This window comes from Quercus lobata, chromosome 7 (genome assembly GCF_001633185.2).
Source record: "Quercus lobata isolate SW786 chromosome 7, ValleyOak3.0 Primary Assembly, whole genome shotgun sequence".
In the NCBI taxonomy this organism is placed as follows: domain Eukaryota; kingdom Viridiplantae; phylum Streptophyta; class Magnoliopsida; order Fagales; family Fagaceae; genus Quercus; species Quercus lobata.
Genome location: NC_044910.1, coordinates 39935619 through 39986938, shown reverse-complemented (window position 1 = coordinate 39986938; position 51320 = coordinate 39935619). Strand labels below are relative to the sequence as shown.

At 39.6% G+C, this 51320-nt stretch overlaps 4 protein-coding genes across 7 annotated transcripts; 1 reads left to right on the top strand and 3 right to left on the bottom strand.

Moving 5' to 3' along the window:
• Positions 1 to 20807: 20807 nt before the first annotated feature.
• LOC115953322 (dnaJ protein ERDJ2-like) lies at positions 20808 to 29081 on the top strand. 4 transcript variants are annotated; one of them, XM_031070927.1, is made up of 11 exons: positions 20808 to 20885; positions 23389 to 23621; positions 23723 to 23818; positions 23951 to 24071; positions 24182 to 24288; positions 24419 to 24636; positions 25128 to 25305; positions 25402 to 25521; positions 26285 to 26371; positions 27048 to 27158; positions 27748 to 29081. In XM_031070927.1, the coding sequence occupies exons 2-11, from the start codon at positions 23436 to 23438 to the stop codon at positions 28570 to 28572; spliced, it is 2049 nt and encodes a 682-aa protein (XP_030926787.1). In that variant the 5' UTR covers positions 20808 to 20885; positions 23389 to 23435; the 3' UTR covers positions 28573 to 29081. The 4 variants fall into 4 exon arrangements, with proteins under 4 accessions (XP_030926787.1, XP_030926788.1, XP_030926789.1 ...); XM_031070928.1 differs by lacking the exon at positions 20808 to 20885 and adding an exon at positions 20911 to 20989; XM_031070929.1 differs by lacking the exon at positions 20808 to 20885 and adding an exon at positions 21680 to 23273.
• A 678-nt stretch (positions 29082 to 29759) lies between these two features.
• On the bottom strand, positions 29760 to 32320 carry LOC115952969. The gene has a single exon (XM_031070358.1). The coding sequence runs from the start codon at positions 32304 to 32306 to the stop codon at positions 31758 to 31760; it is 549 nt and encodes a 182-aa protein (XP_030926218.1). The 5' UTR covers positions 32307 to 32320; the 3' UTR covers positions 29760 to 31757.
• Positions 32321 to 32432: 112 nt separating this feature from the next.
• LOC115952968 (tyrosine-protein phosphatase RLPH2-like) lies at positions 32433 to 35284 on the bottom strand. The gene is made up of 4 exons (XM_031070357.1): positions 34365 to 35284; positions 33500 to 33567; positions 33162 to 33341; positions 32433 to 32960 (listed from the first exon to the last, which is right to left on the bottom strand). Exons 1-4 carry the CDS (start codon positions 34915 to 34917, stop codon positions 32790 to 32792), a joined length of 972 nt encoding a protein of 323 aa, XP_030926217.1. The 5' UTR covers positions 34918 to 35284; the 3' UTR covers positions 32433 to 32789.
• Positions 35285 to 37819: 2535 nt separating this feature from the next.
• LOC115953033 (ABC transporter G family member 34-like) lies at positions 37820 to 47475 on the bottom strand. Its single transcript, XM_031070460.1, has 20 exons — positions 46854 to 47475; positions 46080 to 46200; positions 45732 to 45820; positions 45362 to 45446; positions 44979 to 45269; positions 44787 to 44877; positions 43728 to 44628; positions 43440 to 43600; positions 43224 to 43327; positions 42908 to 43073; positions 42728 to 42814; positions 41172 to 41305; positions 40692 to 41024; positions 40251 to 40541; positions 40061 to 40144; positions 39744 to 39877; positions 39426 to 39653; positions 39092 to 39263; positions 38679 to 38933; positions 37820 to 38584 (listed from the first exon to the last, which is right to left on the bottom strand). Exons 1-20 carry the CDS (start codon positions 47201 to 47203, stop codon positions 38315 to 38317), a joined length of 4347 nt encoding a protein of 1448 aa, XP_030926320.1. The 5' UTR covers positions 47204 to 47475; the 3' UTR covers positions 37820 to 38314.
• Between the last annotated feature and the right edge of the window lie 3845 nt (positions 47476 to 51320).

Below are 51320 nucleotides of genomic sequence, written 5' to 3'. Positions count from 1 at the left end.
TCATGACTTTATTTCTGAAAAACCCTAAACTGAAAACCTGAGACCCACACGGTCACAAACGTAAAACCTAAATACTTGGCCGCCCTTGCAAATTGAACCTTACTCACAAGCCAGTGAAGCCATAGCTCACAGCCCCTACAATACGATTTTGTTAATAGGCTATCTGAACTACCCAAGTAGCGACCATAGCTTTTGTATGTTTCCTGCCCATAATGTTGCTCCCAATAAAAGACCATTCTACTATTTGGTGCTGAGTCGCTGACACAACTATATAAGCATTAGCTGAACAACACTAATCAACCAGAGTGAGTATGAAGGTAAGTAATCCATGATATTGCCAATAACAATGAAAGCTTGGTTGATTTCACCTTCTTGACCCAATTTTATGCTATGTCTATTCCCTGGTAATACTTATCATAAAAAAAAAAAGAGTCTATTCTGGTAATGATATGTTTGAGTAGCTTTTTACATACTAATTGATGCAAAAAGAGAAAAAAAAAAGAAAGAAAAAAAGAGAGGTTAGCTTTTATATACTGTAGTCTGTAGTGTGCCTTCAAATATACATTCCGCAATTGTGTTGTTTTGGTTCAAAGGAACCATAGAGGAGGTGGAATTTTACATCAAATTTAATCTAGAGATTAAGGAGAGTGGGAGAACCATGATTTTCAAAGTTATTAATTAATAATAAATTCAAAGTCTAAGTACTCCTATCAAATGAACTCAGTCATTTAGTTTACAAGTTAAGTCTACAATTTGGAGTTGAATTTCATATTTGACTTTATATAATGTAAGTTATTTATGTTATCATAAAAAAACTTGCAATAAACGATTAGATTTTCAAAATATGTAGTCATGTTAAACTTTGTCTTATAATAAATTTTCAAACTATTACAATAGAAAACATTGTCAATAGCAAAAACAAATTAATAAAAATATATTTTTTTTTAAATCGTATTTAATAATTTTTCCGTGCATCGCACGGGTTAGCGACTAGTTTACTATATAGTAAAAATATTGTGATACTAGCACTGTAAGAACCAAGTATAAGACTTCTGGACCTTAAATCACTTGGGCTCACAATTTATTTGTAGTGGGCTTGAAGATTTTCTACTACGGGTCGTTCTCGGCAGAGAGACTCAAAGCAACACTCAGTTGATACTCACTCACTTGGCTGTTTTCTCTCAATTTTTCTGAACCCCTTCTTCTCCCAACTTTCTTCTATTTATAGTCAAGGTTAGTGGGGAGATTATGATTACAGTCACCGTTAGTGCTACTGAAGGTCCAATATTATCTGGTTAAAGTGGATGTTTAGATGAGAGGGCGGTGCAGCATTTATGATCTTGGAACTTGGTTCCATCTTGACCGATTATGTTCGGCAACTCAGTTTCCCGTGCTTATCATGATTTTCCCGGACACGGCTTGTACGCTTGACCGGGAAAGCTTAACCGGTCAACTCTTGGAACTCAATACCCAAAACTTGTTTTTACACTAAGGCAATTTCAAGAAGGGCATAAGGTAGCTGGACCTTTCTGCTGGGCCTGCGCCCAAAGCCGGTATGGGCTTGGGCCCGGGGCCTATATGGGCCTGGGCCCAAGGCCAGTATGGGCTTTGGGATCTCGGTGCCGTACAATAGCCCCCCCTTGATTCATGCTCGGTTGCCGAGAAGAATCAAGGAGCTGTCTGGACCTTTTGACCTCGGGAATCTTATAACCTGGGACTCATGACCGTGGCTTCTCATTAATATTCATCTCAAAAGACACGCCATTTCGCGGCGCTAGGCGCAGTCGCCATTATTGTCTGACGGTTCGTGAACCGAAACGGCGCGCAAATCGGTTACGTTTGGCATTCGCTGGGTCGCTCGTAAACTGTGCCCATTTATTGCTTGATTAAACGTTTCTTCTTCCCCCATTTCTTTTTGGCTCTATAAATAGTCCCCCTCTGAACATCATTTCATTTTTTCTTCGCCTCTGATTTTTTGTGCTTACTCTCTGCCGACCACATTTCTGTGCGCTTACTCGCTTGCCCAGTGTTCTTTTCCTCCTTAGGACCCAAAGTAAGTCTTTCTTCCCCTTCCTGTTCCTTCAGCTTTATTTCTTTAAGTTCCCTTTTGTAGTTCTAGGCATTGCAGATGGGTTACTCTTACCTTCTAGAATCCTCGGCTGCTTTGGCCACCTTTAGGAGTAAATTTAATGTTCCCGATGACGTGGATGTGGCTTACTGCCACGAGAGTGATATTGAACTCCACCGATGGCGGGGTACAGCCTTTTTTCCTTTGATGTCAATTTTAGAAGGTGGGGTCAGGTTTCCCGTGGATCCCCTCTTGTTAAATACACTCACTTACTACGGCCTGTGTCCTGACCAGCTTCCCCCCAACTTTTACCGGGTAGTTAGCTGTGTCAGTAAGTTGAACCACACCTTTAACTTACAGTTAGACCACCATGACATTAACCAAATGTATAGCCTCTGCGGGAACAAAACCGCCAACTATTACCTAAAGACAAGAGATACTCGGGTACGGCTGATATCATGCCTACCTGATTCGAACAGGAACTCCGCCGGGGAGTTCGTTAGGGTGCGCGGCAACTGGTTTGCCGGGGACGTCCCTTGCCCCCTCTCACGGTGTGAAGTGGGTTCGTACCATCCCCTTGATATAATTGCTTTCTTCCACTTTTTCTTTTCTTAGTAAATTTTTATTGCTAGAGACTAATGCGTTACTTGCTCTTTTGCAGACGGCAAAGTGTTCGTTCAGGACCTCAGAGCCGTCCACGCCAAGGATTTAAACTTTATTCTCCGTTCCGAGATATACGTGCATTGGGACGGACAACTTCGGGCCTCGCACTTGATCCTCGGAGTGGAGCCGGTTTATTCTACCTGGCAGCCCTTCAAGCAGGCACTACTAGTTGACAGCCCCCTGCTATCATATATAGACGTCCGGTACGTAAACTTTCTGCCGCCGTCACTTACCACCGGGGAGGCAAGGGAATTTGGTCGGCGGTTCACTTGCTCGGACGAACTAGCTCCTTTGCGAGACGAGTCCGCGGAACGGGTATCTCGGCACCTCAGAGAGATAGCCCACGAACCCATACAGCAAGAAGACCAGGTACAAGAGCAGCCCATTCCCGAGAATCCAGCCGCCGAGCCTCAACAACAAGTGATAGAAGCGGCTGCCTTGCTAGCTGAAGCTATCCAACCTAGCGGAAGGATGGTGTCAAGGAAGGTCATGACAATAGACCGGTTCGTGCCCGGTGCCCAGCAATCCAATCAGCCCCCACCTTCCCAGGGTCGGGGTCCAGTGCCTCAGCCTCCACCCTCTTCGCAGGCCGGACGGGCCCGTAAGAAACAGAAAGTTACCGATCAACCTTCCACGGGCCCGGGAGATGCCGCTGTCCAGACTCCTCCCCGACCAACAGGAGGAATCGTTATCCGTGAGCCGCCAACCGAAGCTGGCACGGGGGTCGCGTCCTCCTCCCAAGTGGCTCCAGCGTGGAAGCCAAAGTTCCTGTTGGACGGCAAGCCATTGCCCTCAACCGCCTGTGTTCGGATGTGGGAGAAAGGCGAGGGTGGCCGTATTGCCCAAACTTTGGTTGAAGCTCTTCTCCTTCCCGAGGACGTGCATGCCTTTGAGGAGGGATCCGAGGAGTCTGTGGGGCGCCGGTTAGAGTGGCACGCCGTTGCGGTAATTCTTTTGTCTATCTACTCCTTCATACAGGTTTCCTTTTGCTTCTTTTCTAACCTTTGTGCTTGCGAGGCCGCTCAACTGGCTCACATTGTGGCTGCCCGGGCACGGGATCTTGCCGAGGAAAACGAGCGCGAGAAGGGGGCGCGGGAGTCAGCGGTGAAATCGGCTAAGGAAAAGCTGAAAGCTGCTGAGTCTGCTGAGAAAAAGGCTGCTGCCGCGGAGAAGAACCGGTCATTGGCCGAAAAGAGGTACGCGGAGCTCCTGAGCAAGCAGAATGAGACGGAGGTTAAGTTAGCCGAAGCCATCAGCCTTAACACTTCCAATGCCGAGGAGATAGCCGACCTCAGGGCAGGCTTGGCGGCCGCGGAGCAAAAGTGGTACGACGTAGGTTTCGCTGATGCCGAAAATTCTGCAGAGCCGGTGGTGGCTCGGGCTCGGAATATGGGTTTTGAGGCCGGGTGGTTCGCCGCTCTCCAAGCAATGGGAGTTCCCGAAGATTCGCATCTGAGAGACCCCGGCCAAATTCCATATCCGAGCACTGTACCTGCCGCCCAGGATGCCCCCGTTGCTATTGACGAGGAGGAGACGGCCAGTATAAGAGAGCTGGTTGAACAAATTGATGCTCACGCCGAGCCCGAGGAAATGGAAGCCACTAGCATCCCGACTGTGCAGGAGCTTCTCGGTGAGGACCCGCCTTTCCCCCTGACCGTCCAGCAGGAAGTGACCCCGCCGACCCAACCTCCCAGCTGATTTTACTTTTATTTACCATCTTATTTTTAATTTGTTGGTTTTATTTGCCTACGTCACCGGGATGTGGTGACTGAACAATTGCCTTTATTTGTTTAATTGGTAGACCGTTTTCTTTTTCCGTTTCAATCTGTTGAATGAATTTATATCTATTTGTATGTTTTGCTTGAATCACGCCAGTGCTATAGCCGCTTAATGGAATGATACCACCAAAACCTGTTGTACGGTGCTTTGGGTAATTCGAGAGTGCTAATGGACTTAGCATTTGTAAAAGGGTTAGGTTTTCATCATGCTTTAGTTTAACCGAGAATCATCTTTGCGTCCTTAGAGCATTTAATTATAAGATTTAAACCTGTTCGGTGATTTTAGGTTAACCGAGAATCAGGTTTTTGTCCTTAGAGCATTTAATTATAAGATTTACACCTGTTCGGTGATCTTAGTTTAACCGAGAATCGTGTTTTCGTCCTTAGAGTATTTACTTGTAAGGTTTCCACCTACTCGGCGATTTTGATCGAGCCGAGGGTCAGGTTTCTGCCCTTAGAGATTTACTTGTAAGGTTTCCACCTGCTCGGCGATTTTGATCGAGCCGAGGGTCAGGTTTCTGTCCTTAGAAATTTATTTGTAAGGTTTTAACCTGCTCGGCGATTGTGATCGAGCCGAGGGTCAGGTTTCTGTCCTTAGATTTATTTGTAAGGTTTCCACCTGCTCGGCGATTTTGATCGAGCCGAGGGTCAGGTTTCTGTCCTTAGAGATTTACTTGTAAGGTTTCCACCTGCTCGGCGATTTTAATCGAGCCGAGGGTCAGGTTTCTGTCCTTAGAGATTTACTTGTAAGGTTTCCACCTGTTCGGCGATTTTGATAGAGCCGAGGGTCAGGTTTCTGTCCTTAGAACTTTATTTGCAATTCTCTTGGTGTGCGGTTACGGAGTCAAAAACAGCATATACAAAAAAGGTTCACCATGCTCTTAATTTCAATGAAATACAAGTTCTGGCTTACACGGATGATCATGCGTAGAATTTCTTCAAGTTGTTGGCGTTCCATGGTCGGGGGAGCGGCCTCTCGTCAAGGTCTTCCAAGTAGTAGGCCCCTGCACCCGCGATGGCTGTGACTCTGTATGGCCCCTCCCAGGTTTGAGCAAGCTTCCCTGCAGCCATGTCTCGCATGTTCCCCACAACCTTCCTTAACACTAGCTCCCCGGCACTGAATTCCCTCCCCTTTACATTTCGGTTGTATCTTTGGGCCAGCTTCTGCTGATACTCGGCGAGCTGTACGGTCGCGGCCTCCCTGCATTCTTCTAGCCAATCCAAATGCTCCATCATCAGGTCGGCATTCTGGACGGGGTCAAACCCGGCGACCCGTGCACTGCATAAGCTCACCTCGGTTGGTATCACTGCTTCTGCTCCGTATGTCAGAGAAAACGGGGTTTCCCCCGTGGATCTCCTGGGGGTCGTGCGGTAAGCCCACAATACACTGGGTAGCTCTTCTGCCCATCTTCCTTTCGCCCCATCCAACCTCCTCTTGAGCCCGTTCAAAATAGTCTTGTTTACTGCTTCAGCTTGGCCGTTGCTTTGTGGGTATGCCGGGGTTGAATACTTGTTCCTGATGCCGAGCTCGCTGCAGAAGGTCCGAAAAGCGTTGCTGTCGAACTGTAGCCCATTGTTTGTTACTAGCGAATTTGGCACCCCAAACCTTGTAACTATGTTTTTCCATAAAAACTTTTTCACGTCAGTATCCCGGATATTAGCCAAGACTTCAGCTTCAGCCCACTTTGTGAAGTAATCTACAGCCACCAACACAAAACGGCGGTTCCCCGTTGCTCGGGGGAATGGCCCGAGGATGTCAAGCCCCCATTGTGCGAACGGCCATGGGCTGCTGACAGGATTTAGACGTCCTGCGGGCTGATGGATCATTGGGGCGTGCTTTTGACACTGTTCGCAGCTCCGAACGTATTCAGCGGCATCTTTCTACATCTGTGGCCACCAAAACCCCTATGTCATCGCTCTGTGTGCTAAAGATCGTCCCCCAGCATGCCCGCCACAGACTCCCTTATGCAGCTCGGTCAGAAGCTCTTTGACTTTTTCGGGATGTAGGCACAAGAGGTAAGGGCCTGCGAAGGACCTTCGGTACAACTTTCAGTCCGAAGACAGCCAGTACCGGGGAGCCATCCGGCGAATCTTGTTGGCCTCGGCCTCATCCTCTGGAACTTTATCTTCGGTAAGGAAGTCTATGATCGGGTTCATCCAACATGGACCAGCCACTGCTACCTGCGCAACCTCTACTCCGGCCTGGTCGGGAACACTCTTCACATAGATGCTTGGCTCCCTTATAAGTTCTATCGTGATAAGCCGCGGCGTGTCCTCGGTGGCCGATGAGGCTAACGTGGCAAGAGAGTCAGCGTGCTTGTTTTGTGACCGGGCTACCTGGGATATCTTTACCGTTCCAAACTGACCGATAATCTGCTTTGCCGTACTTAGATAAGCTTTCATTCGAGGGTCCCGAGCCTCGAAGTCCCCAGTGATCTGATAAACAACCAGCCGAGAGTCTGAGTAAATCTCTACATTCTTTGCGCCTAGATGCAATACGGCCCTCAACCCGGCCAGTAGGGCCTCATACTCGGCTTCATTGTTCGAGGCTTTGAACCCCAATCTGAAGGAGTGTTCCAGTCGTATACCCTCAGGGGTGATTATGACAATACCAGCCCCGGCCCCCATAGCATTTGATGCGCCGTCCACAAATACCCTCCATGGGCGAATCTCCGAACTACAGATTACCTTGCCTTCGTTCTTGGGTGTGAATTCTGCGATGAAATCAGCGAGAACCTGTCCCTTCACCGAGCTTCTAGGTCGGTATCTTATGTCAAACGATCCCAACCGAGTCCCCCATTTGGCAATCCGACCTGTGAAGTCAGATCTCTTCAACAGTGACTGCAATGGATACTCGGTGAGGACGAACACCGTGTGTGCCTGGAAGTAATGTGGCAACTTCCTCGTGGCGTGCACCAGGGCTAAAACTAACTTCTCAAGGGGCAGGTACCTTGTCTCGGCATCTACCAAGGTTTTGCTCACGTAATACACCGGCATTTGTACTCCCCGGTCCCTTAGCAACACAACACTTACTGCATGTTCGGTGACTGCAAGGTACATAAACAGATCCTCCCCGGGCTCCGGGGCCGTTAACCTCGGCGCCTTTGCCAAGTATTCCTTTAGCTCTCGAAAAGCCTCATCACAGCTCTCGTCCCATCGAAACCCCTTCCACTTTTTCAGAAGTTGATAAAATGGCCGGCAGCGATCGGCAAACTTGGAGATAAATCGGTTCAGGGCGGCTAACATTCCAGTGAGCACTTGCACCTCTTTAGGATTGCTTGGTGGTTTGAGGCGGTTCACGGCCTCTATTTGGTCGGGGTTAGCTTCTATTCCCCGAGTAGAGATCAGATATCCCAGGAACTTACCAGCCCCCACTCCGAAAGTGCACTTCTCGGCATTCAGGCGCAATTTGTGCCGACGTAGTATCTCGAATACTCCCCGGAGGTCTTCGGTGTGCTGTGACTCAATTCTGCTTTTTACCACCATGTCGTCAATATAAACTTCAATCGTGCATCCAATTTTTTCTCGGAACATTCTCGTCATCATTCGCTGATACGTGGCCCTGGCGTTCTTCAATCCAAACGGCATGACCTCGTAGTGATAGTTTGCATTCGGGGAGATAAATGCTGTCTTTTCTCGGTCTTCGGGTGCCAAGGCAATCTGGTGATAGCCCTGGAAGGCATCTAGGAAGCTCATCCTCGGGTGCCCGTATGTTGCATCTACTAGCTGATCAATCTTGGGTATCGGGAATGGGTCCTTGGGACATGCCTTGTTCAAGTCTGTGAAGTCCACACAGACTCTCCATTTGCCGTTCTTCTTCTTCACCACGACAGTGTTTGCCAACCACTTCGGGAAGAATATCTCCTTTATGACTCCGGCCTCCTTCAGTCGCTGTACCTCCAGGTTTACTGCATCGACGTGTTCTTTTGACGCTCTTCTCGGTTTCTGCTTCTTCGGGGGGAATAATGGATCCAGTTGAGTCTGTGGACAATGAACTCGGGATCTACGCCGGACACTTCATACGGGTTCCATGAGAAAACATCTATGTTCTGCAACAGGAACAACAACATCTCTATCCTTTCCAGGTCATTCATGCTTGTACCTATCTGGAAATATTTGTCAGTATCTGGAAGAATTCTTACCTTCAGCACCTCCTCGGCAACGTCCGCCCCAGTTTCCCCTTGGGGTTTCTGTAATTGCTATGAGGTCTCTTTCTCGGCATGCTCAGCTTGACCGAGCTGTTCCTTTTCCCACCTGACCGCAGCTACAAGGCACTGCCTCGCCACCTGTTGGTTCCCCCTTACCTCGGCAACTCCATACTCAGTAGAAAATTTTACTTTCACGTGGAGGGTGGACGGAACAGCCTCCATGGCGTGAATCCACGGCCTCCCCAGGATTGCGGTGTACGGTGCAAATGATCGGACTACTATGAATGTAACTATAACTCCCTTGCCTTCCATGTCCATTGGGAGAGAGATTTGCCCCTCGGGAATTACAACTCTCCCGTCAAATGAGACCAACGGCGTGTCATACTTTGCCAAATCCTGGGTCTTTAACCCGAGCCCCTCAAAGAGGTCCGGGTACATGACGTCAGCCCCGCTCCCTTGATCAATCATCACCCTCTTCACCAAGAATCCGCCTATCCGGGCTGTCACCACCAAAGCATCATTGTGAGGTTGGACCGTTCCTTCCAAATCGTCTTCTCCGAACGAGATGGCTAGCCGTCCAACTTTCTTTTTCTTCTTGGATGATTCTTCCCCCGCACAAGCCACTGTCAATACCCTTTTTGCCGCTGCCGTTCTTCTTGGTGCGGCATGGATGACTTCGATTACCCCCAGGGGTGGTGGAAGGGGGTTTCTTTTCTGTTGGGAGCCCTGCCCGGATTCTCGGTCAATGGAATCTGCTACAAACTCTTTCAGGTACCCTGCCTTCACTAGCTGTCCGAGATGATCTTTTAATACCCGACACTGCTCGGTGGTGTACCCCTTGTCTCTGTGATTGGTGCAGTATAGGTTTTGGTTCCTCCGAGATGGGTCGCCCCCCATTTTGTTCGGCCACCTGAAGAATGGCTCGTTCTTGATCCGTTCCAAGATTTTGTGCACGGGCTCTTTAAACACCACATTAACCCCTTTCGATTTGCACCTCCGGTTCCTACATTCTGAAGTCTCTTTTCGATTTCGGCGGCAAAATGCTTTGCCGAGATCTCCTCACTAAAGGAGCTTTCCCCCTGCTCTGCAGCCGGTCATCCTCCAGGCGTTTGTACTCCTCTATGCGTCTCATCAGTTGCCTCATATCCTCGGGGGGTCTTCTCGTCAGCGATTCCCGTAATTCAGAATCTTCGAGGAGCCCCATCCTGAAGGTGCTTGCTGCAATTTTCTCGTTTCCTCCACCAATCTCGTTGTAGAGTTCCCAGTATCGGCTGGCATAACTCCGAAGGGTTTCCCCGACCCTCATTTTCATGGAAAGCAATGCGTCAACCGGCTGTTGCACTCGGCTGCATGTTACGAACCTGCTGCCGAATTCTTGAATCAGCTCGGCGAAGCTGTGTATAGAACCCTTCCGCAACCCATTGAACCATCTCAGTGCAGTAGAGCCGAGACTAGAGGGGAATACTTTACACATCAATGCATCGTTGTGCGCATGTAAAGACATCATGTGGATGTAATGGCTAACATGCTCCACGGGGTCTGTCCTCCCCTCATACGAATTGAATGGCGGTCGTGTGAATCTGCTCGGCATTGGGGCCTGTTCAATTTCATCGGAGAATGAAGACCGGGCCGCCATCCGCAAGGCTCGGCTCATGGCGTCCATAGCGGCATTGTGGTGCAGTCGTTCCTCCGGCGATTCTGATCCTTGGTCATCGTAACCATGCGACAGTGAGCGGTTCTGCCGATGACGTGGTTCTCGTGGTTGCCAGTGTGACTCTTGGGAACGCGATCGGTCTCGGGATCGTTGCGTACCAGATCGGCTGGAGCCCTCGCCCTGATTTCTCCTTTGCTGGGGGTTGCGATTCCTTTCATGTCGCCGACCCCTTGCTTCCAGCTCTAAATCCATTACCAGTCTGCGCAACCGCTCCAGTTCTCGGTCTCTATCATCATACTGCCGATGCGCCGAGACGCCTGAAACCGTCCGGTGTGTTTGAGCCGACCCTTCTCCCAATCCGGACCTTTCCTCCCCTCTTGGGTGCTCCCTATCTTCCCGCCGTTTCTGCCTTCTCTCCTTCCACGTTGATCCCCGAGAAGATCCTATGGAGCCGCTCGGTGCACGTTCTCCTGAACGCTCCTCAGACATTCCTTTCGTTTGAGTCTCAGTCGAACCACAGCTTCGTAGGAGGGCCCCACGGTGGGCGCCAATTGTGAGAACCAAGTATAAGACTTCTGGGCCTTCGATCACTTAGGCTCACAATTTATTTGTAGTGGGCTTGAGGATTTCCTACTACGGGTCGTTCTCGGCAGAGAGACTCAAAGCAACACTCAGTTGATACTCACTCACTTGGCTGTTTTCTCTCAATTTTTCTGAACCCCTTCTTCTCCCAACTTTCTTCTATTTATAGCCAAGGTTAGTGGGGAGATTATGATTACAGTCACCGTTAGTGCTACTGAAGGTCCAATATTATCTGGTTAAAGTGGATGTTTAGGTGAGAGGGCGGTGCATCATTTATGATCTTGGAACTTAGTTCCATTTTGACTGATTATGTTCGGCAACTCAGTTTCCCGTGCTTATCATGATTTTCCCGGACACGGCTTGTACGCTTGACCGGGAAAGCTTAATCGGTCAACTCTTGGAACTCAATACCCAAAACTTGTTTTTACACTAAGGTAGTTTCAAGAAGGGCATAAGGTAGCTGGACCTTTCTGCTGGGCCTGCGCCCAAAGCCGGTATGGGCTTGGGCCCGGGGCCTATATGGGCCTGGGCCCAAGGCCAGTATGGGCTTTGGGATCTCGGTGCCGTACAAGCACAATATAAGTTCATACCTCTATTACTTACAACTCGTTACGTGAAAAGTTACGATAAAAGTTACGAAAAATATTAGAGTACTAGCATTCATCTTGAAAAACCTTTTCACTAGTGAATTTAACCAACTTGGAGTTAGCCACCGTGTCAGCATTAGTCCAAGTTAGATTTACCTTTCTTTCTTTTAGGGGAAAAAACTACACAAAATTCACGTGATTTTCTTTCTTTCTATCTAAAAAGCATGTAAATCCCACTTGATTCTATTATAGTATTACTTTATGTGTAAATCATTACCCGTGTGTACATTTGTCTTTTACATGCTTATTGTATATACGCAATCAAATGTAAGTAATATGGTAAAAGAGTTTATAGCTTAATTGGTACTTTTTAATATTTTCAATTAAGACATTTATGATTCAAATTTTTATTTATTGTCAATTTTATCAATAAAACATGTTACTAATATAGTAGCTTATACAATCTCTACCTTTGATTGTTTTTTAGTATGGCTCCAAGAAGACACCAAAGGTGAAAGCAAAACCCTTGAGACCTTGACTCGATACTGTCATGGTTAGGAAATTTTATAATACAGGGTGTGAATAGCTTGGCAAATTGATTGTGTTTTCTTTTTTCTCTAAAAAAAAAAAAAAAAAAAGGCGTTGTAATTGAACTGTTAGGGAAGGCTTAGGGCGAGTATGAGATAGAAGTTTTCATCAAATTATTCTTGAGGTGGATTTCTAGCTTGTGGTTTTATATTTGCATACTAAAGACCCTTTCCCTTTGAATTTCTACCCGTATATATGATTGCAGGAACCTCTTGACTAGGGAATGACATGTTGAGATGCACCATTTGTATTGGAAAACAATTAATTATGCAAATAAGAAATATTGCGTTCACAATATTTTCACAACACTTTCATAACGAACTCTAGGTGATAGCTTGTTATTGGTTCTAATTTGAAATCACCACTGAAACTAATTTTTTGCCCACCAATACTAATAACAACTTATTACTTAAAATTTGTTATGTAAGTGTTGTGAAGAAGTTGTAGACATAACATTTCTATTATGAAAAGAGAAGTTTTGTGATATATTTTGCAATCCACACATCTTGTAGCCCAACACCTTTTGATTGCAACTCATTTGCTCCCAAATTTAGTTGCTAGTTTTGGTAATAGGGTTTGCCCAAAAGTTGACTTCTGCTAATATTTTTTCTAAGTTTACAGAGGGGTTAGAGGATTTACCATTACAGTTTTCTTCTATTTTGATTGATGATGTATTAACAATGATGTAATTCCTTCCCCCTTTAATGAAATTTCTAAGTTTCCATCAACAAAAGAAAACACCTTTTTGTGGGATTATACATCAAGCTACCTTATTTAGTATAAATTCGTTTTTTTTTTTTTTTTTTGAGAAAGTAGTATAAATTCTTTTTGTAATACTAATATGTAAATTAAGGAAAAGGTACTTTTTTTTTTTTTTTTTTGGGGTAAAACAATGCTAAAAATATATTAGCTACAAATAAGTCTGTTACAATAATGCTCGACTTTGTTATAAGTCAGTAGATTCTCCACCACAGACAATGGGCTATCAAAATTAAAATAGTCAAAAGATTAGGTAGCTCCATGCTTGGCCAATGTATCAGCACACTAATTCACCTCTTTGAAGATGTATTGGATTGTTGATACGCGGAATTTCTTCATCAAGATCCAGCAGTCATTGAACAAAAGCTCCATCATAAGATTATTTATCAAATTATTGGTAAGCAATTAGACAATAAGCTCTGCATCAAGTTCCACACATAAAGAGAAAATCCTAAGTTGTGTTGCAAGGATGAGCCCATCCTTTAATTGGTCACTTGGAATTCAATTAGATGTAAGCTTTTCCTTTAGGTGACACCCCCTTATTTTGTTCAATTCCATACCTCCATATCCTGATCGACCTGGCAAGAGAATATATATATATATATATATGTGTGTGTGTGTGTGTGTGTATCCCAATGAGATTGACTCATTACCAGCATCCAATTGCTCAAATCACGCGCACACACATGAACGGTCGTGAACAACCATGACTAATTGGGGGAAAAAAGGATACCAAGTCATTACTAAATCAAAGCTTGCATTGTCTTATATTTTATGATATGAGTTATAAGACGAAAGCAAGTGGGAGGAAGTGACAGCAACGGTTCTCTCCTTCTTAAACAGCATATCATGAAGGAATATACTACTCATGTCCAAAGACTCAAAATCAAAGACGCATCTTAAATAATAGATTCGCGTCTAATCTAATAATTAAAGCAATCCGTGTTTTGTTCTGTCTTTATTTTCTTATTTGTTTTGTGGGTATTTGGTGAATTATATCATTATTCTTCCTAGATTCTTATGAACTCCCTCTACCGACTTGCCCCTCGTTTGATTAATATTTGACTTATATATGATTTAAGTATGATCTGATTATAATTAAACACAGGAAATGCACAAGTGTCTTTTATTAATTAATTCTATAATATTTGATCCGGACGAGAAAACTAAAACTGTTTCGTGGGCCTCATAAGTCATAATTAGTGAAAAAAAAAGAAAAAAAAAGAAAGATAAAAGACATACTCGGATCAATGAAAGAAACACTACAAACCCATTAGGCCCAACGGGCCGCTTCATGAACAGAAGAAAATTTAATACCATTCGAGGTTTGCACTTTGCATGAATACTTGGTCAAAGAGACCAGAGATCTATGAGAGAATACCATGGTTTTAAATATTGTAACAGTCAAAAAACCGCAAATAGATCCAATTTTCAGTTTTGGATAGATTTTCCCTCGGTTTTGGAGGTTTTATCAGACCAAATTAGGGTCCAGATTCAACCGAATCTGACGGTCAGGTAATTTAAAAACTGTGGAGATAACCAGTATGTATGATCAATAATATAAATGATTTGGGAAAAATATAGTTAATAAAAACATGTATGTTTCATTCCACGCGTATAGTAAAATTACATCTTCTTTTATTATTCGCCAGAATTACGCTTCCCCCCTCCTCCCCACACCCCCCCCCCCCCCCCCCAAAAAAAAAAAAAAGTCTTAAGAATTTTAAATTTCGAAAGAACATATGTACGTCAAGGCTTCTTTAAAGGGTTTTAACCTTAATGGTGGTTGATTGGGACTAAGTTTAGTATTATAGGAGTAATTAATTTAAGGATATTGACCTCCAAAGCTAAAATCATGTCACGATGGTTAGAAAATCTTCTAATTATTTTCACCAAAATAGTGTTATGAATGACTATATATTGCTCGATTGTTAGACATGCCGTGATGGTCAAGCGATTTGCCATAATTGGGTATTGAATAATGAGTAGTACCAAATAGCCTTAGTCATGTGCTGCTTTTATTATGCAGTGTAAGTAAATTATGATTCATTCTCCTCATTGTCCAATGTAATGCTTTTGTGGAAGCATTGGTGAGAGTGAGACCTTACTAATATTTTAATAATCCCACTTAAAAAAGCATCTTTTTCCTCTGCCTTTTGTTTCTAGGTTTTATATATATATATTATCTCAATTGAGTTAAAAAGAAAATAGGTGCTACCGACATAAATTTCCTAGATATTCTGTAATAGTAACAGTTTAGAACTCTTTTACTTATTAAAAAAAAAAAAAACAATTTAAAACAATTTTAATATGAAGTAACTCTTTAATTATGAAAGTTTTATCACCGTATTCCGTTAGCGTGATGGTCACTTCCAAGTATAAGTGTTTATGGGGTGTGAGAAGAAGAGATAAGGAACAAGGTTCAAGTCTCTAGGAATGAAAGTTTCTCACACATATATACTTAGACTATTTTAAAATAGAATTTCTATTTTGTATATAAAAAAAAAATCACGAAAGTTTTTACCATAAGACTCTTGTGCTTTTACCTTTTGATGTACTCTAAAGTTTTTCCACCTTTTTAAAACTGTCAATCTAATCAAATTATTGACTGAGAAGGTAGCTTGCTTAGATTGGCAAGCCCCTATTTTCTACTCGCTATCATCATTGTATTACATATAGAATTTAAGTTTATCTCACGTTATTCCCATTTGGTTGTGTCACGTCTAGATGCTAGACCTTGATAAACATTGTCATTCATTTTTTAAACACAGGAAATGCATAATTGTTCGTTTGTGAGCCTCATAAGTCATAACTAGTGAAAAGAAGAAGAAGACATAATTGGATCCATGAAAGAAGTACTACAAAGTACAAACCCATTAGGCCTAGCAGCGAGCCGCTTCACAAACAGATTAAAATTTCATACCATTCAAGGTTTGCACTTTGCACGGACACATGGTCAAAGACTTCAAAGATTTGCGAGAGATAACCATGGTTTTAAAAATCATAATGATTAAAGAGTTGGAAATTGGTCTGGTTCTCAGTTTTTGACAGGTTTTTCCTCGATTTCGGAGGTTTTTAACGGATTGGATTAAAGTCTAGTTCCTAGTTGAACCGGACGATCTGATCTATTTTAAAACCATAGAGATAACCTGTATATATGGTCAATGTTATAAATGACTTGGAGTAAAAAAAAAAAAAAAATTTCCTTTGTAAAATGGTTGTAAATTTATAATAGTTATTTTTTAATAGATGTAACTCCGTTTTAGATTTATATACTTAAAAAAAAAAAAAAATTCCATTTTACTCATCTTTTTCAAAATTTTCATAGGTAACAATTAATTTACAACCAAAACTAAGACTAGAAGTGCCCTTAGTTTTTTTTTCCCATTTATCATTGACGGAAAGATTTTCCTTTCACAAAGTTTTTTCTTTTCTTATCTTTTTCCTTTTTAGAATATTCTCTCCCAGAGATCTAGTAAAGTAAATCAAATTCTACACTAGTATATCTAGGATATGATATCCACCATGATGAGAATTGTTATTTCAATCGTTTTAATCTTATCATTTTATTTATACTCATGAAGGAATGATAAACATTAAAATATTTTAAAATGTGAATATTATCATAATAGTTATTGTGCGTGCCAAAGATGAGACTAATGGGCTGTGCCTCACTTGGGCTCACAATCTATTTGTGACGTGGGCTTTGGATTTCCTAGCTTGGGCAGTTCCCAACACAGAAACCCAACGTAGCAACTTCTCCTGAGGTGTTCCCCTACCCCCACTGCTGTTATTCTCCTGTTGCTCCCTTGCTCCTATCCTCAATTTTCTCTCCAACCTTTCAACCACCCCCTCTTCTCCCTTATCTTCTCATATTTATAGCCCAATGCTTAGTGGGGAGTTATGATTACTCTTACAGTTAGTGATAGGGGAGGTTCAATGTCGTTATTGCTAAGTAGATGTTTAGTTGGGAGTGGGGTGTGATGAGAGTGGCATTGGAACTAGCTCCCCACTTCAAAATGGATGTTCAGCAAATGTTTTTCCCAGGGCGATACCAGTGTAACTGAGGTATAGTGTCCCTAGTCAATCATGCTCCGGTCCAAGGTGTACCTTGCCGAGTAGATCCTAGGTTATCAGCTACAATGAACATTCATTGTAGTGGTTCACTCAATAGGTTCTGGGCCGGGCGCAATGTCGTGAGGCTCGGGCCCATGGCCTTGGCAGACCCAGGGTCTAGTTTTAGCCAAGTGGGTTGGGCCCGTGGGCCGTAATGTAAAGTTGGATTTTAAGGCCCAATGCCCAAATGGGTCTGGGGGTCCCGTGCCTAGGGGTGTCAATTCGGGTTAGCGTATCGGGTTCGTGTCGTGTCAAGGTAGGGCTATTCGACTAAATGGCTCAACCTTAACCCGATCCATTTAATAATCGTGTTATGATTCTTCAACCCTAACCTGACGTATTAATAAGGCGGGTTGACCTGACCCAACCCATTTGACACGCTTAATAAACGATTCGTGTTGGGTTGACACAAATGTAACACAACCCATTTCAACCTACATAATATTAAATATAACATCCATCTAGAAATAATATTTTTTACATCCCAAAAAGCAGTGCATACACTTCAAGTCTTCAACTCACATTCAAAATAATATAGTTCAACAAAAATATAATATTCATCTAGAAAATAAGTTCTTTACACTCTAAAAGAAGTGCATACACTTCAACCCAAATTCAAAATAACTAAGTTTAACAAAAATAAAATAATATAGTTAAAAAAATATATATAATATCCTTGGAACTCGTCAAATGCTAAGTATCAATATTTAAAGAATTTGAGTAAACAGTAGACTAATCCTGACTATGACCACGATTATCATCCATAGATTCTTTGTTGATATTCAAATTCATAACATCTTCCACAAGCTCATCCAATTTTATTTGTCCAAGTTCTATGCCAAAAAAAAAAAAAAAAAAGTATTAGTAGTTCTAGGGTCTGTAAAGTTTCAATTTCTAATTATATCTCTTGTAAATTTTTGTAATTACTCACTTTTCTTTTTAAATTTAAAATATATGTTGGATATAAAAGATATTTGAAAATTTTTAAATAAAATAAATATTTATTTGTTAAATGAGTTAAACGAGTTGTGTTAAGTGGGTCATTTCGGGTTGAGACAAATAAATTGACGTGTCAAACGTGTCTATTGCGGGTTGACCCAATTATGACACGTTTCTTATCGTGTCGCTTTCGAGTCGACCCGTTTATGACTCAAACCCATTAAGGTCCAACCCTAACCCGAAAAAACTCGTGTCGGGTTCGTGTCGTGTTTGCAGGTTGGGTCGAACATTGACACCCCTACCCGTGCCGTACAGTTACCTATAATGGTCATACCCTAAAAAAACATAGTAATATTACAAAATTTCCCTGAATGGTTTATTGGAAAAATCTTATACCTCCATCCCCTTTCCAATAGATAAAATGTCATGCTAAGGTTATCCTATACAAAATTGATGACATCAGTGAGTAATGTAGAAGACATATCATTTTTCATAATTGTTGACATGACCATGATATATTGTGATTTATGCAATATCACATGCATGTAAATTCATCATTTACACCATTTTTGTTATGCTCTAATTACATCATATTAATGGTTATGAAAAACTTGTAAAAAAAAATGTTTGTCTGTATTATTGTTAATCATATTTCACTAGTTCAAACGCTTACTAGAAACTAGATTTCACAATTTGACTGAATGTGATAAATATTATTATTAATGGAATCAGAAGTACAATTGAGCACTACAAAAATGGATTTCAATTATTATAAGGATAAGGTTTGGTAACAAACTTGGTTTTAGCCTTAAGACTACAACTCCACTTAATATATTTTTATTGGATCAGAATTTTGACAAATCGACCATTAAATTGCATTTTCTTCTTATACTCTTCATACTTAAAAATCTTGTAGAAAATAAAAAAATGATGATGTGTGAAATTAGTAGGCTGAATGCTTCGGGTTTCAATGGCAGTTGGATAACCTAAAAAGAAGAAAGAGACTATCAAAGATGACTGGGGTGAACCAACCAAGGACCTTTCGACGATTAAGTCAAGATTTCTCTATAGGACTTAAGTATAGTGAGTAGATGAATAGTAAAAGTGTACCTTGGCTGGATGAGGCTTGGCCCTTTTATAGAGAGTTTTGGAGTGGGTCTACTTGTTAGGCTCTACTAACATCATGGGAGATGTGTGGACTTAGGAGCGAATTTCGAAGAATTCACCCCATGTCTCGAAATAGTGGATCGTGATCCGATTGTTTTGTGTCTATAGAAAATACTCTAAAATTCACTAAGTGTTAGTTGATCGTCTACTCCTTCTTGTGTTGTGGACGATTAATATCTCTTTGGATGACCAAAACCTCCTTGGACAACCTCTTTTCATGTTTGTAGTGCATCTTTTTATTATCTCCCTTTTGAAGATAGTCTTGGACGTTGTTGGGCTTTGCACGACCTGTATAGACAAATATGACTTGTTATAATTCACCATCAAAAGATAAATAACGATATCATCAATCAAATGATTAAATTTTAAATTTTTATTTTTTAAAATTATGCATAAAAAAAAAGTTTTATAGATCAAATGATAAATAACATTTGTAGGGATAAAGGCCCAGAATGACATCTTGGGCCTTGGGCCTTTGTCCGGGATAGCTGAATTGTATGAGGAGAAGCAAGTAGTTATCAGGATTTCCTATTGAGAGACTTATAAATGAGTTACGAACGGAATGTGATCCGAGGAGAGGCTCATCCTCAGATATGATAAAGACAGCTCAAGCACATATTTCAGCAACTTAGGTAACCCTCCAAGAAGCTCTAGCAATAGGAACGTGTCTCATGAACGTGCAAGAAGGAAGGAAACTAAAAAATATCTAAGGGAAAGCTGCTACCACCGCATTAAATGCACTACAGCTACTTTTCTGGCCACATTTATGTGGAGAAGACCTCTAAACAGTGCTACCTTGGCAAACGCAACTCACAGAAAGCCAAAAAGGGTGTCTGATGGGACAGGTACTCAAGTAAGAACTCAGATGATCAACAAGTGTAGGATTAAAATGGTCCAAAGAGGACTCTATAACGTGAAAGACCCTCCATGGGAGAGGGAGGAGAAAAACTGTAAACAAATCTGTAATAGAGCTTTAAACATAAAATATTTAAGAATCATCGTCCTCGGACCAATCTAAGAACATTATTCCTTAACAAACTTCTGTTATCTTTCTCTTTTTAGCATCAAAACCTGTTTTTCTGTTACCTGATTCACGTAAGTCCAGTTTCCCAACCCATTCTCTACAAATTTATTGTTTTGGGCTTAAGTCCAGATATTCGTTGGGCTAGGAGTCTAAAGCTGGTCCTTACAACATTCAATTGGCTTAAAATTTGATATGTGTGTTAAGAACATAAAAAACATGCAATTCAAACGGTTAGATTTTCAAAATATATAACAATACTAATTTTTTGAATACAAATCGTAACTGCTCCATTTGTAGTATTAGAAAAAACGAGTAAAAAAAACCTATCTTTGGTCACAAAAAATGTATGGCTTAATTTTAGAGATTGTTTTCCACTAATTTTTTTTTAAAAAAAACAACACTATCTCACGGCAAATTAACTAAAGGAAATTAGGAGATTTTTTAAAAAACTCATTTAAGGTTGTTACCAAATATAGAAAAATGAGATAGATTTATAAAAAAATAAATTTTGAAAAATCATTCATTTTTTAGAAAACAATATCTCCTAAACAAACCGATAAAAAAAAATTACTCTAATTACGATAAAACCATAAACGTTATATATGAATCATTAAAATGACTTTTTTTTTTTTTAATATATATATTTTTTGTTTTTAATGAGAATTAGAATGACTTAAACAAATCACATGGATCACGTGACTTTTTATTAATGCCGACTTGCCGAGGAACTTTTCAAAATTCTGTCCTTCAACGAGAACGAACGAACGCACGAACGAGAGGCGACGAGACGAAGAAGAAGAATTTTTCAAATTGTAAGATTTTTCTTTCGTTTATTTAATTTATTTATTTTTCTTTGCTTCGTTTTGTAATTCGCTCGTTCTCAAATTGGACTTTCACGCTTCTCTACAAGGTTTAGGTAATCCTTTCGTTAAATACTTATTTGCAATTCTCCACTGATTTATTTAGATTCACTAACAGTTACATCCAACGTAAGATTACAAAACCGTTTCTAAATTAACATTGGTGCCTTTTACATGTCTGAGTAGAAAAAATTGTAGTATTGAGGTTTAGCAAATTATAAGACAGCTGAAATTTTGCATGATATAGGTTTTTGTTGTTGTTGTTGTTGTCTTTGTGTGATTGTATCTGTGTTGTGACAACTTTTATAGTAAAGCTTTGGTGATTGTTTATTGGGAACTAGAATCTGTGACAGCTTCTAAGCAAGTTATGTGCTCAAAGATTTGACATGGGGGGGAGGTAGATAAAGTGATTTGAATAATTGGGTTTCCTTCTGATAGTTAAGGATTTCAAATGAAAAGCTAATAAAAAGCTTTAGTGGGTGCCGTGCCCATGTCGTACCTGTGTCGGTCCTATCTGCCGTATTATATTATAATTTTTTCAAAAATTGCTCATGTCACCATATCATACCTATATCTGTATCTGTGTCTGTGCATCCTAGTGTGCCCTTATGAATTTTGATTTCACCATGTCTGAGTAGAAAATAAAAATTATAGTATTGAGGTTTAGCAAATTAAAAGACAGCTGAATTTTGCATGATATAGGTTTTTTTTGTCTTTGTGTTATTGTATCAGTGTTATGTCAACTTTTATAGTAAAGCTTTGGTGATTGTTTATTGGGAACTAGAATCTGTGACACTGATTTCAAAAAAAAAAAAAAGAATCTGTGACACAGCTTCTAAACGAGTTATGTGCTTAAAGATTTGACAAGGGGGGGAGGTAGATAAAGTGATTTGGATAATTGGGTTTCCTTTTGATAGTTAAGGATTCCAAATGAAAAGCTAATACAAAGCTTTAGTGGGTGTCTTTCTTCTTGTGGTGTGTGGCCTAAGATACACAGACACTTCATTTTGGGCGTTGTACCTGAGTTGTAACGGTGTCATATCTGCTATATCATGTTATAATTTTTCAAAAATTGCTTATGTCACCATATTGTACCCATTTTTGTACTTGTGTTCATGTTTGTGTTTGTGCATCCTAGTGTGTATCATTAGGCCGGAGGAGGATTTGAATCCTGGTCATCTCCAACAGAAACATCAGAAAGTGTCAGTTGAGCTACAAGGCTCTTGGTGTTAGGAAAGACATTGACTACAGAAAATTTTAGGAAAATGTGTATAATCATTATGGACTGGTGTTTTATGTGCATTAGACATGGCTGGATTGTGCCTCATATGCTTCTCTATCGTGTGGTGGCTCACAAATTGTGGTCCTGATCTTTTGCATGTTTTGGTATTATTTGGGTTATTGCTTATTTTGTGATGGAGCTTTTGGCTTGTTGGATGGGCCCTTTCGGCAAATGCATTAATGGGAGAATTTGCAAAACAGTTCCCTCACTCATAATGTGGTGTCATTGGAGGGAGAGAAATGCGCCCTTACTTTGAAGGATAAGAATAAGAATTGGTTAAGTTGAACTTCTTATTGCTGAAGACTTGTTATGAATGGACTTCAGCTTCCAGTAACTTCTCTAATGTGGATTGTTTCGGTATACATATCCTTTGTGCAAGTGTATTTTGGATATGCAAAGTTTGAGTTACTGCCACAACAGGAATTTGATATGTTTGCACCCCCATGGACTTGGTTCAAGCAATTAGTGTTTGGTTGATTCTTGCATTATGTCATGTTCTCCAGTCCATATTGGATATGTATGTGATCTTAGGATTCGAGGTTAGAAGTGTATATGGTGCAAAACTCACTGTTTGTACCTCAAGCATATTTTTGACAAAAAGAGATATCTAGAAGCCATTTATAGTGCATTTGGTTTAGCTATTTTTAGGTGCTTATGCAGTTTGTTTTCTTATGCATAGCTTTTTAAGCCTCACTTTTTTTCTAGATATGAGTTTGCTCTTGCCCACTTTCAACAAATAAGCAAATAAGAGAAAAACGTAAAGAGCTAATCCAAATACACATTTAGTAATGTTTTTATAAGTACAGAAACAAAAGTAGTTCCTCTGTAAAATTTCATGTTTTGATGCAGCTTTGCTGCTCTCTTTTTTTCCTGATCATTTGATAGTTGGGGGAGGGGGCATTTGAACCCCTAAATGTCTTTGTTGGAAATACCAGGAAGTGCCATTTGAGCTACAAGGCTATTGACTCTTTGCAACTATTACTTGCTTCTGTGAATGAAGGTGTTGTTTATGGTCTGTACAAATGTGAACTGGATGGTGGTTATGCAGGTCCACATAGGTGGTTTTAGGCTTTCAGCTATGTGTTTTATGCCTCTATGGTTTCACATATGGATGCATCTGGTGTACTTGTTTTGGAACATTGATTTCAATTCTAATTGGGATAAACTTCGCAGGTGTAATTCTATCTGGTTTTAAAAATTGCTGTAGTTAGAAGGTCAAGATGGTTGCAACAGAAGAGAATAGTGCACTATTCCCGATCTTCGTCTTGACTGTAATGGCTCTACCTTTGGTGCCCTACACAGTATTCAAGTTATTTCATGCATTCTCTAAAGAGAAAAAGAACATTCACTGCCAGTGCTCTGTATGCTTAAGTTCTGGAAAGTACCGCCAATCCATATTTAAAAGGGTAAGTCTATCTTCCAACTATATCTTATTTTCTTAATGTTTGTATTGGAGGATTTCTCTGATGGCCTGGCTGCATATTAATTGTTTTGGTTTACCTTACAGATCTCAAACTTTTCAACAGGTAGTAACCTGACCCTTGTGCTTCTTTGGATTGTCATGATGGTCTTGGTATACTACATTAAGCATATAAACCATGAGGTATTTGGTACTTCATTTTATGATGCTCCATATTCTTTCCTTTGATAGTGGATGGCTAATTATCATTAACAAAGTCAGGCTGGTACTCATAATGGAACATATTCCTTTGTTTTTCACCTTTTCCATATTCAGATACAAGTGTTTGAGCCATTCAGCATTCTTGGATTGGAACCTAGAGCTTCGGATTCAGATATAAAGAAGGCGTATAGGAGACTTTCTATTCAATACCATCCCGATAAAAATCCAGATCCAGGTTCAAGTTTTCCATATCTTCATCTTATTTGTTGTTTTCACCTCTGGGTGGCTAGAAATGTCTTGTTAAGGGCCTGAGCTTATGAAGTTTTTCTCCCTCTTTTGTTTCAGAGGCTCACAATTATTTTGTGGAATACATATCAAAAGCTTACCAGGCTCTGACAGATCCAGTATCTCGTGAGAATTTTGAAAAATATGGACATCCAGATGGCAGGAAGGTAGTATTTTTTTTTCCCTTCAATAACACAGGAAGAAACCCTTTTGCTATGTTTTTTATGTGTTGAAGTGGGGAAGTTGATTTACTTGAACATGTACCACTGAATTAATGTTATATTTTGTTTGAGTCAGGGGATTGAAATGAGTGTAGCTCTCCCTCTGTTTCTGTTAAATATTGATGGGGCATCGGGTGGAATACTTTTACTCGGGATTGTTGGAGTCTGTATCCTTTTGCCCTTGGTGATGGCTGTCATATATCTATCAAGGTCATCCAAATATACTGGAAACTATGTCAGGCATCAAACTATGTCTGCCTACTACTACTTCATGAAGCCTTCTTTAGCCCCAAGGTATTGAATTTCTCCAGGCTGATATTTTGGTGCACTTATTTGTCAGTCTTCAACTCCCGCTAAATAGTCACTATTGCTTTGGATTTCTTGCATTGATGAAAAAAATGTGGATGTAATCAATAGGGTACACTTTTAAACCTTCCTCCAAACTTCTCTTTCTTTATGCTGTTGGCAGGCCCATCTCCTTCCACTAAATGGCCTTTCAGGAGTTTGGCATCATATAGGGGTTGGTGTCAGGCCAAAAGCTTTTCATAAAATGTTTTTAACCACCAAATAAACATTGGGGTAAGCTTTTGTTTTTGCAGAGGGCAAGTAATCTCTTGCTTCCAACTTGTTTTCCACTCTTAAACAGACAATATAAACATAAGATTTTATCTGGTTTTACATTGCTGCCAAATATTCTCATGGTTGCTATAGAGTTTATTCCACTACTGAGTTGTGTGTGCCTGATTTTTCTTTTTGATTTCTCTTTTATTACTTCACTTTTACAGCAAGGTCATGGAGGTCTTCACAACGGCTGCTGAATATATGGACATTCCAGTTCGTCGGAGTGATGATGAACCCCTTCAGAGACTATTCTTGTTAGTGAGGAGTGAGTTAAACCTGGACCATAAGAACATTCGTCAAGAACAAGCCAAGTTTTGGAAGCAGCATCCGGCTCTTGTAAAGGTGATTTGCTTGGGCTCTGTCTGGCAGACTGGCACTCTGATTTCTACAGTTCTCACATTTCACTTGGGTTCACACACTTAACTTATTACTATTCAGACAGTATTGTTGGTCCAAGCCCAATTGAATCGAGAGTCTGCTGCTCTATCTCCAGCATTGCTGGGTGATTTCAGGCGTGTGCTTGAATGCTCACCTCGTCTTCTTGAAGAATTAATGAAGGTATATTTATGTTTCCTGACCCATACCCTTGATGAGTAACTTGCCCCTTGAAGATGCTTTTCATCTCTGAAATATTTGATTCCTTAGATATTCAAAAATTTCTCTGCATATTCTTTTCAAGTTACCCTGCATCTTTATACAAGTGACCATTATTTCGTAAAAATTCTATTTATGAGAGGACTTTATTTGAGGATTTTGAAGAAAGTTAACTGCAGTGCTGTCATGGTTGATGGAAAACCTGGTAGTGCTCTATTCATTATCTTTTTTACCTATCTTTCTATCTTTCTTAAGACAAAGGAGAAAACATATTGTTAAATCCTCTTTCCTGCTCTAAAGAAATTTATGAACCTGTAGGTAATGGAAATCCCTGTGTATCTAGGCCTATTCCAGAATTTTGTGGATGACAAAGGCAAATATATATATACATATATATTTTGTTTTGGGGGGGTGGGGGGGAGGGGGGGAGTTTGTAATTGAAAATGTTAGCTTGGGTTCACTGCCAGCTTTTGTACTTTAAAGCCTCACTATTTCTAGGTACAGTTGTACTATTACAAAGCTTTATTTTTTAAACAAAATAAGCTCATCCAAAACACTGGGAAATAGTGTTGGGTGTGTATCAGTTGGTTGCATCTTGACAGTTATCTTGATTTTTAACTTCTCCTCTTAAAGGAAACAATTATGTGCTTACACATGCATCTTAGATGCATTTCAGTTTTAATTCTTCCAGAAGTTATGGTAATTGATATGTGCTTTATGGATACAGATGGCAATTCTACCCCGCACTTCTCAAGGCTATGGATGGTTGAGGCCTGCGATTGGAGTGGTTGAGCTTTCTCAAAATTTCACCCAGGTTATTTTTCCTGCCAGAGTTCACCCCCCCCCCCCCCCCCCCCACACACACACACACTTTTTCTTTCTTCTCTTAGCTTGACATACTGGAGATCATATGACTGTTTTATGCCTTCTTTGATACCACAGATTTGAACATAAGACCTATGACAACTACACAACACCCTTTTATTCCCTGAGCTTGCATATTGCTACCAACACCCCATCATTCAATTTGTTTTTGATATGAGCTCATTGTTTCCCTTTCTAGAATAATTCACTTTGAAGACAATCTACTTTTCATGGTCAGATTTTTCTGTAATGCCATAGAAGTTGACATGGATTTTCATGTGATTCTAATACCCTTTTGTTCCTTGTGCTACTTGTTTTCTGGCCAATGGTAACCAACTGCAACCTGGGAATTGCTAACCTGGTATTTAAATGCTTGCGTGACACCTCCTGAAAATTATTTTTGGTTTGCTTATATTAATTTTGGCCTGGAATTTAGGAGAATGTTTTGTGCATCTGATTTTGCTGAGAATCTTAGGACTTGATCCCTATTACGTATCATTTGGTATTCATGAATTGGGAATCCAAATGTTCAACTTTTAGTTGTCTAACTCTTATTAAATTTAGTACCATTCTTTTCATCGGTAGTCTTACTAGGAGTGCATTCTCTTTGCAAAACAATGACGCAGGCAGTTCCACTCAGTGCAAGGAAAACAGCTGGAGGATTTAGCGAAGGAATTGCACCCTTTCTGCAGCTGCCACACTTTAGTGAGGCCATTGTCAAAAAGATCACACGTAAGGTAAGGAAATTTCTTCATCTTCAGTTTTTTGCCCTCTCTTTGGGAAATTCATGTATCTCCAATAATATTCTGGTTTACTACCTGCACTAAAGCAACAGTTTAAGCTTGATCTCCTGTGATAAATTGACACTGCACTTGTAGTTATCACTTTATCCATTCAGACCTATGATATGCTTATGGTGGTAAGATATTGGATAACAGACAGTATTCAGTTTTTCTTGGAAAAAGATGATCATCAATTCCAACAAATTTGATATGAGTTCTTTTGCGACTCACTATTTTTTCTCTACCACTCACAATCTATCATGTCAGTGTTGTGGCAAAAAACTTGTGCCCCTAAACTTTCTCATTTGATAAAGAGCCTGATTTGACTATCCATATTCTAACTATTGTTGTATGTTACCCTTACTACAATTATTGGTGGGCTGTACAAACTGCAGTATATTGGGGCTCAGGCTTTCCTTTTAAATTTAAAATTTATTTCTGTATCCTTTTCTCCCCTTTTTTTCCAACCTGCAAAGAGAAGGGTTGAAAAAGAGAGAGTGGAGGTGGGTTCTGTTAGTGTCTCAAACACTTCATATAATTGCAGAAAGTGCGTTCTTTTCAAGAGTTTCAAGACTTGACTCTACAGGAGCGTGCTGAGCTGCTGACTCAGGTTGCTGGATTTTCTGCTGCTGATTCTCAAGATGTTGAGATGGTTCTTGAAATGATGCCTTCAATAACGATTGGTATCAAATGTGAGACAGAGGGTGAAGAGGGAATACAGGAGGGTGACATAGTCACGATGCATGCTTGGATCACACTGAGGCGGGGGAATGGCCTGGTCGGTGCCCTTCCACATGCTCCTTACTTCCCCTTCCACAAGGAAGAGAATTTCTGGTTGCTGCTTGCAGATTCTGTCTCCAATGATGTTTGGCTGTCCCAGAGGGTAAGCTTCATGGATGAGGGTGCTGCGATAACAGCTGCAACAAAAGCAATTCAAGTGTCAAAGGAGGGCTTAGGGTCTAGCTTGAAGGAGATAAATGCAGCTGTTAAAGAAGCTGTGGAGAAAGTGAGGAATGGATCAAGGTTAGTAATGGGCAAGTTTCAGGCCCCAGCTGAGGGAAATTATAACCTAACTTCTTACTGCTTGTGTGACTCGTGGATTGGTTGTGACAAGAAGACAACCTTGAAGGTGAAAGTTTTGAAACAGAGCCGAGCAGGTACAAGGGCAGGTGACTTGGCAGGAGAGGGTCTAACAGTGGAGGATAAGATTGAGGACAAAGAGGATGAAGAAGAAGAAGGCTTTGATGATTATGAGAGTGAGTACAGTGAAGATGATGAGGATGATAAGGGCACAAATACAAATGGGGTTGGGGGCAATGTCAGTGTCCATGAAGAACACAGTGGTTCAAGCTCTGATGGGGAAGAGTGAAAAGTTTCCTTTATTTTAATTAATTTATTTATTTTCCCTTTTCATTCGAATACATGGAGCAGGTGAGGTCTATACAACTGTTCCTTTGTAATTTCCCGTGCTTGGCTTCCCAAAATAACAAGAAAACCCTTTACAGTTTCACTTCAAGTAAATCAATTTTGCAGGGATAGTGTATTTTGAAGGGTTCAACTAGAAATAGGGTTCAAAGTTGAATGATTCTTGATCCATTAACATGTTGGAATTCATTTTTAATGTACCTCGTTCTAGTTTGGATGTAGTTTGGCCAGGACTGAAGTAATAGGGTCTCTCTCTCTCACACACACACACACACACATCAAAACTGAAGCTCTTACATGTACAACAATCAAGTTTTAGTCCCGAAACTGCTCGTGTAATAGAGTAAAATCCTCCTCTCTTTCCCCTGCTGCTGGTGCAGAGATCAGTGTTGTTTTATCTATGGGCAAACAGGAGCTTTCATTCTGTCAAATAGAGCTTGGGTTCATTCTTCATCCTCATTGAACTTAGCACTTACCCTTTACTTATTCATTTGTTGCTTGTCTTTCGTTTTGTTCCCCCTGGTCAAAACTCAAAAGACAAACAAATAACCGTATGACAGGAATAACCATTAGCCATATTAACGCCCCACTACCCTCAAAATGTTAAAACCATGAAGGCAGAATATAATGCCAACTTAGCCTAGTCAATTATTCTGATTTTCCCATAAGCCCCGCCTGCAGCCATTCTTTAAGAACTTGAGAACATCCCAAAGCAACAATACTCATGCATTTAACGATAATGCAACGTGTCAATTTCCCTTTTATTCTTAATGGCTAGAAAGTTCATGTATTTTCCATACATCTGCATTGCAGAAGAATTGAACCAGACAAGTCCAGTATTTTTCAATATCCTCCAAATAATTTGTATTAATTGTGGTAAGATTACAAATGATATAACTGAGTCAGTCTTGTTTTTTCTGAACTCTATTTCCATCAGCTGATAAGGAGTGACTCCCATCCTTGATCATATATGCTTTGCCAAATTTAGAAAGAATATAGACACTTTATTATGACAATGGCACGTACAAGACTTGACCTTTACCTATTTTGATAATTAATGGATATTGGATAAAGACTAAAAAGAAATTAGGATTGATCGAGGAATCCTTGACCTTTACAGATTACTCTGCATAAATAATTCTTATCTGATGATTTTATTCAAATAAACTACTGCTCCTTTTATACAAGATAAGCCCTGCATTTTAGGAACAAACTATCCTAATAAAACTCAAACACCAGCTCCACTAGCCATTACCCCCCAAACACTTGATAAACAAATTCCCTTATCCTACTAAAATGCAAATACAAATGCAATTAATCCTAATATTATGCAACAACTTATTCTGATCCTAAAATTAAGCAAACATCCAAATATTCTGCAGCAAGCATAACATTAAAATCTGTAACAGAAACTCCACTTCTTTTGCACGTAACAACTCTTTTGCACATAACAACTCTTCCCCCCTTAACAAGGGCCCTTGTCCTCAAGGGCAAGATCTGGAAATTGATGCTTCAAGCTTCTGTAAGTCCTCCTTTAGAGCATTAGCATCAGAAGATGCTAATGCCATATCTAAGAGCATTTTAGGACCATAGGTAGCTGTGATTGAGCTAAGACATTGGCCCCTAACTTACCTTTAAGCAAGGAAGCATGAAACACTGGATGAATGCAAGACTTGCCTGGAAAATTTAATTTGTAGGCAGCCTTACCAATGCCTTGGAGGATCTGAATGGACCATAGGATTGTGGAGCAAGCTTGTACTGTATAGTGAAATCAAAACCAATCAGTTTGTAGAGCCACCTCTCCGGAAACCAATTGGGATCCATCTTGATTAAACTTCTATGGTTCATTCTCACTATGAATCTTTTCCCTAGGAGGTAGTGATGCCACTTTTGTACTGCCATGATGAGCGCCAACATCTCCTTTTCATAAGTTGAGAGCAGCAACTTTTTCCCATGAAGAGTGTGGCTGTGAGAAGCAATTAGTTGCTTTTGTTGCAAGACTGCTACTATTCTTGATCTTGAGGTATCACATTCAATGACAAAAACTTGGTTGAAATTTGGAAAGGCCCACACTAGTGCTGTGGTCATGGCCTCCTTCAGCTGCTGAGAGATTGACTTAGCCACAAGGATACAACTAAATAAACTCTTCCTTAGCATCTGGGTTAGAGGTGCTGCAATCTTATTGTAACCTTTAATAATTTTGTGACAGTACCTTGTTAATCCATGGAAGCTTCTCATGGCTTTGGAAGTTCGAGGTTGTGACCAATTGAGCATGGCTGAAATTTTTTTGGAATCAACAGACACCCCTTGCAATGTGATTTCCCTTCCATCGCATACAAACCTCATGATTAATTTGGAAAAATCCCATATTATCTCCCTAAGGGTGCATAACCATTGTGTCCCCATTACCACCTCATACCCTTCAACGGGTAGGATGTAAAAATCAGCCTTAGTAAAGAAATTGCCGAGTTTGATTGAGACTCCAGTACACTTTCCCCGGCTGACCAGCTTCTCTCCTGACGCTAATTTCACCTTAACATGCTGTCCCAAATCTGATTGTAGCATGAGCTTTATTGCCAAGCATTCACTAATGAAGTTATGGGTGCTTCCGGAATCAAGAAGCACAATGGGAAATGTGTTGCCAATCTGCCCTTGAACTCTCATGGTCTTGGAGCTATTAATTCCGCTTATAACATGCAGCGAAATTTCTGAGTTGTCAGCTTTCCCAAAGGACTCCACATCCATGACTACATCTCCATCAACCTCTTCATTGCAAGCTTCTATTAGGAAAAACTTTTTACACCGATGACCTGGTACAAACTTCTCATTACAATTGTAACATAAACCCTTCTCCCTTCTCTCCTTAAGCTCTGCTTGTGACATTTGTTGTACCGTTGATGGAGTGCGTGAATCGGGTTGATCTGTCCCCACTGGAGTTGTTACCTGGCTGCTGGTAGTGTTTGGTTGAATTATTTTTCTTTGAGAAGCATTTCGTGCCTCATACAATCTAGCAAGTCTGATGGCTGTGGTTAAGTCAGTAGGTCGTCCAGCCAAGACATCTGCCTTGATGTTCTCCTTTAATCCACTGACAAAACAACTAACTTGACGAGTAGGTGTCAAGTGACCCACCTAGGCAAGAAGTTGTTCAAATCGGGATTGATATTCTCTTACTGATCCCGTTTGTTGCAATTTGGTCAGCTCTCCAAAAAAGTCAAGGAACTGGGTTGGTCCATAACGAGCCGAAAGGCCAGCTTTGAATACTTCCCACGTCACAAACTCTGTTCCCTGTTGGAGAAGTTGGTACCAGAGTTGAGCTTCCCCTTCTAAATGGAAAGAGGCAAGTGCAACCTGGTCTTCTAGTGGCGTCTCTTGGAAACGGAAGAATTGTTCAGCACGGCAAATCCAACTGGTGGGGTCTTCACTCCCATTGAATCTTGGAAAGTCGAGTTTCACCAAGCGAGGGGCGTAAGATTGGGTGGTTCTACCTTGTTGTGAACCACGATTTCCCCATTGGTTGTGTGATCCACGTGGCTGGCCATGGGAGCTCTCTCCTTCCTCACGGTGTGAATTAAAGGAACTAAGCTTTGTAAAAAGCTCAGTTACCTTTTCAAGCATTTGTTGTTGATTGGTGAGGAGTGAAGTGACATTTTGTTCAAGCTGCTCCACACGTTGATCCATCCCTAGGCTCTGATACCACTTTGGTAAGTACAAGACTTGACCTTTACCTATTTTGATAATTAATGGATATTGGATAAAGACTAAAAAGAAATTAGGATTGATCGAGGAATCTTTGACCTCTACAGATTACTCTGCATAAATAATTCTTATCTGATGATTTTATTCAAATAAACTACTGCTCCTTTTATACAAGATAAGCCCTGCATTTTAGGAACAAACTATCCTAATAAAACTCAAACACCAGCTCCACTAGCCGTTACCCCCCAAACACTTGATAAACAAATTCCCTTATCCTACTAAAATGCAAATACAAATGCAATTAATCCTAATATTATGCAACAACTTATTCTGATCCTAAAATTAAGCAAACATCCAAATATTCTGCAGCAAGCATAACGTTAAAATCTGTAACAGAAACTCCACTTCTTTTGCATGTAACAACTCTTTTGCACGTAACAGACAATTCATCGCAAATTTGTAAAATTATTTTGCCAAAACATCGGTATCACGGATGATCTTCTTTGAGGGGAGCACAATAGCTGCCACTGGATTTTTCTCTAGTCCGCCACCTTCATCAATAATCAGCCTTAGCCCTTCAACATGAAGCTTCCCATGGTGACCACTTACCACAATTATTGGATCCTCAGACAGTTCCTGTAAGATACTATCTAAAATTCAGTTATATTCCATATTTATAAGGATGATGATACAATTATATCTTAATGAAGTCACAATGCAATTCCCTAATCAAGTAGGGTAGTAAGTAAAGGAACAACTAAGGCACTATCCTAGAATAAATAAAGCAGCAGAAGCAAATTTTGTTAAGGCAGATCAGAGGTATAAGAGTGACATCACCTTTGGGATATCCCATACATTTTTCCTCCCGCTAAGAGCCTCTACCTTGGGAACCCGGGTGTCCCGGGCCCTCAAAGATTTCAGCTGCTCTTCGACATTTTTGTTTCTCTCCAAACCAGCATGCACAGCAATCAACTTACAGTGTGTAATTCCATTCTCAGTTTCCACACAGACATCATTCTGGAAAACATGCATATCACCAAATCCCACAAACTTTAACATTTCTTCCAAGAGTTTAGATCAATTTACAATCAACTGGCTTAATATTGCTCATAGTTCACAGCATGTTATGGGGGTTTTGAAAAACAAGAAAGAAAAGCAACTGAAACAATCCTGACCTCTTCGTGCACCCAGACCAAATCAGCAAGAAACTTCTTGTGCTCATCAGGAACTGCCTTAACCAAATCTGTGCACAATAAGCTCAAAATCAAAACAAAAACGCAACAGTAACAATTACATTTGAAAAGTTTACAATTCCCAATACTTCAGATGTTCAGCACAATAATGCAAGCAGAGAAATGCTAAAGCTACTTCCAATTTATTGCAAAAAAACTTAAAGCCAATAAATGTGATTGGTGCCACTTCAAAAACATACTAATTAAGAAATTTATAATGCAAGCAGAGAAATGCTAAAGCTACTTCCAATTTATTGCAAAAAAACTTAAAGCCAATAAATGTGATTGGTGCCACTTCAAAAACATACTAATTAATAAATAAATTTCTTAATCTAACACATAAAACACAGGCATTTAAATCCTAACTATGAACCATATACCCAAAACAGAATTACCACTCGGCATTGAGAAATCAAGAATCAAACAAATCAAACACAAAATCCCATATTCCAATTTCCATTCAAACAACAAAAGACACACCATGAACTCAATCAAATCAAATAACTTAACCAAGAGTCCCCTTGGTTAGGTATTTTGGGAGCCTAAAGTACATTTTAAAACCCAAAACTCCGTTTCACAACGGCAACTCTTCGTAACTTTTTTATAAACGCTAATTTTTGAATCCAAAACACTGTTTTGCAACAGCTTATCCAAAGCACCCCAAAACCAAATCAAAGAACCATAACACGCAAAACACAACAAACCCACATCGCATTAGATAACCAAGAGCCAAACAAATCAAATACACCCCATTTCCCAACACCCAATCAAATCCCAAAAAAAGAGATCTTTTCCATACAAAACGTACCAGAAGATCCATGAGGAACATCATAGGATTCAAAAGTGGGTCCAGCATCGTAGATAGAGCCTCTATACTCAATCCCTTTAGCAACGTTAAACTTTTCCTTAATAGTCCCACTCCATCTCCTACCTTGCAAGTGCATATCCTCGTACCCATCACCCTTATACCAACCTTCCCTCTCCTCGTTATCCTCGTACTCCCTCCAACCCTCCGAGAAGTGGGACCCATCAAGTGGCTTCGGCAACAAGCCGAGGAACGCTGCGAAGGCGAAGTCGTGGTTTCCGGACAAGAACACGTGGGTCTGGTTCGGGTACGAGGAGCGCAAGGAGATGAGGAAGTCGATGACTTGGCGGGTGTGGGGTCCACGGTCACAGTAGTCGCCGAGGAAGATGATGAGTGCGGCTTGGAAATCTTGTGGGTCGATTTGGGATTGGAGGTTGGACCAAAGGTTTTGGAGCTTGGTGATGTAGCCGTGTGTATCGCCTATGCAACAGACCACTCTGGGTCTGGGTTTGGAGATTTGGGTTTCGGTGGTGGCTTCTGATTTTTGGTCTGACATAATTTTCTTGCTTCCTTTTTTGTAATCTGTATGTGTTTAACCGGGATCCGGATAGAAATGGAGAGGTGCCACGTCAATTAAAATTCAAATCATTAACTCTTCAAGTTCAACCGGGGTTAACAAGCTTAACTCTTCAACTTCAACCGGGGTTATCAATATCTTCTCCAGGTTTATCTCCTTCTGTAGTATCAAAAGAGCTTTGTGATATATTCGGTGAATAATTGCTACCCCACCAAAGCCTTAACAAGAACTGACATCATTTTCATAAAAATAATAAATTACTTGCTCATCTAAGGAAGAACTTGGATACTCTCGCAACCAGATTTCTCTCAGAGTACAAGGTAAGACACATGTCCCAGCCTTCCCAGTCATCTTTCTCTCCAGTATCTGTACCAAGTTGCGGTCACAGGACTAAGTAACTTTAAGCCAAATGTTTTTGTCAAAAGAGGCATTATTTTTAGACATGACAACCATTAAGGAAACTTATAAATTTCTTCCTAATGATTTTAATGGATCATAAATATTTGGAAGAAAGATCCACAAGTTCATCTTCCAAACCAGATCCCATCAAGTCACCGCCAATGACCATTGCCACCGCCACCAGCCCTAGCGAGCACAGCACTACCAGACCCGACCTCATCGACTTGGAGTGAGCCACCGTTCGCCCATGTCTACCTTGCAACCCCATCAAATCTGGTTTGTGTTCTTAGTGTCCACCTCTGCATTTTTCTTTTTCAATAGAGTTAACACAAAGTAAAACATAAGCTTTTCTATTCAGTGAACTTGAAGAGTTTAACTCAACTTGAAGAGTTAAAATCTGTTAATCCTGTTGAACTTGAAGAGTTTAGTTTGTTAACCCTGGTTAAACTTGAAGAGTTAAATGATTTTAATTTTAATTGACGTGGCATAGTTTAAGCTTTGATTTATTTTAAGTAAATATGGTCTCTTAATTGGACACTCTCCATTTTTATTAAAAATGGAGAGGATCCAAATCCGTTTAACCGTGTGTGTTTATGTATATATATATAAAAGAAAAATTAATGTGTCCCAAGACACTTATTAGTTAATCATTTTAGTAAAGTTTTTATAAGAAAAAAAAATAATTAATATTTTGATAATTTTTTTTATTTTTTATAAAAATTGTATCAAAACTTTCTTAAAATAGTTTATTAACAAATGCTCTAACTTTTAACCCATAGGTTTGTGTATGCGGAGGAGTTTGTTTGTGGTTATTGATGCAATGGGGATTGGAGGATGAGGTTTTACGCTAATTTTGTAGGTTTGAGAATTCAAAAAAAAAAAAAAAAAGATTATAGGAGAAATTATAAGGCACTCGTGATGACCACGAAAGGTAGCTAAAACCTAAAACATAAAAAAAGCTACTAAATGCATACATTTGGAGGTGGAATGCTGTGTATGAGTGATTTGGATTTGGTGCAATAGTATCTTAAGAGTATTTGTATCAATTCATGCAAAAATTCAAAACACACAATATAAGATTTTCTATTTTACATTTTCTTTCGTAGGGATGGCAATTTAGATCCGACCCGCAGATACCCGGTCCGGTCCAACCCTAATGGGCCGGATTTTACCCGGCCCGATAAAGAATAGGGTCGGGTCCGGGTTTTATAAAAAAAACCCGAAACCCGACCCGGTTATATATATATATATATATATAATTACTAAATTACCCTCACATATATATAGTTAAAAACCCTAAACTTTTCTACTCCTCTCCTCATTTCAGGCTTTCAACTCACACCTCCGCCTCTCCCTCTTCATCTCTCAGCTTTCTCACACACACGGCCACAAGCCCACAACACACATGGCCACAAGCAGACTGAGTCCTCTGCCCCTTTCATCTTCCTCACATCGCTGCCGCATAGGCTTTACCCCACGCTACCGTTGCACAGGCTCTCTACTCTCTCAGCTCCGTTTCGTCCTTGCCGTCACCGATCTCGCACTGTTGCACAGTCCTCTGCCCCTCTCATCTTCCTCGCCCATGGCCACAAGCATGACACGGCCTCACTCCACCTCATTCTCCATTTTTTTTCTTTTTTCTTTTTTTTTTTCTTTTTTTCTGGGTTCAGTTCGCCTCAATCATGTGAGTTTGTGTTTGTGTTTGTGTTTATGATTTCTGAAAGGGAAAAATGAAAATCATAGATCTGAAATTTGTGTTTGGTTTGTGATTTTGAAAGGGAAAATCGTAGATCTAAAATCTGTGTCTGTGATTTCTGTGTTTATGTTTGTGATTGTGTTTGGATTTGTGTTTGTGATTTTGGGCCGAAAAATCATAAATCAAAATTTTTGTTTCTGATTTTCTCTCAAAAAAAAAAAAAAATTGATTCTGATTTTGGGTTGGACTGGTCATGAGGGACGGGGCCCGTTGGGGCGGGTCCGAGTCCCGGAAAAAAAATCTGTTTAGTAAACGGGCTGGCTTCGGCCCGCGGGTTGGGTCCGGGTATGAAAAAACCCGGCCCGAACCTGATCCGTTGCCATTCCTATTCGTTCGTTATACGTAACAACCATCATCTATTCTCTTCCTTCCTTCTCACAATACACAATACAGAAGAAGCAAAAAAAAAAAAAAAAAAAAAACTAAATGCAAAATAAATAGCCATAGTAAATTCTCTCATTTATAGCTTAGGGTGACTTTGTAATTCACACTCACGAACATTCAAGACAATTTAAACTCTTGCATTCTTCGTCCATCTCTTCAATATGAATTATTTTGGGATCTTCATCTTAATATCTTCATCTTCTAGAAACACGTTCAAAATATGGCTACGCATGAACAAAACGAAAGAGAACCAACTGAAAATATCAAAGCCATTCAATATGCACCAAATCATTTTGGTGGTTCTGTTTATACTGTAGGACAAATGAACAATAGCAGCTTTTATCGACAACCAGAGAAAAGAATACAAATACACAAGATGGAAAAAAAAAGAAAGAAAAAGAAAGTAAATTACAATAAAAAGAAGGTAACTATTTTGCTTCCCATTTATAGCTACTTTTACACAACTGCTTTCCTACTGTACGAGGAAGGAAAGGAAATCAGGCATAATACAGAGAGTTCAGAAGAAACGAAATGACTAAGATAGACCATTCCATTCTTTTATAAGCCTTCCACTCAAAAGTGAAGTAAACCATTTACTCCCCTCATTGGTTGAGAAAGAATTAAGTTTTTATCCTTGATTCTATAAATAGAATTATACAAATAAAACATAATGAGCATAATAGTCAAAATATATATAATTTATTTCATTTCCTATCCTCCCTTATAAACTCCAAAGAACACTAGAAGAAGAACAACGAATTCCACTCCTTCAAAATTTACCTATTTCGTTCCACTCCCAAACATACTGTTAGACGTGTGTGTATAACTCAAGCAAGTTTATCTCCTTTGGAAGTTCAGGAACTTAATGCCATAGGCAAACGAAAAGACGAAAATGAGAACAAAGCCAATATGGGCCGCTACAACAGCTGGAAGGAAGTCATGTTCGAAACCCAAGGATGTTTTGAGGTACTCCTTTATTGGCACGCTACCTGCGCCAGGAATCTCAAGCAAAGTATCTATGTCACCAACTTGAGAGGCTACAAGACCATATAGTGTCCAAGCCACAGGAGAAGCCCAGTAGTACCACCTCCACCATATTGGGAGTTGCTGCAATGTGTAGGAAAGAGTGAGTTTTGTATGCAAAGAGAGAGTGGACATAATGGCAAATGTTTGAGTCTAACATATATTAAGAATAACATACCTTCCTGGAAATGAGGAAACCGGAGAACAAATTCCAGAAACTGAGGAAGAATGACATACAAATGGCAGCAATATGGTGGTTTGGTGTCAGTGCAACAAGCATCATGCCGTACAATGTGAAGTAGATATAGCATGTAAGTATGAAGAAGTAGAACAACAAGAACTTGGCTGCTGTCCACTCAAACCCGATCATAGAGTAAAGGATAAGAGTGTAAACAAAAGTTTGAAATGCAATGTAAACCATCTCAATGGCCACCTGCATAATTAGGATAGTGCTTTAGCCCTGTATAAAATAGCATACTTCTGTAATAGATTTACATATTTCAAATTAAGTTTTCTTGATGGCAAGATACATTCTGTTATCAATTTGGAATTACAGTCCTACTAGAAAGAGACAAATTGCATTTGACTTACCTGAGCAAATGCATAAGGCAGTTCAGAATACATCCCAGCAGCTTTTTCACGGTAGAAAACTGTTCTCTCAATGGAGACAACAGACTGCACTGAAGAAGCATTTGTGCCTCCAAGGAAAAGCACAGCAGCATACATGGCTCCCAAAAGATTCATCAAGTCTTGTTGTTTGGCCCTGTTAACAAAACAATTAGAGTTGATATCTGATACAAGTACCAATGAAAATGAATATTAAGCAGTGGTGCTTTAATCAAATAGATCACATCTACATTTCATACAACCCTTTTAATGACAGAAAACTAAGACAATCAACTAAAGAAAAAAATTTAAGACTTACATCTTTTGTCCTTTGTCCCAGAAGATTAGACCAAATATTACACCAACGACTACAGTCATGAATAACCGGACGGCATTGTACTGAGGGTTTCTCCAATAAGACCAATGTTGTTTCCAGAAACAAGCTTTGCACTGAACAATGAATGATTGGGAGAATTTGGTTGGGAAGTGGAGGTCGTTGGAGCCTGGCACCGGAGTACTTAGCTCTTTGATAAGTTCCTGATTCCTCCTGAAAGCGTGTTGAAAGAAATCAGAATCACAGTACCTGAAATCCCGGGAACAAAGGAAAAAACTTACTAACAAAATAATTATAACTTACTGATAAAGTGAGGAGTTGGCAAAAATGTCAGCAAAATCCACATGAAGATTACTCTCAACTGTAGGAGCAGTGACTTCAAGCATCCATGCGGCAGGATTATAACCATCCCTAATCTTAGTAATTCCTGGGATAGCCTGGCATAGATATAGATATTAATAAATAGCTAGCAAAATACCTGCTAGTTAATCCCAAGGAATAACACAATCGGTTGAAGTATAAATGAAGAGCATATGTGTAGAAATTAGAAATATGGAAAAACTCTTACCATTTGATTCAATAGGGAGCAAACATGAAAAAACATGAAAAAAGATACTCACTTCAAAATATTCTATCAGCTTGTGAGAATTGCGACCAAGAGGTCCAGCGTAACTGACTTGTCCTCCTCTTTTCATCAGCAGTAGCTGCAAAAAGCACAACGCCAAAGTTGAAAACATATTGCAAAATAGATGCATAAGAAACATGTAAGTGTCAAACTCTAACAACAAAATTAAGAAAATTGAGCTGTACCTCATCAAAAGCTTCAAAAATGTCTATGCTAGGCTGGTGGATTGTGCATACAACAGTTCTCCCAGTATCCACTGTATTTCTCACAGTACGCATAACAATAGCAGCAGCTCTGGCATCAAGACCAGATGTTGGTTCGTCCATGAAGATGATAGAGGGGTTAGCAACAAGCTCCACAGCTATTGTCAGCCTCTTCCTTTGTTCTGTTGAAAGACCATTAACTCCTGGAAGGCCAACTATAGCGTCTCTTATTGGTGTAAGCTCAACCAACTCCATAACTTCTTCTACAAACATCTATACCAAAAACAAAAAATAAATATGCAAATTAAATAACACACTTAGAACTTGGATCCTTAAGCAATAGGAATCCAGACAGGGTGATTAGAAACAAAAGAATATGTTTCGAAGTCTAGAAAGATGATTCTAGAAGACCGAGCAACATACCTTTCGTTTTTGTGAACTTATATCTGCAGGGAGACGGAGCCAAGCTGAATACAGGACAGACTCATAGACAGTAACATTTGGTGAATGAATGTCATTCTGTTCACAGTAACCACTAACCCGAGCAAAGGTTTCTTGGTTTTTAGGGTAACCAGAGATATTAATGGTTCCTTCAATGTATCCACCGGTCTTTCTTCCGGCTAACACATCCATAAGGGTTGTCTTCCCAGCACCACTGACACCCACAAGTGCTGTCAATATTCCTGGTCTGAAAGCACCACTGACATCTCTTAGCAGTTGAAGACGATCTTCTTCAACTCCTTGACTCTTCATTTCCTGGTATGAAAGACCAAAATTTACGTAAGCATTTGGTAGGTAGAATAAAAGTTTGACAAGAACTTAAAGTGATATGATATTCAAAATGTCAATGAAAGCCTAAATTACTTTACCAAAACATGAAATGTTTAAAAATAAGTTACTTACAGTAGGCATATCCACGTAGTAATTCACATGGTTAAATGCGAGTGAAAGGGGTTGGAAGGGCAAAATCATTCCTCTTTTTGGAGAACTATCTGAAGCACCACTTTCTGAAGAATTTCTCACAGCCATATCAGTACCTGTAAGTGTTTCACAAAAGTTCAGGCATCTCTTAACCGTTGAAACACACATGCATGATTTTTCCTGCTGAAAAATTTGTGGTGCTTTAGAAGTTTATTTTCTTAAATTAGAAACAGATTTCCTGTTAACTTGAGCTTGATCTTGCGTGCTGCCTGCTCATCCATTGCTGATGATTTTCCGAAAGTATGCTCGAATGACTTACTAACAAAACTTCTTTTGTTGTTTCTTCTTCTCAAAATTTAAGTGTCATGTGGCATATTTTAGCCCATTTCTTGCATTATCTTCCGTCTCTAGGGGAAGGTAAAAATTCATTGATGCAGTTAGAGATATTTATTTGAGTTAAAAATATTTTCCTCTTTTAATGAATAGAAAACCATCTGTGAAAAATGCTTCCCTATTCTTAACTCTCGATGGATTCAACAGCCTATAACATCACGTTTTCTGTTGTTCTAATTTCTAATGTTGTGTTACTGCATTGAACCCTACCAACCAGGGGCGAAGGGAAGCTTTTTTACACTGTGTATTAGTACACCACAGGAAATTTCCATTTCACATTCCCACGGGCCACTGCAACTATTTTATTTTATTTTTTGATGAATCAACTATTTTATTAGAATAATGTGTCCCACCTTATAATAATATTATAATAGAATAAAATCACTTGTACAGCCTACTTCTCCACCACTATTTTATGAAAAAAAAAAAAAAAAACTTACTTTCACTCACTAGTCACTAAAACATTAAAAAAGTGAGGAACATAATTTTTTTTGCAATTTCTTGTCACAATTGTTACATGGCAAAGTGTGATTGTGGAAGAAAAAAGGGTGGATTTATGTATTAGTATTAGTTAACCACTCACAATCTCCCATGTCAGAGTTTTGACAAAAATAATTGTGAAATAATTTGTCATCAAGAATTACTCATAACACTTCTGTTTCGTATAACAAATTTTTCTTTCCTTACCAACACTTTTTAGTCTCAAACCCTAGTTTTTTTTTACAAACCCAAATTTTAATTGTGTACTACAATTACATTTGCATATAGTGGTTTATTAATTTTGTTATTAATATCAATTAATACTTCTTCAGTTTAATTTTACTCTCAATCTTGTCTTTTGATCTTGCCCCCCTAACCTAAAATCCTGGCTTCGCCACTGCTATCACCTCTCTTGCTTAAAGGTTTACAACTACACTTATGGATGCATAGTGAACTGTATTTTGTGCAGAGATGTGATGAACCTTCAAGCTGATACAAGCTTCTTCAAGATAATATTTTGATTATTACAAAACATGTTAATTTTTATCTATCTAATTGAAATAGAATTACTGTTGTCATTATATGAACTAAATTTGACTAAATATCAGTAAAAACATTGAAATAAGGGAACCATGAAAATTGAAGGAGAAAGATCAAGGATAAACCTTCTGTTCCATGTTGTTTGGAGGATGACTTCTTATTCTTCTTGTCTTTTTCATCATCCGCAATGACGGCTTTTGAATCACCCAAAGCTGAAATTCATTTTTCCACACAAGTATTTGTTAACTCTGAAATTTCATTTCTATAAAAGAAACTCTAAGCAGGAATGAGATGAGATCACTTACGATTCAGGTAAGTCAATGCTGCAACAAAGAACACATTGAAGAGAAGAGAATATCCAAAAAGTGCTCCAATACAAATCCAGAACCAATAGTCATCGGTAAAGAAACCTCTGGACTTGAGAATGACCTTTCCAACTGTTGGCGCATTAATTCTGGTGTCGTTATTGGGCTGCAATAGATAATTTTTGTTAAATGTCCATGATGGCTTATGATGTTGAAAAAGCCTGATTTGAGCTTTCATTTGCATATGCAAGTATGTAAAATGGATGCAATTCTGAAATTTACATATGAAAACAATTAAACTATGAAGATATCTTACTGCACTCCATCGTTTATCAAGAAATTCATTCATCACTAAGGCATTCTGTCCATACATCATAGGAGAAAGATAGTAGCCCCATATCATCCACGGCTCAATGTCATCTGCAGGCAAAAAGGAAAGGTGGAGTCTTCTTTTCTTTTCTTTTTTTTATCAAATAAATCAACATTGAATTTGAAATACACTGGCAGCTGGATTGGAAAGAGATGAAATTACTTTTGGCGACAATGAATCCTCCAAGCACAAAAACCAAAAGCAAGGTGAAGGTACCCAGCGTACTAGCGACAACTTGTGTTCTTCCAAGTCCAGCAATGAACCGAAAGAGGGACAATGCCACTTGATGTGTGCCAAAGCATGCCAAGAACTGTCGGAAAAACCTGAAGTAATATGGGAAGAAATGTGTCAATGAAAGAAACATAGACTAAACCCATGAGTTTGAAACATACAATTCCAACAACTATTAAGTACTGAGTAGCAAATACAAAATTTTAAAATCGTATTTACCTGCCAGCGGATGGAGCAAATCCAATTGTGTAGTATGTAAGAATGATCCATATTGCTGATTCCAAGAATGATATAGGAATCCTGAGGGCCCAAATGGGTAAGGCAAAAGCCCATGCAGGATAGAACAAGAAATCCCTCTGTCTAAAAAAGACAGGAAGCTTGACAATAGTCATTGACAATTCAGCCATCCCATTGAACATCACATTAATCAGAGTGAAAAATAGTGCTCCCATAAATTTCCCTCCATCTGCAACAGTTCCTACTGGCATTTCTGTCCTAAGGAAAACTGTCAAGGAAATTACGGACATGATTGTTAGCTGAGTAGTCTTGAATATATACGTAAAAGAATTACGCTTCATTAGCAGCCATTCCCTTGAAAAGCAAGCCCTGAATAGTTCCCAAGTTGAAATACCATACTTCTCTGTCACCAGTGCAGCTGGGTGCACTCTAGCTTTATCATATGGAACACTAATATCAGCTGCAAGCTGTTGGCCAATGTGGAAAGAGTCGAAGGCCTGGGCAAATTCAGGAACTGAAATGTACCTGTAAGGCTGGTTCTTCCTGAACCAATATTGCTCTTGATCCTTCTTGGATGTTACTTCTTGTAAAAAGTCAGCAACTCCTTTCCTATGGGGGCATTTGAAACCCATGTGCTCAAAGAACTCGAGGACATTTTCTTTTGGACCATGGTAGACTACCTGTCCTTCTGAAAGTAAGATAATGTCATCAAAAAGATCATATGCCTCTGGTGCTGGCTGTAGAAGAGAAATGACCATAGTCACATCCATAATATGAACCATTTGCCTCATGAACTTGCAAATCTGAAAAGTGGTAGAACTGTCCAACCCTGTTGATATTTCATCCATTAAAAGAGCCTTTGCTGGTCCGACCAACATCTCCCCTGCGCCAAATTATAACAACACGATCAGATTGGTAATGAATCATTACAAATGCTAACATACTGGGAACAAGAATGTGAACTGGATACATTATTCTTCTGTGTAAGATTAATGACTCTTAGTTTCGTGATAAACAACTTAAGCTTATCCATAAAAATACCGGTTGTCACACGCTTCTTTTGTCCACCAGAGATACCCCTGTTCATTTCATCTCCAAACACAATATCAGCACAAATATCCAGTCCAAGTATCTGTTAAAGATTCTTAAAGGTCAGCTTTTTAAAATTTTCTTGTTTTAAGTTCAAAAAGAAAAAGAAAAAAAGGACATAGCAACATGAAATAGAGAGCGAACCTTGAGAATATAATCAGTAACCAAACTAGTCTCTTGACCTGCCATTGCTGTGTTCTTCATGAATGCATCAATCTCAGGATCGGGCTTAATTCCTGCTTCTCTCTCTCTTCTTGAGAGTTCCACCAACATCTCATACCTTGTGCCAACCCCAAGACAGCGTCCTGAGAAATCCAGTATCTCTCTCACAGTCATTTCTCCGTAGTGAATATCAAGTTGACTAATATAAGCACAGGTTCTTCGAGGAACAAATTCATGGAATTCATGACCACAGTAGGTGACTTTCCCAGACAACTGTACAGAATTCTCATTAATTAGTAGGCCATAAAAATTAACCTTAGACACTACAAGAATTATGCAAACTAGCAAGAGAATGGGAAACAAACCCTCAAATCCTTTTCAGGTTTCCCGGCAAGTGTCTGCAACAAGGTTGTTTTCCCTGCGCCTGGAGGACCCAGAAGTAGGGTCATCCTGGAATTACCATATCAGTCAAAGTTCATCCTAGAAAATCAAAATAAGAACAATAGCAACAAATAAAAAGCTAGCTATCAACCCAAAAATTAAAAAGAGTCTGAACATATAGACAAAATTTTAATTTAGAAAGGCTATTTTACCAGATACAAGGCATGAAAAATCAGTTTTTTTTTTCTTGCCCTTACACCCAGCAAGACTTACCTTGGCGAATTCACTTTCATATTTGGGCACCACAAAAAAAAACAAAAGGCAGGAAATCAAGTAGCACTTCATAAAAAATACCTTGATGGATTAACAATTCCACTAACATCTTTGAGTATCTGGATTTTTCTCTTCTTTGATGGAGCAAGGTGAACCAATCCAAGAATACTCTGTTGTCCATTACACATTGAAATGCAAAAAAAAAAAGGTTGTTGTTAGTGACAAAATTTAAAACCAGATAAAAGAAACTATCAAATATTTCAAACCAACAACTTAAACAACAAAATATGTTAAATCTTTAGTTCTTTTAGTAATAATTACTACAAAATAGCCCAATAATATATCTCTCTGCTTCTCACAAAACTCTACACCAGAAACCAATTTAATTTAAAAAAAAAAAAAAGATTAAATCATTATAAAAAAAAATACCTCAATTACGTTCATAGCAACATTAATCAGAGTAGGAATTGCTCTTTTCCCAATATACACATCTCCCTCCACCGACAAATGCTCATACCGAAGTTGAATCTTAGGAATCTCAATCCCCACTCTGCCACCAAAACCAAACTCAAAAATATCAAATCACACAAAAACCATAACCATAACCATAACTTAGGATGCATGGACATGGACACAGATACTACAAGAGCAAATTTTTTTGAAAAATTATAATATGAAACAGCCAATTCAATACTAGTATGACATGGTTATGACACAAATGTCACAAAGACCAGGGGCAGTTCAACCTTAAAGCCAGGGTGGACCACCCTGACTTGAATTTTTTTTATTTTTTATAGGTAATAATTTAAAATTTTTTATTTGTCTACCATTCAAAAAAAAATTTGGAAACACCCTCAAATTTTTTTATGCCAATAAAATTAAATTTTGCTTCATAATTTGTTCTACATTTAGTAAATGAATGATTGCTTGGTTGTATACATTAAAAAAAATGTAACTTATAGCATTGATAATAAGATTATCATACACTGATTTCAAAATATGAAAACTCGTAGAAAACAATTATAAATTTTATGTATTTACGTGTTTTTTTTTATTATTATTGTTGTTGTCAATATATGAATTTCTCTTATTAGATTATATAATTTATGCTTCTTAAGGAACACCTGAGAAAAATTTTTGGAGCCGCAATTGACATAAACCTTAACAAACAAGAAAAACAAAACAAAACAAAAACAGAATTACCTGTCGGTTCTATCTCTGAGTCTCCTAAGAAACTTTTCATTGTCTTCCTCAGCAACCTTAAGAATGCTCTCCATCAACCGCTTCTTATCTTGCATCCCAAGATTTGTAACGTCCACTTCCTGCACAACCTTGCTATTGTCAAGAACTTGCCTAAGCATCCCTTTTCTCAACCTATCATAGGTAGGCAATCTTTCCATGGCTGCCCATTTTAACTCTTCCTCATCATCCCATTTACTACCGCCGCTGCTCCGGCTAAACACGTCCGGCCCCGGGGTCGTCCACGCTTCCCTGAAACTTCTCCGGCTGCTCGTCGACCTGGTGAGCTCGTCTCCCGGCAAAGTCACCGCCATTGCTAATTAACTACGGTTTCCAAAACAATACTCCTCACTTTCTCAAGTCAGAAAGCGTGTTTCTGTTCTAGAATATTGTGTGTGTGTTTTTTTTTTATCCCATAGTTACAGAAAAAAGCAGAACCAGAAAGAGTTTCGGGAGTGACAAGTTTTGTGCGGACGCTAAAATCTATATTTTTTTGTCAGGTTAAAAGTCTCGGTTGTTGGAAAGAGTGCATGCTATATTTGGGTTTTTGACCGAGAAAGCGTGTAGGTGATTGCAAAACTTTGTCTAGAAATAGGGAGTGGATAATGGGATTGAGTAATAAAAATAGAAAAAAAACAAAAAAAAAAAAAAAATAACGAGGGAAAACAGGGAAATTCAGAGGAGCGATACGCTAGCTGAAGCTAAAATAACCGAACGGCAATGTTTTTGAAAGAGAGAGGCTTCTGTAACTGATCAAACTGATTCATTACCCAGAACGGTAGGCCACGTGTTCTTCATCTATTGGAGCATTAGATATTCTGTTAGGTTATAGAGTAATTCCCGCTAAGTTTGTTAAGGGGTTTGTTTTCTTCTTTGCATAAATAGCCTAAGTTCGTTGTAATCTTAACACATAAATAGCCCAATTTTTAAAGTCTCTTGGCATTCAGTATGAAATTTAAAATGTTTTGAGCCTATATATAAAAAAGATGATAATATTAATGAAAAGGTTTATGATCACAAAATAGAAAAAAATGGATAGATCATTAGCCCATTCCACCTATTTGATTAAGTCATATCAACAAGATATAATATAATTAATCAAGGCGACAACATTTTTTTATCTATTTATTTCAAATTAAAAGAATCATTTTTTAAAATTTGTTGGAGCAACTCAAAATTTAAATCTATCACATATTAAAATCTATATAGGTGTTAATTCATTTCAATCAATTTATATTATTAATAATTATTCAAATCCCGTGTGGCATTTTTAAAATATAAATACAATTTATTTAATTTTTATTACAGTATCTTTCAAAGGTTGGACTATAGTTGTATAACCAGCATTTGTCATTTTTTATGTTAAAAATACGGCGCAATGATTTTGGAAATTTTCTCAACTAAGGTAATTGAAGTATTGAAGAACACGTGCTAATTAGAAAACCTTTTGTTGTGAACTCAACTAAGCCTATGTTTGGTTCGATGAAAATTGATTGATTTAAAATATGACATTCTTACTTATATAAGAAAATATTTTTATTTACAATAATAATTGTAAGGACACGATTTGTAATGACCCCAAGATAATATTGGACTCGTACGTAAAGAGAGCCCAAACAATATCATTTGTAGAGCGTGGGTTTGAAAGGCTAGGCCTTGGTCACCAGACGGTGGTTAGTCGTGGTGTTCATACAGAATTAAATCGCGTTCGCTCGAGAAGTCTTTCTTCTGGAGGCGGGCTGGGAGGCTTTGGTTTTTGGCCTTTTTTCCCAGCCCCTTCTCCCGGATTGCTTGTTCCTCTTTTTATATTAGCCTGTATTCCTTATCCTTCGTCCACGTGTAGGATCGACTTTTCCAATACTGATACTTGTCCCATCAGCCCATACCCAAAGTGGTTGGGAGTGGTTGTAAAGGTTGAAGAGCATGGCTTTGTCAGGTGCAGAATGCTTTATTACAGTTCTGACAGCCTTTTACTTGTGCTGTTCTCGCACTGTGATCACTTTTCCTTTTAGGGGCATTTATGGCATGTCGAGCAGGAGCTCGTCCTCGGCCATTTCCTTAGGCCGTCCATGACTCTCGTGATGCGTCCTCGGCCTTGTATCTCCTCGACGCAGGCTTTGGGCCTTAACATGAAATGGGCTGGGGTCATAAACTCTCTGGCCCCACAATAGCCCCTCAAAATCTTGCTGTCCGATCTCTTGGTCGGAGAGAAGGGTTTTGGTGATGCCACGCCTTTATTACGGTCTGCTTAGATCTGCCCTTCATCAATGTGTGTGTCTCTTCATCTATCCAGGAAACACGCCGGACTACGAGACATTCCTCTGAATTCATTCCCGATGCGTTCCTGCCGTTTCATTATCCGAAACGCGCCTTTAATGATTTCCCTTTACGAGACCATTTAAATTTGGCAGTTATTGACGGCGTGGGGAAGTGGAGTGGGTATATTCTCGTTTACAGATTTTCTTGGAAATTTGGATAGATTAAATGCCTCCCGTTTTGCCCTTCATATAAGAAGAAAGGCAAGAGGTTACTTCTCTTACACAGAAACCTTTTAATCCTTTTAAAGTCTGAAACCCTTAGCCACCCCCAGAGTTTCCCTTATCCGCTAGTTTACACCTTGAATTGTGATACGTTCAAGATAGAAGCAGGAATGAAGGGATCATACCCTTCCCAGAAATGCCATGTTCTTCTGAAACTCAAAATGGCTCAGTCAGGGCAGGGATGGCAAAGACTTAAGATACCTCTCATCCTTCCTTCACCCAAAATCCGAAGCAGGGGCTCGTCGCGACAAACTTTTGGTGCGACTGAGCTGGGATCACCCATTATCAGTACCAGCCGCTCTCTCGCGAGCGCTGCTAATATGGAGGCTCATCAACTTCCTGGGTGGCCACCTACAAACACCCCACTCCCTGCACCTTTTCTTCAAAGGTGTTAATCCCATGTCAAGTTCTTTTGCTACCTGAGTTATGGGCATGTAAAAGTATTGAGAAATGGTTTCCTTAGACAACATCTTGGAACTGCTGCATCTCTCTCCTTTGTATCTTTTCTTTTTGTCTATGTGGTTAGCCTTTAATATAGGTTTACTTGAGCTCCTTCATTGTACGCTGTATCATTTCTTTGTCATAATAAAATATAATTCCGTTTCCTTCTAAATATTTTTCTTTTTTGCAGTAATTATTTCGTGAATGGATGTATTTCATGTATACTTTTCTTTAATAATGCTTAGGGCAGGAAATCTTATAACAAAAAGCTATTAATTTGAGCTTATTGAGACTATCAAATATAACAATACTAACCGATAGGGGACTAAACTTATGAGACTAACTGAGACAACAACTGAGTGTTCTATAATGCGCGCGAGGTAGTCATCCGAGAATGAGAAAACCAAAATGAACAGCCCTTGCAAGTCGCTGAGTAACAAGGCATTTCGCCATCTTCCTAATGACCTTCATTGCCTTAGCCTTTTTTGGTATTTGGTCTGAGGACTGAGCAACTTAGAATTCTTCTTAAGTAGCTGACTTTTCCATGGGTTTGAGTCCGAGGACCATGCAATACCTTGGTTCTGTCCAAAACTTGATTTTGAAGTAGTTGGTTTCCCCATAGGTTTGAGTCTGAGGACCATGCAATACCTTGGTTCTGTCCAAAACTTGATTTTTAAGTAGTTGGTTTCCCCATAGGTTTGAGTCCGAGGACCATGCAATACCTTGGTTCTGTCCAAAACTTGATTTTGAAGTAGTTGGTTTCCCCATAGATTTGAGTCCGAGGACCATGCAATACCTTGATTCTGTCCAAAACTTGATTTTGAAGTAGTTGGTTTCCCCATAGGTTTGAGTCCGAGGACCATGCAATACCTTGGTTCTGTCCAAAACTTGATTTTGAAGTAGTTGGTTTCCTCATAGATTTGAGTCTGAGAACCATGCAATACCTTAATTCTGTCAAAAACTTGATTTTTAAGTAGTTGGTTTCCCCATAGGTTTGAGTCCGAGGACCATACAATACCTTGGTTCTGTCCAAAACTTGATTTTGAAGTAATTGGTTTCCCCATTGGTTTGAGTCCGAGGACCATGCAATACCTTGGTTCTATCCAAAACTTGATTTTTAAGTAATTGGTTTCCCCATAGGTTTGAGTTCGAGGACCATGCAATACCTTGGTTCTGTCAAAAACTTGATTTTTAAGTAGTTGGTTTCCCCATAGGTTTGAGTCCGAGGACCATACAATACCTTGGTTCTGTCAAAAACTTGATTTTGAAGTAGTTGGTTTCCCCATAGGTTTGAGTCCGAGGACCATGCAATACCTTGGTTCTGTCCAAAACTTGATTTTTTAAGTAGTTGATTTCCCCATAGGTTTGAGTCCGAGGACCATGCAATACCTTGATTTTGTCCAAAACTTGATTTTTAAGTAGTCGGGGGACTTAACCCCTCGGCTATTGC

What these genes read in the sequence shown, in the direction of transcription:
- LOC115953322 (XM_031070927.1), top strand. Translation starts at nt 23,436, where the DNA reads ATGGTTGCAACAGAAGAGAATAGTGCACTATTCCCGATCTTCGTCTTG. An exon ending in TTAAGCATATAAACCATGAG is followed by an intron (nt 23,819 to 23,950) that starts GTATTTGGTACT and finishes TTCCATATTCAG; the next exon opens with ATACAAGTGTTTGAGCCATT. An exon ending in CGATAAAAATCCAGATCCAG is followed by an intron (nt 24,072 to 24,181) that starts GTTCAAGTTTTC and finishes CTTTTGTTTCAG; the next exon opens with AGGCTCACAATTATTTTGTG.
- LOC115952969 (XM_031070358.1), bottom strand. Translation starts at nt 32,306, where the DNA reads ATGGATCAACGTGTGGAGCAGCTTGAACAAAATGTCACTTCACTCCTC.
- LOC115952968 (XM_031070357.1), bottom strand. Translation starts at nt 34,917, where the DNA reads ATGTCAGACCAAAAATCAGAAGCCACCACCGAAACCCAAATCTCCAAA. An exon ending in TGTTCCTCATGGATCTTCTG is followed by an intron (nt 33,568 to 34,364) that starts GTACGTTTTGTA and finishes TATTGTGCACAG; the next exon opens with ATTTGGTTAAGGCAGTTCCT. An exon ending in TGGTCTGGGTGCACGAAGAG is followed by an intron (nt 33,342 to 33,499) that starts GTCAGGATTGTT and finishes CATGTTTTCCAG; the next exon opens with AATGATGTCTGTGTGGAAAC.
- LOC115953033 (XM_031070460.1), bottom strand. Translation starts at nt 47,203, where the DNA reads ATGGCGGTGACTTTGCCGGGAGACGAGCTCACCAGGTCGACGAGCAGC. An exon ending in CAAACAACATGGAACAGAAG is followed by an intron (nt 41,306 to 42,727) that starts GTTTATCCTTGA and finishes AAACACTTACAG; the next exon opens with GTACTGATATGGCTGTGAGA. An exon ending in GCCAACTCCTCACTTTATCA is followed by an intron (nt 39,654 to 39,743) that starts GTAAGTTATAAT and finishes ACACGCTTTCAG; the next exon opens with GAGGAATCAGGAACTTATCA.